Source organism: Zingiber officinale, chromosome 6B (genome assembly GCF_018446385.1).
Source record: "Zingiber officinale cultivar Zhangliang chromosome 6B, Zo_v1.1, whole genome shotgun sequence".
Classification (NCBI taxonomy): Eukaryota; Viridiplantae; Streptophyta; class Magnoliopsida; order Zingiberales; family Zingiberaceae; genus Zingiber; species Zingiber officinale.
Window position 1 is genome coordinate 87,477,668 of NC_055996.1, and position 72,089 is coordinate 87,549,756.

Here is a 72,089-nt window from a genome sequence, read left to right on the forward strand (position 1 = left end):
AGATTTAGAAGCTAACATGATAATAGAATCAAGATAAGTGGAATTTTTTGAGAATTTACTAACTTCAGAAGAAAATTTTAAATTAATCTCATATAATGAGTCTCAAGAGGAAATTTTGAAAGGATCAAAAAATGATGTATCTTCTAAGGTTGATGAACAAACATGTGAGCCTAGAAGAAGCAAAAGAATAAGGAAAATAAAACATTTAGATCCTAATAAGATTAATTCTTAACTAATATCTCTTTGTTTGGTAGAAGGAGATAGAAGTAAGATAGTAAGAACAATTCCAATTATCTTACAAACTGAAAGTGATCCTATAACTTTAGAAGCTAACATGATAATAGAATCAAGAGAAGTGGAAATTTTTGAGAATTTACTTACTTAATTTAGAAGAAAATTCTAAATTAAGCCCATATAATGAGTCTCAAGAGGAAATTTTGGAAGGATCAAAAAATGATGTATCTTCTAAGGTTGGTGAACAAACATGTAAGCCTAGAAGAAGCAAAAGAATAAGGAAAATAAAACATTTAGATCCTAATAAGATTAATTCTTATATAAAATCTTTGTTTGGTAGAAGGAGATAGAAATAAATAGTAAGAATAATTCCAATTGTCTTACAAACTGAAAGTGATCCTATAACTTATAAAGAAACCATGGCTTCGATTCTATTTTTGGAAAGATGCCATAAATGATGAAATGGATTCTATTATATCAAATTGCACTTGGGATCTTGTTGATTTACCTTATGGCTCTAAACCTATTGGTTGCAAGTGGATGTTTAGAAGAAAGTATCATAGTGATGGACCACTTTTAATATTCAAGACTATGTTATTAGCCAAAGGGTATAAACAACAAGAGAGAATTGATTATTTTGACACATATGCTCCTGTTGCTAGAATTACAACCATAAGGATTTTATTTGCATTAGCTTCTATTCATGATTTAATTGTCCATCAAATGAATGTAAAAACAATATTCTTAAATAATGATATCGAAGATGAGGTCTACATGGAACAACCTGAAGGTTTTGTTCTACAAGGAAATGAGGAAAAAGTATGCAAATTACTAAAATCCTTGTATGGTTTGAAACAAACCCCAAAGCAATGACATGCAAAATTTGATTCTACTATTTTTTCAAATGGTTTTGTTCACAATACCGTTGATAAATGTCTCTATCATAAATCAATTTGATGATTGCATTATATTTATTTGTCTTTATGTTGATGATTTGTTGATAGTAAGTAATAAAATGGAAGGCATAGTAGAAACAAAGAGGTTTCTATCTTCTATATTCAAAATGAAGGATCTTAGATGTGTGGATACCATACTTGGTATTAAGGTCACAAGAAATAGTGGAGGTTATGAACTAAATCAAGCACATTATATTGAAAAGATACTTGATAAGTTCAAATATTTGAATTTTAAAGAAGCTAGTACCCCAATTGATCCAAGTGTCAGGCTAATCAAGAATGATGGAAGAGCAGTGACACAACTTGAGTATGCAAGTGTAATTGGTAGCCTAATGTATGCATTGCAATATGTACAGGACCGGACATTGCTTTTGCAGTTAGTAAACTAAGTAGGTTTACCAATAATTCAAACAATGATCATTGGAAAGCCATTGGAAGAGTTTTTGCTTATTTAAAGAAAACTAAAAACTTAGCTTGCATTATTCTAAATTTCCTGCTATATTATAAGGATATAAAGATGCTAGTTGAATATCGAGTGCGGGAGATAATAAATCTACTTCAGGCCGGGTGTTTACTTTTAGAGGAAGTGCAATATCTTAGAGATCCAAGAAACAAACATGCATAACACATTTCACCATGGAGTCAAAATTTATTGCATTAGCCAAAGCAAGAAAAGAGGCTGAATGGTTAAGGGATCTTTTGTGTGAAATATCATTGACCTCAAAAAGGATTGGTTCAATATCAATCTTATGTGATAGTCAAGCCACTCTAGCAAGGGCATATAATGATATTTACAATGGAAAGTCTAGGCATATAAGCCTAAGACATACTTATGTGAGAAAAATAATTAAAAGTGGAATTATTTCTCTTACATATGTGAAATCTAGTGAAAATCTAGCAGATCCTTTTACTAATCCAATTATAAGAGAATTAGTAAAATCTACATCGAGAAAGATGGGATTAAAACTCCTTATTGAAATAAACCACCAATAATGGCAACCCTATCGAATGTTATTATTTGAATGTTACAAGGTTCAAATGGTAAGAACAAGTTATTTATTTTGAAATTTTATAGTACTTTATTATAAGTGACCCATCTTTGATGAAATAAGTATTGGATGTTACAGATAGAGGGTTGAACACTGGATGTTCTTAACAAGATTCGGTTCAAGAAACAAGTATCTCAAATGTAACATAGATACTGGAAGAATCTGACCTATATGAACTTAAATGTGGTGCCGCCTTTAAAGAAAGTTGGGAGTTTCTTTTTGAAAGGTTCATAAAATAGATGAGTACAAGGCTAATAAAAACACTAAGCCAGAAGAATGGAACTTGTGAAAATGAGCATTTATGTGTGACTAAGTCACCGGTAATTATTGTTCAAAGTTATTATGCTACCATTAATTTATACAATTACTTTGTGAGTTATGAAGAAAAATGATAACGCTAACACAAGTCGGTTTTACTTAGTTCGGAGCCTTTGACGACTCTTACTCCAAAGTCCGCACTTATCGAGTGTTTTCATTGGACAATCCACTAATAGTTCGCAAGAATATGTTACAAGATAAGTACAAGAACTAAAAAAGATTACCGACAATAAGGAAAATATAAAAATCTTAGTCGCCGGTTGTTGGAGGAGCTTTACAGCGTCTTGGGAGCTTTTTAGGAGCACCGAGCAAGAAGGAAAGTTGTCGTAGTTGTTGTTTTGAAGCTCCGGGTCGAAGGCCTTTAAATAGGTCTATTTCGGGCACCTGGAACCTCTTCGGGCTCTTGCACCACGTGGCTCGGCTAATTGACACACTCCATGTCAACTTGTAGATGAGATTTCAAGTCCGGGTGCTTGGACCGAGTCCGGGCGCCTGTCGCCCTGCCTAGGCAAGCCAGCTCCGGGCGCCTAGATCCCTTTCGGACGTCCAGAGTCCTTTTCTTCAGTTATTTTCTCCTTGCAAGAAAAGATTAGTCCGAGCAATCAAAATATATCTACCCTGCAAAACAGAGTTAGCACAACATAGGAAAATGTAAGTATTAATTAGATCCTGTCTCCATAAGACTAAGACCTAGTCAAGATTTCAACTTAGGTTTCTCAAATGGACCTAAGTTGGATCGACACATATAGTTCCCTTAATGGGGAATGCATCCTTACTGGATCTCTCCTCCGGTTGCTTACCTTCACTTACCACTTGCAGTTATTTGATTTGCCTCTGACCCACCAAGTCTTCTCATTAGTTGTCAGGTCCGTAGACCCAACTGAATTTCGACCGGTTATCAGGTCTTGTTGACTCAACTGGACTTCTTGCCAGATATCGGACCCCATAGACCTATCTAGACTTCCCACTAGCTATCGGGTCCAGCAGACCTAGCTGGATTTCAGCCTGATTTTAGGTCTTTCAGACCAGTCAACTCCTGCACACTTGGTAAAGTAGTTAGACAAATAACACATCTAACGTTAAACTATTTGTCATACATCAAAACTAGATTATTAGTACAACCTGCACCAACAATCTCTTCCTTTTTGATGTAATAATAACCCGGGTTAAAAGTTAGAAAAAAATACAATAAAGCAATAAAGCATGAAAAAATGGGTTGATGATTGGATTTTTTTTCTAACCTAACCCACTATCCTCCCCCTTTGGCATACAAACAGGATAAATGTATAGGGCAAAAATAATTAAATAAAGATTTAGCAAAGAGGATTTTTACAACCCTAGCTCTTCAAGTAAATTTCAAACAATGCTTTGAAAATTAACTATATAAGAAAAATTGCAAGTAAATATTCCAGATTCATTTAAGGGAGGAGAAATTTTTTTTCCAAAATAATTTAAAGCTCTTTTTCAAAAAAAAAATCCAAATATTTACTAATAAAATTTCAAATCAAAAATTTTTCTAAGTAAAAAGTTCTAAAAAATATATAAAAAAAATTTCCAAGTAAAATTTTCTAAAGAAATTTTAAAGAAAAATTTCTAATATTTGAAAGGATTTTTTTTTTTGAAAAATCTTCCAAGGAAACATTTTTGAAATAAAGTTTTTACGAAAATTATTTTCTAAGTAATTTTCAAAGAGAAGATTTTCAAAATAATTTTTAAATAAAAATTTCCAAAATAATTTTGAAATTTTCCAATATTTTAATACCTTTCTAGGAAATTATTTGCAAACTAATTGTAAAGAAAGATTTTTTAAGAAAAATTCAAAGTACTTTTAAAGAAATAACTTTTTAAAGTACTAAAAAATACAAGAAATTTTTTTAAAAATATATATTTTTTAAATTGTCTAAATAAATCCCCTCCTTAATCTGATAACATTGTAAGATTAAACATTATGTAATAAGTAATAGCAAGTTAATTAACTAAAGTAAAAATAGTTAAAGGTAAACTGAGTACTAGTAACTGAAGTAAACATAAAGTCATATTAAGTCAATATAAAACAGCCAACAAACACAAAGTAACATAATAACAATCAAAACTGTACTACTGCGAAGATGAGGAAGATGGGTCGAAACCCCAGGAGCGTAATAAGTTCATTAACTCTGTATGATGAGTCTAGCTCTCCTGTCGAAAATTGGAGATCTCCTAGCGATGACTTGTCACGGATGCCTCAAGTTTAGTAAATCTATCCTCTAACGTATGAGGGACTAGAGGCGTGGGCGACCCAAAAAGCTCAGTGACAAACTCATCTATCCTAGCCTCCTCTCCTGGAGCTGGATTAGGTTGATCTTGAGCTACGAGATCAAGCTGGGGTTGGGCTGCTGGGTCAAGCCGGTGCTGATCCTCTCTCCTCCAGGATAGGACACCCTCATCATCTATATGGACACCACCTAAGGATAAGTTCCTAGCACCTACTATGTCAAACTCAGTTAGGGCTCTGACATCAATTGCGATGACATCAATGTCTAATGAGGCTATGCAGGCGGTCAAAATGTGATAATAGGGCATATGGGCCCACCTACTGGTGGTAATACCAGTTGAATAGAGGATGGTATGGAATATGTGCAAACTAATATCTATATCTAACTTATGATATAATGCATAAAATAGAAATGAATGAAAGGGATGCATTATCGCTACGTTGCGAGTGGTCAAAGGAAAAATACATGTAATTAGGACTCTATACAAAATATAGTCCTGAACTCTAAGGGTGACTGAATGAAACAGGGTCACAGTCGGTATACGCTGACCTCTTAAAAAATACGAATAGATTGAATAGAGTGTAATATGCGAGTAGGGATCACCAAATGGTAGATCCCAAGGAGGATAACACTAAAAGGGTCATGTGGATGGCTGTAGTACTAAAAAGGTATGGATGATAGTGGGGGATAACGTAATATCCGTATCGGTGACCCTAGTGGTGTAGGTAAGATCATCGACTCTAACTATGTTGTTATACAGTTCAGTGCACAGACTTATGTTAACTGAACTAGAACAATAAACTAAACGTTACAAACTGTAATAATCAATTGCCTCTACAAATGGAATGCATGATCACATAAAAAACTACCTATCTAAATATCTAGACAAGATAGACATATATATAATAGAGGTAAACCTAATCCTAAGTTCATCAGTGGGAAACCTAAGGTCTGTACTAGCGGTCGAGGGGCCAACACCAGGATGTGATCATTTCCTAATTAATAAATAACATCCTAAAGATAAGATCCTAAAGCAACTAAAACAAACAAAATAAAGTTTAAAAATAATTACCGAGGCATCGTGAATAATTATAACAGAACCGACGACCTCTGTTGATCCATAGCACCACGGCTTCAGAATCGAAAGAGAAAGTTTCAAAAATTTATGGACTGAATTTTAAAATTTTATTTTTCACATGCAATTCTTGAGCTCGATGAGGAGCAGAAACGCAAAGGGAAGTGAAGAGAATGGGGTGCCTGGGGCGTTGTTTTATAAGGTCATTCGGGTGCTCGGAAATAGTGGCTGGGCGGGGCGTCGGATCCGTGTCTAGGCGTCTAGAGGCTTATAACAGGGGTGCCTGCCCCTAGTTTTGGGTTCTTTTTTTTTGTTTTTTTTTATTTTGGGTTAAAAATTAATTTGATGTTAGAATTAAGTTTAAGTTTTTTAGTTAAGAAAAAAATGATTAAGTTAAGAAATTAAGTTTTAAAAAAAAATAGTTAAGGGATTGAGTTAAGTTTAATGCTTAATTAAAATTTAAAATTAATTTAATCAGAATTAATTAAGTTAAGTTGAAAATTGATTAATAAATTGATTAATTTTAATAATAAGATTAATTAAGTTAAGTTAAATATTAAAGTGTTTAGAATTTAAGCTAAATTGGACAATTTATTTAAGCTAAAGATTAATTAGTTTGAGAATTGAGTAAATTAAGAAGTTAAAAATTGATTAGGTTAACAAATTGATTTATGTTAAACATTAATTAATTTAGTAATTTTAAAAAAAATTAAGTTGAGTAGTTTGCTTAAGTTAAATTAAGTTAATTAATTTGAAGATTGGTTAACTTAAGAAGTTAAGTTAGAAAATTTATCAAAAAAATGATTAAGTTAATTAATTCAAGTTTGAAAGATATTTTGAGTTAATTTTATTAATTAATTTAAGTTGAAAATTCATTTAAAGTTAAATTGATTAATTTAACAATTTATTAATTTATGAATTAATTAAAAATTAGTTTAATTTAGGAATTGATTAAGTCAAAGATTAAGTTGAAAAAAATTTACTTTAGTTGACTTAGGTTAGGAAATTAATAAGAAATAATAGCAATAAAAGCTTAATTAAAAATATTCATCTACCATTGGTTCTTAACTGTCTAACCTTTGGTTACTAACTAACTACCAAAAGATAGCAGTGTTTACCTCGTTAGTCAAGTTACGTATTGATCTGGTACCTTACCTTACCACCGGATCACGTATTAATGCCTAGTTAGAATTTACTGAAGATGACTATTTAACTTGATCAATGTACTATTATATTTTTCGTCGAGACTTATATTGATGCGCTGATATAAGCATCTGAAGTGCAGGTAAAATGCCTACACATCTCACGTCATTCTATGTTTATGAATACACAATCAAATTGGACTTAGTGTGTTTGTGAGATGCTCGTTACCTAGATCTATAGGATCATACTTTCTATGAGTTTAATCTAGGCTAAGGTCAATATAAATTTTAGAACACTAAAAAAATAGGAAATTTTTAGAAAACATAAGTAAATAATTTTTCTAGAATTTAAAAATCAACTGAATAAATATCCTCCACCTTAATCTAAAGTTTTCCAAGCATAATTAATATCTTTAAGATTATTTACAAGTAATTTTAAGGAATTAATTATTTAATTATTTAGATTTAACTTAGTTTAATTTAACCTTATTTATCTCATCAGTTTAAATTTTCAGAAAAAGGGGTCCTATGATTCCGTGAGATAAGTTTAAGTTGAATTTCATGATTTAATTTAAACATGTGTTAGATTCAAGTTTACCTTTGGATTCAACAAACAAGCATTATTTGGATAAACTTCTAAATTGTGGTGAGTCACCTGGACATCATTAGAGTAACCACGCCTTTAAGGTTTTCCAAATAGTCCTATCCACTGAACTTAATAACAAAACTTTGGTCTAACCAGCTAGGATTGGTAAGGGATAGCTTCAGTTAGTTTTACTAAGTCAAATACATCAGACTGAAGCTATATCTTCCTAGATATGTATTGATATAGTTTCCCTAACCTACTATCTTCTAAAACTTCTCCAGTACTATTTTTTAAGTTAAATTTTTATCCCTTTTTAGCCTAATCCTAATTACCCAGTCAGCTAAACTATTATTTTGGATGTGCCAACTAATTTGGATCTCCCCTTGAATTATTAAATCTTTTGGTTTAGGTTTTAGTTTTATGTCGGTTACTTTTGTAGTTAAAGTAAACTTGATGGTAATTTAAATTAGCCTTGCAATTATTTGATTTAAATTTATTTGAGTTCGAATTTGTTGACTTCATTTTGTGATTTGATTTATTTGATTTTATTTCATTCTTTAGTATAGAATTTAGCTTTGAAGTTTATTTTGGTTTGATTTTAGATAATGAATTTCATTTTTAGATATATAGAATTGATTGAGTTCTACTTACATGGTTAGGCATGCTTTCGGAATCCAAGCTTTAGTTAGGTTTTTATTTTGACTTATTACTGATATGAACATTTTATTTATTGAGTTGGTCTTGTATCCGAGTCTGGAGTTATTGTATACAGCTTTTTGTGTTTTAAGAATTAAATCTAAATTTTTTGATCTAGTGATGAAAGTTTCTAATAATCCTTTAAGTTTATTAACTTCACTTTTTAAATTTGTGTTTTCCTCCTCAAGTGTTATATCTTAATTTGGATCTTTATTTTCAATTTGTTTTTTAAGACATTGATTTTCCTCAAGAAGTGATTCATTTTATTTGTCATATTTAATTAATTTTTTGTTTAAATATGTAATTATTCTAAAAAAAATGGAGGTTAAGATGGAGGATATCTTGTTTGAACCTTCAAAAACGAGTGCTTGATTCATCCTCGGACTCGTTGTCTTACTTCGACTCACTTTCTAATTCCGGTTCCATTGCCAACAATGCGAGGTAATTGTGATGCTTCTGATCTCCAACATCCAATTCTTCTGAGGATGACTCGCCCCACGTCGCCTTGAGTGCCTTTTTCTTTCTGGTTGTTTTGGGTTTGTCGTCTTTCATCTTTGGACACTTGTGTTTGTAGTGTCCTTTCTTGTTGCACTCGTAACATATGATCTTTGCTTTCGAATCACTTGATTTGATTACCTTTTGTAAGTCCTTCTTCAGGAAATTATTCTTTCTTTTTGTGAATATTTTTCTGAGCATGTTCACAAGTTGTTCTTCTTTGTCTTCTGAGTCAGATTTAGATTCTAGCTCTAGTTTGTTCTTGTGTTTAGCTTTTTTTGAGGGACCTATAAAAAAGCAATACCTTTTTCGACCTGCTTTGAGTTAGTCTGTTTATGGAGTTCAAGTTCACAAAACAACTCATCTAGTTTTAATTTAGACAAATTCCTCGAGATTTTGTAGGCATCCACGATGGATGCCCACAGTGCATTTCGAGGAAATGCATTTAGTGCGTACCTTATAAGATCTCAGTTCTCTATCTAGTGGTTGATTGTATGAAGTCCATTGAGGATGTCCTTTATCCTTGCATGTAGTTGACTCGAAGATTCCCCTTCCTACATTTTTATGTTAAATAGTTTATTTAAAAACAAATCACTTTTCTTTTATCTTTGTGTCATTAGTTCCCTCGTGTAGTTCTATGAGTTTGTCTCATAGCTCTTCGCGCTTTCATGTGGGCCGATGTGATTTTACTCCTCCTTTGTTAATCCCTACTGGATTGTGTTGAGAATTTTGAAGTTGATCTGAGCCTTCTTCTTTATTTCTAGGTTTTAATCTTCTGGGTCTATTGGAATTTCGGCGTTATCGACGGACGCCTTGTATTCTTTGGTGATGTTGGACCATTGATCGAAGTCGGTCTTTAGGTACACCTCCATCTGTTTCTTCCAATATGGGAAGTCATCATCGTTAAAGAGGGGAGGGCGTACGGTAGAGTATCCCTCATTTTAGGCCATGAACCTTGCACACAAAAGAGGAAAAGGCAAAAAAAAATCCCAAGACTAGGTCTTGGATTAGTAGTGTGGGAGAAGAAGGAAAAAATATTAAGACTTGATTGTGTTGGATCGTGAAACGTCGATAGAGGGGGGGTGAATATCGATTCGAAAAACAACGAGTATAAAAGAGTTAAGCGCAGCGGAAATGAAACAGCTTAGACAGATGAACACAATGTTTTTTTACTTCATTCGGAGCCTGTGACGACTTCTACTCGAAGGCCCGTACTCCGTGAGCACTTTCGTTGGGCAATTCACTAGCAATTCGAAATAATGATTACAAAAGGCAGTACAAGGAATGCTAATGAAAATTAAAACAAAGCTATACCGACAGAAAGAAAACCACAAGGACAAGAGAACGTTGTCAGAGCTTCGTTGGCGTCGTTGGAGCGCAGAGCAGCAGAGCAAGCAGTCTAAGAGTTCTGAGTTGATTGTTGTATCTTCAGCTCTGCCTCCGCCCCATCTTTTATATGAAGCTCAGGGCGCCCTGGATCCCTTCCAGGCGCCTTGGTGAGACGTGGCAAGTCCAACCAGTGAGCTCCAAGTGGCGACGCGCGGTCAGGATAATTTTTGCCTCCAGGGCGCCCGGGTGCCTCCCAGGCGCCCGGACCACCTTTTTCCAGCGAACAACTTTCCTGCAAAACAAGGTTAGTCCGAGACAAAATAGATCCTGCAAAACAAAGTGTTAGCATAATTAAAGTTCAACAAAGTAATAACAAAGAGTATGACTTAGATTCCGTATTTCCGAGACCGGAATCTAGTCACGATCTCGACTTAGATATCCGAAATGGATCTAAGCCGGATCGACGCCTAATGTTCCCTTCCCGGGAACGCGTCCTCGCAGCCACTCCCCTCCAGTGACTTACTTCACTTACCTGCCAGACGTCCGGTCAGCCCTTCGACCCATCTGGACTTCTCGCCAGCTATCCGGTCAGCCCGTCGACCTAGCTGGGCTTCGTGCCAGACATCTGGTCAGCCCGTCGACCTGTCTGGACTTTTCCTGCACACTCGATCAGAGTGTTTAGACAACAACAAGCTAACTTAACCTGATTTGTCATTCATCAAAACTTGGGTTAAATCGTTAGTGCAAACCGCACCAATAGATTGGTGTTGCATCAATTCATAGTCGTTTGCAACAAAAAAAATTACCTAAAAAGGTAATTGTACTAGTTTGGATTATATTGAAAAGGCAAAAAAAAACCGAAAGAGAGAGGAAAGAAATAAAAAGATCACCCCATTGCTTGATTGGTAGTTGTACCAATTCAGAGTGGTATCCACTCTGATACCACTTGTAGGATCGAAAAGAACGCTAGGGGGGTTGAATAGCGATCGTCGAAAAACTCGATTTAAACCAAGTTACGCAGTGGAAAACGGAAGCAAAAAGACAATGCTAACACAAGTTGATTTTACTTGGTTCGGAGCCTTCGACTACTCTTACTCTAAGGCCCGCATTCGTCGAGTGCTTTCGTTGGGCAATCCACTAATAGTTCGCAAGAATGTCTTATAAGATAAGTACAATAACTAAAAAAGATTACCAACAACAAGAAAAATATGAAAATCTTAGTCGCTAGTTGTCGGAGGAGCTTCACAGCGTTGTAGGAGTTTTTCAAAGCACCAAGTAAGAAGAAAAGTTCTCGTAGTTGCTATTCTAAAGTTCCAAGTTGAAGGACTTTAAATAGTTGTTGTTCTGGAACCTCTCCAGATGCTTGGATCACGTGGCTCGACCAATCAACGCGCTCCATGTTAGATTGTGGATGAAATTTCGGGTCCAAGTGCTTGGACCGAGTCTGGGTGCCCGAACTACCTGGGTGCCTACAGCCCCGCCGGGGTAAGCCTTCTCCGGGCGCCCAGATCCCTTTCGGGTGCTCGAAGTACTTTTCTTCGGTAGCTTTCTCCCTGTAAGAAAAGGTTAGTCTGGGCAATCAAAATATATCTATCCTGCAACACAATGTTAGCACAACATAACAAAATGTGAGTATTAATTAGATTCTATCTCCATGAGACCAGAACCTAATCAAGATCTCAACTTAGGTTTCCTAAATAGACCTAAGTTGGATCGACGTCTACAGTTTCCTCAATGGGGAACACGTCCTCAATGGATCTCTCCTCTAGTTTCTTACCTTCACTTACCACTTGTGGTCACTTGACTTGTCTTTGACCCACCAGGTCTTCCCGTTAGTTGACAGGTTCACAGACCCAACTAGATTTCGACAGGTTGTTAGGTCCCGTGGACCTAATCAGACTTCCTGCCAGATATCGAGCCCTGCGGACCTATCTGGACTTTCCACCAACTATCAGACCCCGTGGACCTAGCTGGATTTAAGCTTGGTGTCAGGTTTCTCGGACCAGTTAACTCTTGCATACTTAGTAAAGTAGTTAGACAAACAACACATCTAACTTTAACCTATTTATCATATGTTAAAATTAGATTATTAGTGCAATGTATATTAACATTATTCACTAAGGTGTGATTCAAATTGAAAGATATCATGTTGTATAAAACACTGAGTATGAGTTGGATGATTAATTATTTTGAATAAGTGAGGGATTATTAGAATTAATTTGTTCAAATTTATTAATGAAATAATAAATCTAAATGAATAGATATTTGAAGTAAAATGGGTCAAAGTAAATTTGAAATTCAAAGGCATGGGGGTTGAAATGGAATGAGTGTGAATATAATGAATAGTTGCAATATATTAAAAAAATTATGGTTGTTCATTTCAGTTTGAAGCTGGGTTGTTCATTTCAGTTTGAAGCTTGATAGTTTTTTCAGTTTTAATATTCAAAATTGAAAACTAAGTTGTGTCTTTTGATAAGAGACGTATTCATTTATTGTAACTTTTGAAAGTGACTATTCAAATCAATAAACGAAGAGGGGATTGTGTGGACAAAGAACAACAAGTTTTTTTTCTCTCATCTCTATAATATTTAATTTTTATATATTCTTCAAATTTTAAAATATTTTTTATTATTATTTATAGAAAATATTGCAAAGACTTTTCATACCTAAAAATTATTTATCATTCCTCCCATAAATAATATTGAGAAAGGACGAATATAATTTTTCCAACATAATGTCTCAGGACAAAGCCGAATATGTTATCACGTGACAAGTTTACATAATTGAATAAGTATCGATTTCTTACAAAATAGTAAAAATATTCTCTTAGAGCATCTGCAACGACTCATTAAAATCGTATTATAACAGTATTGTAATTTTAACACGACGTTGCATATGGTCGTGATAAAATTCACCGTTTGAACGTGTTCAATGTTCTGAACGTATTCAAGCTGTATGGGAATGGGATGGGTCAGGATTGGCCCATCCCATGTTATATATATAATTTTTTAATTTTATTTATTATAAATAATAAAATTATATTTTTAAAAGTAATATTATTATTAAAAATAATAATAATAATTTAAATATATTTTAAATATATTTATTTAATATGATATAATTTTAAGATGATTAAGTGGATTATGAGACCCATAAATAATGAGCATGTTAAAAGAATGTGAGTAAAAGAAAGATATTATTATAATGAGTATGTGATAGTGGATCTATGTATTTTGATGAGATGATGGATATTATAATATTATGAATGCTCTTATCTAATAATTTATTTTAATTTCTGATTTATTTTCTCCTAATACGATGGGATAGTCACGGAAGATGAATTTCACTTTTGTTTTTTATGGTACAAAATCTCTATAATGTCTAATGTAATTAATTTAATTATTATTTGGATCGAGCTGACTGATTCGAATTATTACAGTGCCATGTCACGGTAAAATTCGTAATTCCCTCCCACTGTGCCTGGCTTGTCATGCGTTGAATCAAGCTTTCTGACGTGACAGAGGCGCGAGGGAGAGGTGGCAGCGGCGTTAGGCTATCCAGTTTTACCTTGTACCATCCCGTTCCTGTTTTGTCCCGCGCCAACCAGGCGCCATGACGTCGGGAAAGAGAAGGAAGGGAGGGGACCACGAGATGCAGCCAGTGCATGCGGAGCCTCCCCGTGGACGATGCAGAGCTGGACACGGCGCGTCCGGGTCACGGGACGCGTAGCCGTGGTTCCCAATTGGGCCACGCGCGGGCCGAGCCTGGGACACCGTGACAGCCGAGGCGGCCGTGCCGTTCTTTCCTTGGCTCCTTCTTTGCGCACTGACAAATTAACATGCATTTTGCCTCGTAACGTTGTGGACCCGCCGCCAGCCCACGCGCCCTCGCCTCGCCTCCGCATCGTTTTCATCGAGGAATTTTAAATGGCTTCGGACTTCGGTGCAGTCGTGTCCGTCGCCGGATGGTGCTTTCTCCATAGTAAGACAAAAACATCAACGAAAAAAAAATGCTTTTATTTACCCTAAGTTTGATTGTGGATGGCATTTGTCAGCTTCAACCAAAGCCATGCCATATTTAATGTGAGATTAGGGAGGGGGTCCATGAATCCGGCATTGGATTCTCGTTTTAGAGATTAGAATCGCTTCCTTTGTTTCCTAGTACTCTACTGTATCCTTTCGTCCTCTACTTGGTCTTCCAAGGACGACTGAAGAAGGCCTTTCTTCTTGGCTCCAATAACAAAACAACAGTGTTTATTATATATGTGTATGGTCATTTCTATACTGGCTTGCGGTAACAATTTGACGTAATCGAGAAAATGAGAACTTTCAAATAAAAAACCAGGACAAGGATTAGTAATGGGCCGACTGATGCAAATGAATGCCCACCACATGCACATCCGCTTGATGGCTCCAGTGGCTCCAGGCCCAACCATGACGAGTTGAATATTATTAATATTATCTATCCATCTCTTATTATAGATTGTCAGAAAAAAGGACTTTATGCAACTTAAGATGCAAAACAAAATAATTTAATCGATTAATATTCAATTAATTAAAATTTAGGTCTGAAAAAAATATATAAAAAGCTAAGAGTTTGTTTTGTTGAGTACATAAAGTTTTGGTTAAGTTCGTCACACGTAATGGCATAAAAATCTGTATCATCTTTTAATAAGGCTAACCCTAATTGAAGGTATTGACTAAAAAGTAAACTTCATGCATGGGTTCATAGTCAATTGCCCCTTGTTTCTGTGCCATGATATTCTAAAGTTGCGGGATAGTTTTCTAAGCCAGATCTCCTTCATTCAGTGCCAGAACACAGCAGTCAATCAAACATATGTAGTATTATAAACAAATCATTAACATTTTAACACTCTTAGGGTGCGTTTGGTTCAAGTCATCATGTATAACCTTGATTATGTTAATCACATAACCAAGGTTATAGGGAATAAAACATAACCAAATGTTGTTTGGTTCAACTTAGGTAATGCAACAAAAACTTGTTTGTTTGAAGGTTTTAATGAATACCCTACTTTAATATTTTACCGTATTACCCTCAGTTACAAAACTAACTATACATAATGATCCTGTCCGAACCGGGAATCAGTGGACGCTGGGCACGTGGCGCTTCCTGCTAGATCCTCGAATGCTCCGGTGAACCTGCAACGAAACCGAGCCGGGAGGGGTATCCCGGCGACGGCCCTCCGACGCTCAAGTCAGGCGAGGAATAACAAAAAGGTGGCTTCAAAATGAAGATTTTTCATACCTCCAGTGGAGAAATGGAAGCCTTATATAGATCTCTCAAAGAAGCCTGGGCGTGCCAATCAAAGCAATCACCTGCCTTTGACCATGCCCAGGTATGGGTCTGTCAGAAGGGCCATGTCTAAATATGGATCTGTCAGGGAGACGTCCATGAGACCATACTGCTACGGTATCAGCCTCTCCATGATGTGACGGCAAGATCGTGCGATCTTGTGTACGGCCTAATCATTAGACATGCTTCGGTCTTCCTGCCTTGGCGTCGGAAACATGAGCCCATGGATGGGCTTATCTATAGCTCCGTTCGGACCTACCCATCCGCTCGGCTCGGCCATCCACCGCACAGCCTTTCATCGGTCATCAGGCTGAGACCCTTCAGGAAGTGGGTCCCCCCTTCTTACGGCCGGATCACATAATATTATTATTATTATTTATTTATTTTTTTTTTAATGTTTTTTTACTTTTATTTTTCTTGTATATTTTTTTTACTTTTTTATGTGTTTTTTTTTTTTAATGTTTTTATATTTTTATATTATTTATATTTATAGTTTTTATTTTTTTACATTTTTTAAATTTTAATATTTATTTATTTATTTTATTTTTAAAATTTTTAAATTTTTATAAATATTTTTTTTATTTTTTAAAATGTTTTAAATTTTTTTAAAAAAATTTAAATTTTTAATTTTTTTAAAAAATTTAAATTTTTAATTTTTTTAAAAAAAATTTTTTAACATTTTTTAATTTTTTTTTAAAATTTTTATTTTTAAAAAAATTATTTATTTTTTTAAAAAATAAATTTTAAAATTTTTTAAAATATTTTTTTTATATTTTTTTACATTTTTTATATTTTTTTTCTTTTTTTCCATGTTTTTTCTTATCGGAGGGTATTTTTGATAAAAAAAAATTGTTAACCCCGGAATCAAGAAAAACCTTAGTTTTCTGAGGTTTTCAGATTCCGAGCTACATGACCCTTTTGCTGACGTGTCGGGCATGGAACATTACTTGGGAATCATCGAATACCTAAACCAAACAAGGTTTTTGTTGATAATCTTGGATGGATAACTAAGGTTATCAAGAATAATCCCGAACCAAACGCACCCTTAGTATGAGTTTTCTCGCTAATTAGCTAATTAGTGAATTCGTTCCCGGAGCCGACGAAATAAACTTTGATACAAGTACAAGAAAGCCAACAACTTAGAAATGCCCCCTCCATAATCAATATCCGAACTGTGCGAGTATAAATCTAGATCGTCTGCATTTGATCTCCTTCATTCTGTCTTCTGCTTGCCTTAGCCTTCTCCATGGGCTTCATTACCAGTTTATATGTCAGGGATACTACTATCACTAATGTTCTCCAAACTGCTCACGTAGCCCCTCAGAATCTGTCTTCGTCTTTGCCAGTACCAGTACAAACTTCTGTCATGCCGGGGAGGACGGCCACACCCATGCACGAGATGAACGACGAAGAGCTGCTTTGGAGGGCGTCCATGGTGCCGAGGATCCAAAGGAATTCAACGAAGCCATCGCCTAAGGTTGCTTTCTTGTTCTTGACGAGGGAAGAGCTCCCGCTCGCCCCACTGTACATGGGAGATGTTCTTCAAGGGGAACCGGGGGCTGTTCTCCATCTACGTGCATTCCCATCCGGATTCCAATTGGTCTCTGCCGAGTGATTCCGTTTTCTACGGAAGAAGAATTCCCAGCAAGGTCAGTTCCATGCTCCGATTTGTCAGCAGAGATTGCACTGACAGAGATAGAAAACAGGGGTGGCAGAGTTAAGGCTCCCCTGTTTGGATAGTCCAAAAATATTCGGAAGAATCTTCTGATCAATCTTTGCGCCGTTGCAGGAGGTGACATGGGGCTCGATCAATGTGATGGAAGCGGAGCGGCGGCTGTTGGCTAACGCGCTGCTCGACTTCTCCAACCAACGCTTCGTCCTCCTCTCCGAAACATGCGTTCCCCTTTTCGACATCGCCACTGTCTACTCCTATCTCATTAACTCCTCCCTCATCTTCATCGATGCCTACGACGACGCCGGCGTCAGCGTCTGAGGACGGTGTTGGAAATAGAAATTATGGGAGAAAAAAAAATGAATTATAGAAGGAAAAAATGTGAAAGAGGAGAAATAACTTTACGTGTAAAAGGAGTAGAATAAAATAGAAAACTCAATTTGTTCATTCATGAAAAAGAAGTATATATTTATAGGCTTATTGGATAAACACTAATATGAGATAATCATGATATATTTTTTTTTTAAAAAAAAATTCTATCTCCACGAACTCTTATCAAAATTATCAAGTTCTATCTCTATCCTATCTCTAGTCAAGACTTGCCACCTCACCATTCTATCTCCATAAAATTTTATCAACAACTTTTATCTAAAAATCAAGTTTAATTTCCAACACCCCCTCTTAAACTTGATTTTGTGACTCCAAGCAAATATCGCATTTTGATGAAGTCTTCAAATTTGAGTGGCTTGGTAAAAATATCAGCAACTTGATCTTGAGACTTTATGTATTCCACTTGCACCTCTTTTCTTGTAATACATTCTCTGATATAGTGAAAGCGCGTATCGATGTGCTTGCTTCTATCATGGAAGACTAGATTTTTTGCTAGTGCTATTGTAGACTTGTTATCAACTCGTATCTTGGTTGCCTCTTCTTGTGGTAAACTTAACTCATTCAATAAATTTATGAGTCAAACAGCATGACAAACACATGAAGTCGCAGCCACATACTCTGCTTCACAAGTAGAAAGTGTGACAATAGGCTGTTTTTTCGACATCCAAGTGAAAGCTGTATCTCCCATAAAGAACACAAATCCTGTAGTGCTCTTTCTATCATCTATATCTCCACCCCAATCACTGTCACTATATCCTTCAAGTTTGAAGTGGTTAGATGTTGAATAAAGTAATCCAAAATCTATCGTACCTTTGATATAGCACAAAATTTTCTTAGCGATCTTAAGGTGGGTAGTAGTTGGATCTTCCATGTAGCAACTAACAAGTCCAACAGCATAAAGAATATCAGGCCTTGTGCACGTCAAGTATCGTAAACTTCCAACCAAACTCTTAAAAAATGTTGGATCAACTTTTTCTTCTTCATCATGCTTTGATAGCTTGACTCCACATTCTACTGGGGTATTTATAGACTTACTGTTATCCATCCTGAACTTCTTTAATATCTCTTTTGCATAACCTGCTTGTGAGATGAAGCTTCCATCTTCCCTTTGGTTCACTTCAATGCCCAGATAGTATGCCATGAGCCCAATATCAGTCATTTCAAACTCTTTAGTCATCACTTCTTTAAATTCTCCAAACATACTTGGATTGCTTCCTGTGAAGATCAAGTCATCGACATATAGGCATACAATCAAAACATCTTTATCCTTACTCTGAATGTATAATGCATGTTCATAAGGACATTTGATGAAGCCTTTCTCTTGCAGGTGCTTGTCTATTCGGCTATTCCATGCCCTTGGTGCTTGCTTTAGCCCGTAGAGAGCCTTCTTCAATTTTAGAACTCTGTCTACTTGCCCTTTAACTTCATAACATGATGGTTGCTGAATATAGACTTCTTCTTCAAGAACTCCATTTAAGAAAGCAGATTTTACATCCATTTGATGTATTTTCCACTTATTTTGAGCTGCTAAAGCAATGATTAGTCTAACAGTTTCTAATCGAGCAACGGGAGCGAATACCTCATCATAATCAATGCCAGATCTTTGACTGTAGCCTTTTGCCACCAATCTTGCTTTATATCTTTCAACTTCTCCTTTGGCATCACTACAACAAAAACCTTCATAGACATCGGTTTTCCACCGGTGTCTATTTCATTTTCGACCGATGTCTATGAAGCCGATGTTAAAAGTCTGTCATTTTAGACATCGGGTTAAAACCGGTGTAGTATCACTTAACGACACCGGTTTTACAGCGGTGGAAAACCGATGTAATATTAGTTAATAACACCGGTTTTACAGTGGTGGAAAACCGATGTAATATGTATATTTTTTCACAAATTTGATTTCCGAAATCATGAAAAATCGACAATAACAAAAAAAAATACACAAATATTCACAAATTATACAAATATTCTTCATTCAATAATATCCATAAAATACACAAATATTAACAAATTATATAAATAATCTTCTTAGAACAATATCCATAAAATACCTAAACATTCTTTTTACATCAAAACTAGCTAATAGATATACTATCCCTAACCATTAATGGGTACCACACGGAGCAGTAGGCCTCACTTCCTGTCCAGATCCAACAGTCAATCCTTTCCCTAGGTCCCATAGCATAGTTCAGTGGTCGGCTCTGAAGTCCTCAGTGGTAGAAGAGCAAGACCCAACACCTCCGGCATGTCATGCTGCTCTGAGCTCGGGATCTTGGGATCTAGAACTTGAAGAGCTCCGTTCGTCATGTTTACCTTTCTTCTCACTAGCTTGACGATGTCGACGGACTCCCGGGACTCCGGTTGCTCTGCTGGCCTTCCGGTGATGAGCTCCAGCAAGACGACTCCGAAGCTGTACACATCCATTTGTTCTGTTGGTTTCTTGATGTATCCATATTCTGCAAACAAGCAGCCAAAAACCAAGCATAAAATGTTAGTTTTCCAGCCACCTTCCATAAAACTGTGTGCTGAAGGAGTAAATTAGCTATACCATCTGAATAACTAAAGCATGATGAAGCAAAATGGAGTTCAGCAAAGCTATATTCTTTTAGCATTATTACCAAGATAGTCAAATTTTGGCATCACAGAGTAAGCATTCATATACATCTGACTTGAAGATGAACCAAGAGGCTAGCATGAATACCAAAGGATGTCAAAAGACTATCAATGACAACAAAGGCTTGTAGAGTAACCCAACAGATTTGTCTTGTAAAGAGCATCTCTACCTGCATGGATGTTGTATGGCATGAATAGCATGGCCATTTGCAAAATTCAAACTTTTGTCCAGATATGGAACTTCTTCAAGCTTGACAAATACAACCCGGTATTCAGGAATGGCAGCTATATAAGGAGTAGATGCACCTGTCTCATTTTCATCTTGAAGTAACTTATCCAACTCCAGCCAAAGAAGCTCCCTCCTGAAAGTACAGTTGATATTTCATATTCCACACAAGAGTAATGAGATAATGATGGGCAAAAGAGAAAAAAAATAGAAAACTAAAAAATAGCAGTAGCTGACATTGAAATTTGGATGGCATGCATAAAAGTTTGCTGATACTACATACCATGCAGAGAAGTCATCCTCAATACCTTGATCATCATCTCCCAACCCCACTTGGACAATGTGCTTGGCGCCTATGCAGAGGAAAAAAAATATAGAAGAATATCCAAGTACGAATGATGCTTAAATTCATTAAACACATCTACAAACTTGCACATGACTACTACATTACAGTTGTATGTATGAAACTCACAGATAACATGTCTACCTGATGCAGACGTTGCATAAGAGTCATTCTTAGATAAAGCAATACAAGCAGTTGCTTCTTCTGGATTGTTATCACTCCTTTCATTGGTCATAAGAATACCATTTGGTGGCTGACGGAGCTGAGGAGCAATAGATGCAGTTGACTGAACAAGCAAAGCAAACAATTAGCACTAGGATTATAGCAAATAGATAATTTCTTACAACTGTTTCTTTCTGACCTTGCCCGATGGATTTCGTTCATCTCACGACCACTGCCAGAGTTTATGCACTGCATTGGAACTAAGTGCTAGTAAACTGCATCCAGAAGAAAAACACAATGTTTTCGCAACGAGGTTAACATGTGAAAATCAAAACCATCAGCGACATATCAAATTGAAATCAGCAACTTTAATGTGCTAAATAATGATGATGGTTCTTGTTCCATATAAATTATGATAGACACATGACTTAAATGAGAAAACTAACTACATATCAAGATAGAACCTATAAACAGAAGGATACAAGCACCTAAATCAAAACTAAAGGAAAATAAACACAAACATTTTTTCCCATATGAATTGGTAGTAAACTCGTCATACCCTCTGTTAAGTTTGGATGCCGACATCAATTGTAGTGATCTATTAATGTCCTCAATCATCCCATCAGCAATTGGAGTGCCACACTCTGCCATTGACCTCACTGAACAAATAGAATCTTCCATGTTTTCAGTGTGTAAGCTTACTTCATGAATTTTCTTCCTAACCTTGTCCTGAAATATGGAAGATCATGAATTTACCATAAGGCAAATGGTTGAGATATCTCAAACCCAAAAGAAGTATACAATAAATTGATCAAATTTATGAACAGAATGAGTATTCCATCACTACAATTCAACATGAAAAAGTAACGCAGTAGTTACATCTTAATAGGTCATCGATTCCATGGCAGTCCAACAAAAGATAGTTTAGGGATTGTAAAGCAATGAACTTCTCTTCCGGTCGTGATTCAAAAAAGTGAAATTTGAAGTAAAGTGATGAATCAATCTCTACAGTAAATTGATCAAATTTTCAAACAGTGCGGAAGCGCATTGTTGTCGCAGAGATCCAAACAGACCGAGTCTCGGACGACGATGGTGGGAAGCGCATCCGCCCAATCAATTAATCTCTTCCGTTCTGAGGAAGAAAAGTTGCACTGACCGAGTCTCGGACGACGATGGTGGGAAGCGCATTGTTGTCGCAGAGATCCAAACAGACTTCCATGCCGGAGTTTCCGCAGCCGACGACGAGCACTCGTTGTCCCCTGTACGAGTCGCCGCTCTTGTACGAGCTGGTGTGAGCCACTGTACCGCGGAAGCCCGCGGCGCCCTCTAAGTCGGGCACCACGGCCTCGGCGTTCTCCCCGGTGGCCACCACCAGCCACCGCGAGAAGTACTCTCTGCCCCCCTCCGACGTGCGCACCCGCCACAGCCCCACCGCGGTGTCGTACCGGGCCTCGACGACCGTCTGGTGGAAGCGCGGGCGCACGTCGAAGGCGCCGGCGTAGGCCTCGAGGTAGCTGACGAACTGCCTCCTGTCGGGGTACTTGGGGAAGCCGGCCGGGAAGGGCATCTGCGGCAGCTCGCAGAACTGCTTCGGCAGGTGGAGGCGCAGGCGGTCGTAGGTCTTGAGCTGCCACAGCGAGGCGATGCAGCCGGCGCGCTCGAGGACGACGCTGGGGATGCCTCTCTCCTTCAGGCAGGCAGCGACCCTGGAGCGAGATGACCGCTGGGTGGCGGAGGACGCGGCCAAAGCTGCTGCTACTTCCGCAAGGTGGAGGGAAAATGTCAAGTGGCTCGAACTGCAGCCGGCAGTCTATTAATTTTAGGTTTAGGTTATCGCGAGAGAGGTGGTCGCGCGGAGGAAGGGGCGGGATAAAGATTTAGGTTTGGAGGGAATTCACAGTGTGCAGATTTTGACTTGTGGGGAAAATTAAAATATTTTATTTGGGTTCATTAACATCGGATTTTAAAAACCGATGTTAAATCGGTGTCTATTAACGAAAAAAAGGAAGCTCATAGACATCGCCTAAAAAATCAATGTCTATGAGCTAAAATCTGCGCTCATAGACATCGATTTTTAGAAAAACCGGTGTAAAATACTCAAAGACATCGGTTTTAGCCTAAAACCGTTGTTGTTCCACTGATGTCTATGAGCGATTTTGTTGTAGTGCATTCTTCTTTATTTTGTACACCCACTTCACACCAATCGCCTTATGTCCTTTAGGAAGTGTCGTTAACTCCCATGTGTCATTCTTCTCTATCGCCTTGATTTCTTCATCCATTGCATCTTTCCACCTTTTGCTTTTTATAGCTTCTTGGAAATATATAGGCTCGCAATCCGCAAAGAGACAAAATAGAGTAAGATTATCTTGATTTTCAGTTACCTCATAAATTTCCCGTAAGCTTCTAAAGCGTGGTACTCTTTCACTTGAAGTTGATGCAGATAAATTCTCTTAAGTACTTGATGTTGGTGTTACTAGTGGAGTAGTAGGCTCCTCTCTTATTTGCTCTACCCTTGGTTGCTCCACATTTTCTTCTTCAAAGTATGAGAAGAAGTTGTAATCTTTATTTTGAGATTCCCAATTCCATTCTTCTTCTTCATTAAATATGACATCTCGGCTGATGATTGTCTTCCCAGTATCTGGATTGTATAACTTATACCCTTTTGAGTTAGTATCATAGCTAATAAAAATAAATTTCTTACTTTTATCATCCAGTTTGCTTCTTGCTTCATCAGGCACATGAACATGTGTTATACTCCCAAAAACTCTTAGATGAGAAATTCCAGGTTTCCTTCCGCTCCACGCTTCTTGTGGTGTTTTGCCCCACACACTCCTAGTTGGTGATCGGTTGGATAAGTATACTGCACATGCAACCGCTTCTGCCCAAAGTTCCTTTGGTAACCTCTTGCTTTTGAGAATGCTCCTTGTCATGTCAAGAATAGTTCGATTATTTCTTTCTGCCACTCCATTTTGTTGAGGAGATCTTGGAACTGTCAAGGGTCGTCGTATTCCGTTGGCTTCACAAAATTCTTGAAACTCCTTTGAGGTAAATTCTCCTCCTCGATCAAAACGCATAGCTTTGACCTCGAGACCGCTCTCCTTTTCTATGGTAGCTTTAAATTTCTTGAATATACCGAAGGCCTCCGATTTTTGCTTCAAGAAGTATACCCAAGTTTTCCGAGAAAAATCATCTATGAAAAGAATGAAATAATTACTCTTACCAAGTGAACTTGGCTTTATCGGACCGCAAACATCTGTATGTATATGTTCAAGAGGCTTTTGAGCTCTTGAACTTGACTCCTTTGGAAAACCTCTTCTAAATTGCTTTCCACGTAGACATGCTTCACAAACTTGATCAGGATGTTTGATGCAAGGTAATCCTCTCACCATCTCTTTCTTTGAAAGCAGTTCTAGTCCTCCGAAATTGAGATGTCCAAATCGAAGATGTCATAGCCAAGTGATGTCTTTGTAACAAGCTTTGAGACAGTTGACAACATCATTTTGAATATTAAGTAAGAACATTCTATTTTTTGACATAGGCACCTTAGCAATTAAGCAACCAATATGATCTTTCAAGATGAGCATACTATCTTTTAGATGAATATCATATCCTTTTGCCAAAAGTTGTCCTAAGCTTAGGATGTTGCTCTTCATATTTGGCACAAAGAAAATATTTGAAATAAATTCATGTTTTCCATTCTTTAAACGGATGAGAATGTTACCTTTGCCTTTTACCTCAATCTTTGATTCATCTCCGAAGGATACATTACCACCAACTGATTCATCAAGCTCTACGAACATGTTTCTTTTGCCGCACATTTGATTGCTTGCACCAGTGTCGAGATACCAAATTGTATCTTCTTCTCTTTCATTATCTTTATACGCTAGCAGTAGGGTGTCATCTTCTTCTTTTCTTTCTTCCATATAATTTTCTCTTTCATATACTTTATTCTTGGGCAATCTACATTCTTTTGCATAATGCCCAAATTTGTCACAATTGTAGCACTTAATTTGAGATTTATCGTACCTCGAGTTTGTGTACCCTCTTCCACGTCCTCTTGTTGAATGTTCTCCTCTTTCATTGTTGTTGTTGGAAACTCATCCTTGCTCATTAGAACGGTCTCGTCCATATCCACGACCTCTTCCATGTTGACTTCTATTGTTACTGGAGCTTTCATCTTTCTTTGTCGGTTGAAGAGTCGTCTTTAGGAGTTGTTGAGTAATTTCTTCATTTATCTTCTTTTTTTCTTCATGGGCTTTTAATGAACCCAGGAGTTGCTCAATCGTCATGACTTGTAGATCCTTGGTTTCTTCGATGATGGTTGTAATGCTATCAAATTTTGAATCCAATGATCGAAGAATTTTCTCAATAATAGTTACATCTTCTAGTTTCTCACCATTTCTCTTTAGTTGATTGGAAATGGTAGAGACTCTAGAAAAATAATCTGATACTAACTCACCTTCTTTCATACGAAGAGCATCAAATTGACTTCTTAATGTCTGAAGTCGTACCTTTTTTACCTTTTCTTCTCCTTGATATGAGACTTGGAGCTTTTCCCATGCTTGCTTGGCTGAAATAACACTTGAAATCTTCTCAAAACCATCCTCATCTAAAGCTTGATAAATGAGAAAGAGAGCTTTCTTGTCTCTCTTTCTTAAATCTTTGAGACTGTCTTTTTCAGTTGGAGATAACGTCGAGTCATCACGAGGCTCAACGTAGCCTTTTTCTATAACTTCCTAAACATCATGAGATCCAAGAAGCGCCTTCATCTTGATACTCCAATTGTCATAATTACTCGCTTTGAGTACTGGAACTTGGAAGGGAACCATACCTCCATTAGCAATGGCTCTGATACCACTTTGTTGAAAACAGAAATTATGGGAGAAGAAAAAAGAATTATAGAAGGAAAAAATGTGGAAGAGGAGAAATAACTCTATGTGGAAAAGGAGTAGAAGAAAATAGAAAACTCAACTTGTTCATTCATGAAAATAAAGTACATATTTATAGGCTTATTGGATAAGCACTAATATAAGATAATCATGATATTTTTTTTAAAAAAAAAAATTCTATCTCCACGAACTCTTATCAAAATTATCAAGTTCTATCTCTATCCTATCTCTAGTCAAGACTTATCACCTCACCATTCTATCTCCATAAAATTTTATCAACCATTTTTATCTAAAAATCAAGTTTAATTTCCAACCGACGGTACCGGCTCCCCATGCCGCGCATCCAACTCCAGCAATGGCGCAAAGGGTCGCAGTGGTTCGTGATGGATCGCAGTTTGGCCCTCGATGTTGTCTCCGACGAAGACTACTTTCCCCTGTTTCAGAGGTATTGTAGGCCGTTGTGCACTGCCGACGAGCACTACGTTCAAACGCTGGTGAGCGTGAGGAACTACGAGCAGGAACGCGAACAGGAGCTTAACTTGGACGGACTGGTCCCTGGGCGGGGTGCACCCGGCAAAATTTGGCCGGGACCAGATCAACGTGGAGCTGCTTCAGAGGATGAGAAACGGGAGCAGTTGCAGCTACAACGGCATGAACACGAGTGTTTGCTTCCTGTTCGCCAGGAAATTCTTACCGAATACCGTAAGCAGTCTGGCGAGATTAGCTCCAAAGCTGATGGGGTTTGGTTAAACTTCAGGGACCATAATTCATAAATTATCATTTCAGGATCAATGTTATACATTATTACCTAACAAATATGTTTAATATATATATATATATATTTTAAAAAATGAATTGAACTTGAAAATATAACCCGAAGACATTACTTCTTTTATAATTTATAAACTTATAGTTAAAATAGAAAAACCTGCTCAGATATAGGCTAATTAAGTAACGTATTTATGTCCTACCAAATTAAAAATATAACTGGTACGGATGGGACGGAATTATTCCCGAGCATACTCCTCTCTTCCCAACCTCCTGAGCACTCGGTCTTCGTCTAATGGGTGCTCAAGAAGCTACATAAATTGTGAATATACACTGTTCAAGAAAGTAGGCTATTCTCCTAAGAATTCGTAGTTCTCGGATGCTAAAGCACTAGCATAAGAATTGCTACAATAAACTACATTAATTGCAAAGCTATAGTACTCGGGAAATCAATCTATTCTCCCGAGCTCTCACAACTCTTAGATGCTGCATTACCAGCGCTACTACCGTAAATACTATAGTGAAACTATAGTAACTGTGAAGCTATGGTGCTCGGATATCAGTCTATTCTCACGAGCACTCATGAGAAAAGCTTCAATAACTGCGAAGCTGTAGTACTCAAGAATGAGCACTCATAATTCTCAGATGCTACAATATCACGCTGCTACACTAAATACTACAATACCTCTACTACAATAACTATGCAGCTTGGGGAAGTAACCTATTCTCTTGAGCACTCGCAGTTCTATACTACAGTAGATGTTACATACTCGAGTTGCAACCATAATACTACAATACCCAAAGATGTTATAGTGTTGCACGGTGCTATAGCCCAGTGATTTACCATCCGGATTAGGGAACCCAGAAATTCAACCTCAACCTCCGACAATTTCCAACGGCCCAACAATGTCAATGTACGATTTAACAGTTGTCACCCTTGGCCCCTAATAACGGTCCCATAATGTTAGTGTACAGTCTAACGATTGTCACTCTTGGCCCCCCAACAACCCGACGATGTGAGGTGCTATATGGAGATTCCCTTATGGAGGGCTATATAAAGAGAGACCGAAGTAAGCTAAGTGAACGAAGGCACCTCTTTCCAGGAGCTTTTGTTTCTTCTCCGGCTTCTTCTTCTTCTTCATTCGTATGTCATATCTTTTCTTGGAGAGTTTTTCCTCTTCCACTAAGTATTAACTTGAGCATCAGAGTGGATATGTTAGTAAAGTCAGCTAGCCCTAACAACCTTTGAGGAGGCAATCGAACCTTTGGGAAGAGGAGGAGCCCGAGTGAGCGAAAAGGACATCATCAGGTACAAAGATGAAAATTATATTAAGTAATTAGTATAATAACATATTTCGTAGCACCTATAGCTGAGTTACTATACAGTTGTAGCAGCTATGATTTTATAACTTAATGTGAATGTTAAACCCTAAATTTTGAGAGATTGTAAAAATTGACTCACAGGATGCATAATATATTAAATTGAAGTTCATTCATAAATCTACAATGGGTTATGGGATGGAACTTGTAACGATTAGGTTTTATGCTAAAAATATCATTTAAATCCTTTTCGGAGACTCTAAATAATTTTATTTTTTTTAAAAAAATCCATATTATACAGCTACGAAATCATAGTTGTTATAACTGTGTAGCAACTACGGAACTGTAGTTGCTATAACTATGTGATAGCTCAATTGTAGTAGCTACAACATGCCCGACTAGTTCAAGATTTAGATGAAAGATGAAAAACACTAGAGAACAGTTGTGTCATTTTATATGGGAATGATATACCTATTTGATAAAAATAAAATGGAACACCCTTTTGATGATTTAAAAAAAGATGTTCTTTTGACTTTTACCCATGATTATTAGTGATTCGATCCAAGATCAAATAAGGTTGCGATGCAGAAATCTTACTATGAAGTTGAGGCAGTAGAAATCCACTTTGCAACCAAGAATGAAGACGTTGAAGTCTTCTCCTTGCTTTCTTCTCATGGTGTGACAAAGCGTAGTTGAACCTACAAAGAATAACAAAGATCAAAGGGCTCATTGGGAGTTGCCTCAATGAAACTATTGGTGCGGTTAGCACTAACGGTCTAACTTAGGTTTTGATGAATGACAAATCAGGTTAAGTTAGGTTTGTCGTTGTCTAACACTCTGATCGAGTGTACAGGCTAAGTCCAGACAGGTCGATGGGCTGACCAAACATTTGGCACGAAGTCCAAGCGGGTCGACGGGCTGACCGGACGCTTGACACGAAGTCCAGCTAGGTCGACGGGCTGACCAGATAGCTGGCGAGAAGTCCAGACGGGTCGAAGGGCTAACCGGATGTCTGGCAGGTGAGTAAAGGTAAGTCACTGGAAGGGAGTGACTATGAGGACGCGTTCCCGGGAAGGGAACATTAGACGTCGATCCGGCTTAGATCTATTTCAGATATCTAATTCGAGATCGTGACTAGATTCTGATCTCAGAAAGACGGAATCTAAATCATACTCTTAATTTATAAAACTGTGCTAACACTTTGTTTTGCAGGAAACATATTATATATTTGCTTCGGACTAACCTTGTCTTGCAGGAGAAGGAATCTCTGGAGAAAGGTGGTCCGGGCGCCCGGGAGGCAATTTTATCCTGAACGCGTCGTCGCCACGTGGAGCTCGTTGGTTGGACCTGCCACGTCGCACCAGGGCTCCCGGAAGGGATCCGGGGCTCCCCGAGCCTCATATAAAAGAAGGGTCAGGGGTGGAGCTCAGAACAACAACTGACAAGAAGATCTTCTACTGCTTGCTCTGCTACTCTGCGCTCCTGCGACGCTAACGAAGCTCCGACAACGCACTTTTTCCTTTTCGATTTATTCCTTTGTCGGTATTGCTTTTATTTTCATTAGCATTTTCTGTACTTAGTTTGTAATAATTTTCGAACTGCTAGTGATTGCCCACCGAAAGCACTCAACGAGTGTGGGCCTTGGAGTAGAAGTCGACACAGGCTCCGAACCAAGTAAAATTGGTCTGTGTTAGCATTGCTTACTGTTTCCGCTGCGCTTAACTCTTATCGAAGAATTTTTCGTAATTGATATTCACCCCCCCTCTATCGAACGTCTACGATCCAACAAGTGGTATCAAAGCAGGTACCGCTCTGATTTGATGCAACCACCAATCAGACAAGGGGTGATTTACTTTTTATTTTTTTTTATTATTTTTTTTCGGATTTCAGTTTTTCGTAAAGTTCCAAACTGATATTATTACCTTTTTGAAAGTTTCTTTCCGTCGTAATTAAATCTAAATTGATGCAACACCAATTTAGTTATTTTTATTTAATTCTTCCCGCACTACTAATCCAAGACCAAGTCTTAGAACCTTTCTATTTGTTTTTTTTTTTGTGCAGATTAAAAATGTGGCAGATCGAGGGCTTCAGCACAGTGCGACCTCCCCTTTTCAACGGGGATGATTTCCCGTACTGGAAGAAACGGATGGAAGTATATCTAAAGACAGACTTTGATCAATGGCTTTGCGTCACAAAAGCCTACAAAATACCAGTAAACAGCTTCGGGAATCTACTGGATCCTGAAGAATGGACAACAGACTTAAAGAAGAAGGCATCAACGAAGAACAAGGCAATCAACACATTATAGTGCGGATTACGAAGGAACGAGTGACGCTAAGGTAACAAAACGAGACCTGCTTCTAAATAGAATATTTAACATAAAAATGTAGAAAAGAGAAAGGCCAGCCAACTCCACGCAAGAATCAAAGATATTCTCAACGGACTCCACGCAATAGGACACCAAATGGAGAACCGGGACTTAATAAGGTATGCCTTAAACGCTTTTCCATGCACCAGCTTGTGGGCATCTATCATAGATGCCTACAAGATCTCTAAAAATTTATCAAAATTAAAACTAGATGAGTTTTTCTATGAATTAGAACTGCATGAGCAAACTAACGCCGGGGTCGAGAAAGGTGTAGCTTTATTTGCAAGTTCCTCAAAAGAAAAGAAGAACAAGTCTGAACTTGAAGAAGATTCTGACCAGAACTCTGAAGAAGAAGAACACTTGGTGAACTTGGTAAGGAAGATGTTCACCAGGAGGAAAAGAAGCTTCAGCGAGAAGGGGACCTTCAAAAGATCAATTCTCCAACCGAATCGAGGAGTGTGACATGCTTCGGATGCAACAAGAAGGGTCACTACAAGAACGAGTGCCCGAGATTAAAGATCGACAAACTGAAGCCGACCAAAAAGAAGGCCCTCAAAGTGACGTGGGACGACTCCTCCTCGGAAGAATCAGAAGCAAAAGATCAGAAGCACCAGAGCCACCTCGCGCTGATGGCCCTCGAAGCAGAGTCGGAAGACGAATCGGAAGACGGGTCCGAACCCGAATCGAGCCACAAGTCCATACTCGTTTTCGAAGGTTCCGAAGAGGTATTCCTAACCTTAAACCAAAAGTTTTTTAAAATTATTTCGTGCTTAAATAATAAGTTAGTTAAATTAGAAAATGAAAACAAATTGCTCCTCGAGGAAAATCAAATCCTTAAGGAACAAGTTGTAAATAATAAACCAACTCAAGATCTAACACTTGAGGAGGAGAATTCATCATTAAAATTAGAAATTAATAATTTAAAAAATATGTTAGAAAAATTTACTACCAGATCAAAAAATTTAGACTTAATTCTAAATAATCAAAAAGCATGTTATAATAAAACCGGACTCGGATATAAGTCGAACTCAAATGAAACTTTTAAATCATTAATAACTCAATACAAACCAACAAATAAAGCCTGAGTTCCGAAAGCGTGTTTAACCACGCAAATAGGACCTAACCAATATTATATCCCTAAAGATAAAATATATTACGTAAAGTCAAATAAACCAAATCAAAAATCAGAACACAAACCTAAACAAAAAAACTTTAAAATCTAAACATATTAGAACTCAACAAAATTTAAACTATCACCAAGTAAAATATAATTATAAAAGAAATAGATATAAACCTAGAACTAAAAATTAAATTAATGGTCATTAATTCAGGGGAAGGCTCCAGAATAGCTGGCACTTCCAAAACTAACCTACCCGGCAAGATAACCCTAACCAACCTACCCGACAGGGTAATTAGGACAAGTTAAAAAGGGTTCAAGTTTAACTTGAAAAATGGTACCGGTGAAATTTTGGATGATAGTACGTTAGGGAAGCTTAGTCTATGCATGTCTAGGAAGATATGGCTTCGACCTGGTGCATTTGGCTAAGTGGAACTGACCGAAGCTACCCTTTATGAATCCTAACCAGTTAGACCAAGGTTTTGTACTAAGTCCAGTGGATAGGACTATTTGGAAAACCTCGAAGGCATGATTACTCTAATGATGTCCAAGTGACTCACCATAGCCCAGAAGTTTATCCAGAGAATGCCTATTTGTTGAACCCAAAGCTAAACCTGAATCTAACACAAGTTAAAAACAAACCCTAAAATTGAACCTAATTCATCTCACAAAATTATAGAATTCCCTAATTGAAAATATAGATCGGGTGAGATGACTAAGGACTTTAACTTTTAAATTAAATTAAATTAAATTAAAATTAAAATTAAACTAAAATTAAATGAAATTAATGAAATTAATGAAATTAAATTAAAATTAAACTAAAATTAAAATTTAAATTAAATTAAAATTAAATTTTTTTAACTTAAAAATTTATCTTAAAAATTAAAATTAAATTTTTTTCAAAAAAATTATTTTAAAAAATTAAACTTAAATTTTTTTTAACTTAAAAATTATTTTAAAAATTTAAACTTAAATTTTTTTTAACATAAAAATTATTTTGAAAAATTAAACTTAAATTTTTTTTAACTTAAAAATTATTTTAAAAACTAAACTTAAATTTTCTTTAACTTAAAAATTATTTTAAAAATTTAAACTTAATTTTTTTTAACTTATCAAATATTTTTAAAAAATTAAAATTAAATTTTTTTAACTTAAAAAATTATTTTAAAAACTAAACTTAAATTTTTTTAATTTAAAAATTATTTTAAAAACTAACTTAAATTTTTTTTTAACTTAAAAATTATTTTAAAAAACTAAACTTAAATTTTTTTAACTTAAAAATTATTTTAAAAATTAACTTAAATTTTGTTAACTTAAAAATTATTTAAAATTTTTTTTTAACTTAAAAATTATTTTTTTAAAAAAATTAAACTTAAATTTTTTTAACTTAAAAATTATTTTAAAAACTAAACTTAAATTTTTTTAACTTAAAAATTATTTTAAAAACTAACTTAAATTTTTTTTAACTTAAAAATTATTTTAAATATTTTTAACTTAAAAATTATTTCAAAAACTAAACTTAAATTTTTTTTAACTTAAAAATTATATTACAAATTAAACTTAAATTTTTTTTTAACTTAAAAATTATTTTAAAAATTAACTTAAATTTTTTTTAACATAAAAATTATTTTAAAAATTAAACTTAAATTTTTTTTAACTTAAAAAGTTTTTTAACATAAAAATTATTTTAAAAATTAAACTTAATTTTTTTTTACTTAAAAATTATTTTAAAAAGTATAAGTCCAATAGTTAGACTAACCCCAATTCCTACCTATTGTAGGAAACTAAGTGGATTTTGGATAGTAGTTGCTCCAAACATATGACTGGAGATCACACAAAATTCACTCAACTTACCTACAAAAGCCTAGGAACAGTTGCCTTTAGGAACAACGACAAACTCAAGGTAATTAGTATAGGTAATATCGAACTGAAAATTGACTTTATTATTACAATTATTTTACTTGTTGAAAATTTCAAATATAATCTTTTAAGTATCAGTCAACTATATGATACTAGGTATAAGGTTAGGTTTTTATCTACAGAATGTTTAATCAAACACCTAGATAACCCCAACATAAGCCTAAAAGGGTTTAGGAAAGACAACATCTATGCGATTAACTTAACCACTTCTTCAATTAAGTGTTATTTAACACAAAAAGAAGAAACCTGGTTATGGCATAGAAGAATGTCACACACGAATTTCAGAAATATAAGCAGACTAAATGGACTAGTTAGAGGACTACCAAAATTACCTAACCTTAATTCAACCATATGTAATGCTTGTCAACAAGGTAAGCAAACAAAATCTACCCACAAACCAACTAATGAATCACAAACCAACTCAATATTAGAACTTCTACACCTAGACTTATTTGACTCCCATGGAGTAAAATCAATAAATGGAAGCTTATATTGTCTAGTAATAATAGATGACTACTCTAGGTTCACCTGGGTAAAATTCTTAAAAAATAAGGATGAAACTTTTGGAATTTTTACAAACTTTTGTAAACAAGTTGAAAATGAAAAGGACCTTAAAATTAAAAGAATTAGAAGTGATAATGGGGGAGAATTTAAAAATCATAACTTTAACAAATTCAATCTTGAAAATGGCTACCATCACGAATTTTCGTGCCCTAAAACCCCCCAACAAAATGGGATTGTAGAAAGAAAAAATAGAACCTTACTTGAAGCCTCTAGAACGATGTTAAATGAATACAACTTACCTAAATATTTTTGGGCAGAAGCTGTTAGTACAACTTGCTATGTACAAAACAGAACAACACTAAATAAAACTCATAACAAAACATTTTTTGAAGTTTATTATAACAAACAACCCAATATAAAATACTTTAAAGTATTTGGGCGCCTAGCCTTCATCTTAAACACAAGAGAACACTTAGGAAAATTCACCTCTAAAGTTGAAAATGGAATTTTTTTAGGCTACTCCCTAAATAGTAGAGGCTACAGGGTTTATAATAAGGTTACCTTAAGAATTGAAGAAACTACTAATGTGAAATTTGAAGAATCCAAACAAAACCTAGAACAAACACAACTTAAACCAATTGAATTTGTTCAAGAAAATAATAATTCTGAAGGAACCAACCAAATTCTAAGTCATGAAGAAGAAGAACAACCTCAGGAGAGTCAACCTCGTAGAACTATAAGAGTCAACCCAAATCACCCAACTGATCAAATAATTGGTGACCCAGATCTTAGGGTTCAAACTAGATCATCCTTTAGAAATCTAAGTCAAATATCCTTAATCTCAAAAATTGAACCCAAAATCATAGCTGAATCACTACTTGACCCAGACTGGGTCATAGCTATGCACGAAGAATTAGCTCAATTTGAGCGTAATGAAGTTTGAGACTTGGTACCACCACCCAAGAATAAGAAAATAATAGAAACAAAATGGGTATTTAGAAATAAATTAAGTGAGACTGGAGAAATTACTAAAAATAAGGTCAGGCTATTTGCTAAGGGGTTTAGTCAAGTAGAAGGACTTGACTATGATGAAACATATGCCCCAGTGGCTAAACTAGAGTCCATTAGGATGTTACTAAGTTATGCAGCACACAAAGGGTTTAGACTATATCAAATGGATGTTAAGTCAGCATTCCTAAATGGACTAATAAAAGAAGAAGTCTACGTAGGACAACCACCTGGGTTTGAGAGTCTAGAACACCCTGATTATGTCTATAAATTGAAGAAAGCCTTATATAGACTTAAACAAACACCTAGGGCATGGTATGAAAGACTAACTTCTTACCTAATCTCTAAAGGGTTTAACCAAGGTCAAATTGACCCAACCTTATTTGTCAAATTAATAAAAGAAGATATCTTTATAGCACAAATTTACGTAGATGATATAATCTTTGGTTCAACAAATTCAGAATTTTTAGATGAATTTACAAGTTTAATGGAACACGAGTTTGAAATGAGTCTGGTAGGCAAATTAACCTATTTTTTAGGATTACAAATCAAACAGGCAAATGAAGGTAACTACATTTATCAACAAAAATATACTAAGGAATTACTTAAAAAATTTGGTATGGAAAACACCAAAGAGATAAAAACACCTATGGCAGTAAACACAATCCTAGATGATGATCCCAATGGAAAACCAATTGATTTGAAATACTATAGGAGTGTCATAGGTAGCCTACTATACTTAACTACAAGTCGACCAAATATCTTATTTGCAGTTAGTATGTGTGCTAGATAGCAAACCTGTGCTAAAGAATCTCATTTGACTCAAGTCAAAAGAATCTTTAGATACCTTAAAGGAACAACAAATGTAGGTATTTGGTATCCTAGGACTAATAATTTTGAATTAATAGGGTACTCTGACTCAGATTATGCTGAATGCAAATTAGACCACAAAAGCACAAGTGGCGGATGTCAATTATTGGGTCCATCACTTGTCAGCTGGTTTAGTAGAAAGCAACACTGTGTTGCCCTATCCACAACTGAGTCAGAATATATAGCTATAGGAGAGTGCGTTGCACAATTATTATGGATGATGCACACCCTAAAAGATTTTAACTTGAACCTTACAAATGTAAAAGTCTTAATTGATAACATTAGCTCAATTAACCTAACAAAAAATCCACTGCATCATTCCAAAACTAAACACATTGAAATTAGGCATCACTTTATTAGGGATCATGTTACTAAAGGTGACATTGAACTCAAATACATTGAGTCCAAGTCCAATTTAGCTGACATATTTACAAAACCACTCCCTGAAAGTGAATTTAACAATCTGCGTAGAAAATTAGGGATGTGCTTAATAGACTAGGGTCTTCAAAATTCAAAACTGTTTTAAAATTGACTGTTTTAAATTCTAGGTTCAAAGTGTTTTATTTTTTCAAAACTTTCCTACTTTTAGAATTTCAAAATAATTTTAGCCTTAGACTAGAAAAATCCCCTTAGAAATCATATTCCCCTAGACTAGTATTTGAGCATCTCACCAACACCCTAGGTTTACCTTGCTTGTGATTGACAAATATAGAAAGGGGTGAGATGTATAAGCCAATTGCTTGGACTTAAGATGCTTATGTTAGTACATCGATATAAGTCTGGGCGTTAAATACAAAACATACATTTATCAAGCCAAGTTATTCAGTTTAGTCAAACACTGACTGATTACAATGAACTTAACTTGACTAACCAAGTGAAAGCTACTATCTTCTGATAGTTAGTAAGTACCTAATTGGTTAGACAGCTACTCTGAATGTCAGGTTTAGGGGGAGGATTAATTATTTTCATATTTATTTTTCCTTTACTAAAAATATTTTGAAATTTGTTTTTGAAAAATGTTTAAAAATGAATATGATCCTTGGAAATCTAATTTGATAAATCTATTTTTGACAATTAACTTATATAAAACTAAATTCTTCAATTAGATTTTATAAACCAAGATTTTGAAGATTGAATCTTTTGCAAACTTAGTTTTAATCAATTTTGAAAAGCAAATACTCAGCTTTGAAATTTTTTTCATGTTTGAAAAATGTTTCAAAATTAAAACCTATGTTTGAAATATTTTTTGATAAATCTAGTTTTGAAAACTTAGCCTTGAAATTTTGATTTTGAAAACTTATGTTCAAAAAATGTTTCAAAGTTGAAACTTACTTGATCTTAAAATTGAAACTTATACACTTATACTTGAAAATTAGCTTTTCAAAATTCTGGTTGAAAAAATTCTTTCTAAGTTTGCAAATTCATTTTGAAAATTAATTTTGCAAAAATTATCTCAAAATGTCCTAACTCATTACTAAGTTAGTTTGCTACAATTAGCCACTTTTTTTTTAAAAAAAAAACTTAGTTAAGTTACTATATAGTGAAATTTAAAAACTCCCCTGAATTAGCTTGACATTTTTCGTACAACTTTTATTATGCTTGAATCCTGTATTGGTTACTTGCTTATGTCCTTATTTGATGAATGCTAAAGGGGAGGGATAGGTGGTTAAGTTAGAGTAAACTAAATGCAAATTTGAAAAACTAACTTAAAACCTTAAAACCTCAAAAATCATGCTTGATTTTTGCATATATTTTTCACTAACTTAACCAGGTTGTCATTCCATAAAAAATGGGGAGATTGTTGGTGCGGTTAGCACTAACGATCTAACTCAGGTTTTGATGAATGACAAATCAGGTTAAGTTAGATTTGTCGTTGTCTAACACTCTGATCAAGTGTACAGGCTAAGTTCAGACAGGTCGACGGGCTGACCGGACATTTGGCACGAAGTCCAAGCGGGTCGACGGGCAGACCGGACGCTTGGCACGAAGTCCAGCTAGGTCGACGGACTGACCAGATAGCTGGCGAGAAGTCCAGACGGGTCGAAGGGCTGACCGGACGTCTGGCAGGTGAGTAAAGGTAAGTCACTGGAAGGGAGTGACTATGAGGACACGGTCCCGTGAAGGGAACATTAGGCCTTGATCCGGCTTAGATCCATTTCGGAGTTCTAAGTCGAGATCGTGACTAGATTCCGGTCTCGGAAAGACAGAATCTAAGTCATACTCTTAATTTATAAAATTGTGCTAACACTTTGTTTTGTAGGAAACATATTATATATTTGCCTCGGACTAATCTTGTCTTGCAGGAGAAGGAATCTCTGGAGAAAGGTGGTTCGGGCGCCCGGAGGGGATCCGGGCGCCCGAGAGGCAATTTTATCCTTAACGCGTCGTCGCCACGTGGAGCTCGCTGGTTGGACCTGCCACGTCGCACCAGGGCACCCGGAAGGGATCCGGGGCGCCCCGAGCCTCATATAAAAGAAGGATCAAGGGTGGAGCTCAGAACAACAACTGACAAGAAGATCTTCTACTGCTTGCTCTGCTACTCTGCGCTCCTGCAACGCTAACGAAGCTCCGACAACACACTTTTTTCCTTTTCGATTTATTCCTTTGTCGGTATTGCTTTTATTTTCATTAGCATTTTCTGTACTTATTTTGTAATAATTTTTGAACTACTACTGATTGCCCACCGAAAGCACTCAACGAGTACGGTCCTTGGAGTAGGAGTCGACACAGGCTCCGAACCAAGTAAAATTGGTCTGTGTTAGCATTGCTTACTGTTTCCGCTGCGCTTAACTCTTATCAAAGAATTTTTCGTAATCGATATTCACCCCCCCTCTATCGAACGTCTACGATCCAACAGAAACCACTCTGATGCCTAAGTTATCATGATGTTTCAATAAAAAGGGACAAAGTAATAAAAGAGGTTGAGTGAGAGAGAGATAGTCCCGTTCTGCAAAACTTATACCTGGCCTTTTATAAGGGCGTGTTAGGTATAAGTGAATGGAAAAGAGATGACAAGGAAAGAGACTCCAGTGTGAATGAGACTTTAATCCCACATTAAAAATTTCATGGCTTTATTGTTGGTCTATATAGTATCACATCCATTGATATTGTAAACATATGCATAAAAAGAAGAAGATCTCTCTCATACGTGGCCCCATAGGGAGTGCAAATCTAGAACTCGGATTATACTGAACCAAGTTGACTCGGATTATAGATAATGAAAAATCCATAACTGACAAACATTTCCAATCGAATAGGTTAATTGCAGTAAATAACTTTTATTCGGTCATTTAAATGCTGCAAAGGGTTAAGCTCCTATATAAGAAGGATGTAACCAAGAGAAAAAGAGTAAATGCAGAAGTAAAGAAACTCCTCCACCTTTGCTCCCCATTCTTTCTCTTTGTCGTGCACCTGTACAGTAGCTCAAACCATGATAGTGTTCGAGTACTCAGTTAGTTTGCCACGAACAACTAATACTTGGTTATCAACACAGTTTCTCCATTGTATCATGGGAAACAAATGTTCATCATAACCTCAAAGCACTACCGAAGGGGGATGAATTTATTTTAAGGAAACTGTGTCAAACGCAAGTCTTGACATCTTCCTTTCTTGTCTCAATCTCGACCTTGAACATCTAAGTCTCGACTTCAAACATCTCGGTCTCAACCTTTGACATCTCAATCTCAGTCTTGACCTTGGACATCTCAGTCTTGACTTCGAACATCTCTGTCTCGGCCTCGAACATCTCTGTCTCCATCCAGGACAACTCGGCCTTGGTCTCGGATGTCTCGACATCGGGTCTTAGACATCTTGGCCTTAGGTCTTGGACATCTCGGCCTTGAGTCTCGAACATCTCTTTCAAGTCTTCCAAGCAACCCAACTTTTTAAGCAACTCTTCTTTCTTACTTGACAGCCTGAGATTATTAGCTCAGGTTATCTCAACAAGTCAAAAGTTGAATTTTGACTATATTTCAATTCAGTAACTCTCCCTGCAATCTCTGTAAGCAATCTTCATTGTGGAAGATTGTCCAACAGGGTGAAGTACACATAGGGATCATGGAGAGATGAGGAAGAGATCATAGGTGAGCGGGGATCATGAGCTTGTCTGCTTCAGAGAGGTGGGAAATAGATCATGGTGAGTGGAGATTATGACCCTTGTCTGCTTTGGCATACGATGGGTCAGAATATTCGGAGGTTGGGAATCACTTGACAACTCAGACCAACTCGGGAAGTCGAGAGTCGGAGTGCTCAACTCGGTCGGTTGAAGGTGGCACATCACACGGACTATATGAAAAACAAGTCCTAATCATGCCACCTAGACTCTCTATTGATCAGGTCAAGGGCTCGACATGTGCACCATTATTTACCTGGAGTTATTCCCAAGCATTAGCCTTGCTTCCCAACCTTGTCAGTCCCTTTTCCTAAGCACTCGTCCCTCGTCCTATGAGTACTTGGGAAGCTACAATAATTGCAAATCTATCGCTCTCCATGGAGCTTAGAGGCATCTCGGGTGCAAGGCTTGAAGACTCCACACAGCAGAGCAAGAGGCGCCCTCCATGAAGTTGGAGGCACCCTGGATGCTGGGTGGAGGGCACCTTCCATGGGATTGGAGGTGCCCTCGGGCGGATAGGCTGCATGTGAAGCGGAGCTTATCCACGCTGCGGATCCGATAGTGTTGGAGGTGGCCTCCATGCTGTTGAGGGCACCCTCAACGGGCTATATAAGCCTGTCTCGAGCAGCAGCAAAGAACAACACCTGAAAACACAATCTTTCTTCCGTGTGCTGCTCAAAGGACGATCCGAGAAAGCTGCAACTCGACTCCGATGACGAGAAGCTTCAAGTTTACTAATTCCTTATTTGTCGGTATAAGTTTTTTATTTATATTGTACTTTAAATTGTAACTTCCGAATTGATAGTGATTGTCTGAAATAAACGCTCAACGAACGTGTGCCTTGGAGTAGGAGTCGTCACAGGCTCCGAACCAAGTAAAACCCTTGACATTTGTGTTTGTATTTTTTTTTTGTTTTAAAATTCTAGGAAAAATATTTTCAAAATTCTAATCTTGTTAGTATTTCAAAATTTGAACTTAGCCTAGGTATCTACCCCCTAGAAAGCATGTACCCCTATGTTTCAGCTAGAACATCTCACAAGCACACTAGGATTACCTTGCTTGTATATGAAAGACACTTAGAATAGTGTGAGATGAATAGGGCATTGCCTGGACTTCAAAATGCTTATGTCTGTGCATCAACATAAGTCTGGATATTAAATACCAAATTCATATTAATCAAATTAAGTTGTCCATGCTTAGTCAAACTAACTGGAACACTTACTTAATTTGATTAATCAAGTGAAAACTGCTACCTCATAGTAAACAGCTAGTAACTAAAGGTTAGACATTTGTTTGAAAGTAGATATTTTAGTACTCACGCTTGGACTCTAGGACTGTAAAAAAAATTTTTGTTACAAAAATTGACTGGCATTAATCAAGGGGGAGTAAAATAAATATTTTCAAATTAAACCAAGTTCATGTTTTTTTCCCAAACAAAAGTTTTTTGTTAGACTTTACTTAAAATTATTTTTAAAGCTTGGTCATTTTAAAACTTGGTGTTAAAATGAAATTATTTTTTCATGTTTAAACAAATTATTTTTAAGCTTAGTACAAATTTAAGCTGAGTCTTTTGTTAAAACTTAGTGTTTATTCAAAATTTAAATTATTTTTAAGCTTAATGTTGAATTAATATCAATTTTTTTATTAAGCTTAATGTTGAATTAAAATTAATTTTTAAGCTTAGTGTTTATCAAAAGTATTTTTTAATACTTGACTAAGCTACCGCTTTTATTGGAACTTTTTATTTAAGTTGAGTACTTTTAAAGCTAAGTGTTTAATCAACTTCTTTTAAAGCTTGTACTTACCTATGTTTAAAACCCTTTAAAGCTAAGTTATTTTCACTATTTAGTTAAAGTCTCTTTCAAATTTTTGCTTCTTTTTGCAAAACTATATTTAAGTAAGAGCTACCTTTCAGGGGGAGTTAAATAGTTCCTATTTTTTAAAGTAATATTTTTTTGATATATGGCAAAGGGGGAGACGAAAGTGAAAGTTAAGTAAATAAGTGATTAAGGGGGAGATACAAACAAATTGCAATTAATTTTTTTCACTTGATTGCACTTGAATCTATGCTTGTACGCATTTACACTTGATTGCACTTGAATCTATGCTTGTACGCATTTATACTACTTTCATATTTTTATTTTACTTAACTTTGAATTTTGTTGTCATAATCAAAAAGGGGGAGATTGTTGGTATGGGAAGCATCCGACGATTGAACCTAAGTTTTGATAATGGTTAAGGATTCAAAGTTAAGGTTATTTGTGGTCTAACATGTTTGAATGAGTTTGCACGGAAGTCCTAAGTGTGCTTAGGTAAAAGTCCTAACTGCGGTTAGGCGAGTGGAAAACACTAGGGGGTGGTAACTCTAGGTCGTAGGGGGTGGTAACCCTAGGCGGAAAGTCTTGGTAGGTCGAGTGCTTCGGGCAAAAATCCTAGAGTCGAGGACTCTACGTTGAAATCCTGGTGTCACGAACCGGGTGGAAGTCTGGGTGGGTCATGGAGTGGGCGTCCAAAATGAAGACCGGAAGCCTCGGGTGTTGAGCAAAAGTCCAGTCAGTCCGGAAGACCGGACTAGCAATAGGTAAACTCTCTTGAGTGGAGTAGGTGAGGGCGCGTTCCCTGGTGAGGGAATAGTAGGCGTCGGTTCGAACTAGGATTTTCGGATGGAAATCCGAAGTCAGAACAGGATAATCCGGTGACTGTCATAATTACTTTTATTTGTCTTATTTTATTGTGCTAACTCTGTTTTGTAGGGTATACTTTGTTTGTGGACTAACATACCTTGCAGGACGTAAAGTGAATAAGAAAGCCTTGGATGAACAGTACCCGAGGTGTCCTCTATGGAGCTTGGAGACGCCTCGAGTGCAAGGCTTGAAGACTCCACGCAGCAGAGCAGGAGGCACCCTCCATGGAGTTGGAGGCGCCCTGGACGCTTGGTTGAGGGCACCCTCCATGGGCTTGGAGGCGCCCTCAGGCAGATAGGCTGCGGGCGTAGCCGAGCTTATCCACGCTGTGGATCCAGCGGTGTTGGAGGTGCCCTCCATGCTGTTGAGGGCGCCCTCAACGGGCTATATATGCCTGTCTTGAGCAGCAACAAAGAACAACACCTGAAAATGTAATCTTTCTTCTGTGTACTGCTCAAAGGATGATCCGATAAAGCTGCAACTCGACTCCGACGACCAGAAGCTTCAAGTTTAGTAATTCTTTGTTTGTCGGTATAAGTTTTTTATTTATATTGTACTTCAAATTGTAACTTCTGAATTGATAGTGATTACCCGAAGTAAATACTCAACGAGGGTGGGTGTTGGAGTAGGAGTCGTCACAGGCTCCGAACCAAGTGAAACTCTTAGTGTTTGTGTTTTATTATTTTGTTGCGTATTTAATTGAAGTTTTCTGAAACGAACGTGGAAGCCACGAGCGCTATTCACCCCCCTCCCCCCCACCCCTCCTCTAGTGCTTTCGATCCTACACTTGTGTCTCGAGCGGGTGCCTCATCTGAGGAAGATCCCCAGTCTCTATCCGCTTGAGCCCTCTCTTCTGCAGGAGTTCATAACGGTGCTTGGTGGAATAAGATCGACGCATGAGGGGCTTCCCCATAGGTGCCGCTCGACCTTTTGTTTGACTCCCGAATGTCTCGGTCCCCTTGCTCAGCCTAGCGGCTTGCCGCGGAGGCTGCAGGCTCCTGCGCTTGACGTTCGGATAATACCCGTTGGCGCTCGACTAGCGCCTATTGTTGCTGTTGTTCCACTATCTTCGCTACTCGGGTCTGTATCAGCGTGTCGAGTTCCTCTTGCATCAGCATCATCGTTGTGATTAGTCCAGTGTCTTCCATCTGCTCGTTCGGATGCAGGTTACGTTCCCACAGACGATGCCAAAATGATTATGTTCGAAAGCATGAAGCTAGAAAGTTAGGGATGTGGCGATTCCGCTGACTGGATGAAGACCTCGCTCCTATTTTCAAAACAAACCAAACCGAGGAAGGGGTCCCTAGCGTTGGCCCTTTGACGCTTAAGTTAGAAACAGAAGAGGAATCGAAAATAATAGGGACGGAAATCAATCTTGCCTTTCTTCATACCTATCATATTCTTTTATACTTGTCTTAATGTCCCTTCATATTCCCCTATTTAATTATATTAATTTGCATACAGAAGACATCTTTATCTTGGCTTCTCCGCATTTAATGATAGATGGAGTGTTCTATTTTATTTTCTCTTCCCCTTATTAAGTATTCATTTTTTCCTCTTTTATTATACCGGCTCATTATTCACTGTCAATGGCATACCCCGAGCCGGATGGATGGCCCACTCGGCCCGCTCTCCTGCCGATCGGCCTATGTATCCCCCTCTCGCTCGGGCCACGTTGACCGTCTTAATTTTGACCTCCACCGTAGCCGTTGACCCATGCCAGGTGGGCTCCTCCTTACCGCCGCATCATCGAGTATTGATAGTCCCTCCATACACCCCTCCATTGGGATCAGATATCGGATCCTTCATCGGGTTCAGGTGAAATTATCATCCCTAGATTCTTAGGAGTCTTGAGCACTTGGAAGAAACCACTCGGAGACCCCCGAGTTGGTTCTCTTGAGAGACTCCGAGCAGACGTTTCCCATGCATCGTTCCGAGTGAATTGACTCCATTGGTCGACTCAATGGTTCGATATACTGGGCATCCTTCTTTAGGATCCGCTAGGAAGATGGATTGAAGCAACAAAGATTATGTCAACCGCTCAAATACTTAGCAACCTTTATGTATATCCGATCGGATATGCTCGGGACTAAGATCCAGTCAGATATCGTTAAGATCGTCGCGGAGACATCACTAGGGCCCATCAAAGCCTGTAAATCCCAAAAGGCCCATCATTATGAAATAATAATCAACAATCCATCAGCCCAATAACTCTTTTAACGCTATGTGTAACCGTCTTCAGGGAATCATTGAGAAAGACTCTATGCAACCTGCACAGTAGAGGTTTTCATTCTCCAAGTGCAGAATTGTTTGACACAATTAGGGAAAGACGGCAGACCGTCAGTATGGTTGGCCTTATTTTAATAATATTTCTCGTTATATGTGCTAAGGGAACATAATAGCATATATAGTTGGAGTCTCTTCTTTCCACACAGGAAAGCTCTCCTATCTCTCCTCACTGTTTCCATCACTATTTGAGTATCATCATTGAGTCTCTCCATCTGACTTGAGCGTCGGAGTGACTGTGCTAGGACCCCTCCCTGGTTTGTCGGCTGATATTTTCTCCTTTTCTTATCCTTTCTTCCCAAGCAAGCATGTTTGTGCCTTTGAACTCGCTCCCGAGATCTCCTTGCAGTTAACAAACAATCTATTTCATCAGCGGTCCATCTTCATCGACTACCGACAGAAATACTACACCTTCAAACAAAGCCATGTTTCTACAAATATTTGATACAATGAAGGTTATGCCCTTGTACTGCGGCCTTCCAACAATTTCGGAGTGCACGGTTGACAGTGGATGGACAGGATGTTATTCTAGCATCGGAAAAATTGACTGGCTTGCACATGCTGTTTACCTCATGATAGACTTAGGCCTGGTTGAATTTGGTATATACCGGATGCATAGAGACATGGCATAAAACCATTATACATGCTTCATGCAATACACCACATTTACAACCAGCAAAAAAACACTCTCCCCTTTTGCAGGTATGCTCTTCACTCTCTTCAGTTTTTTGTTAATTTGTTAGTTTTGGAAAATTCCAGGCACATCATTGCACATGCTACAAAACTAACTCAGTTTTGAGTATATAGATCCTTATGGATTAAAGTCTTTAGTGAATCTTGGAATTTATCTCTTTTGCTTATCCTCATTCATGTTCTTGTATCATTTTTTCATGCACTTCAATGCTCTGCTCTTTAGTTTACCATTCATCCAAATAATGGAATAAAAAGCTGTATGATCTTTTAATAAGGTTAATCATAATTGAAGGCGTTGACCAAAAGGTTTCATAGTCAATTGGCCCTGCAAGTCCATCAAGGAATAAGTCATCGGTCCGTCATGTGCCTGGTTTTCTGTGCCATGATATTCTGAAAAGCTGCGTGGCAGTTTTCTCATTCAGATCCCTTTCATTCAGTTCCAGAACAAAGCAATCAACTAAACAAATCATCAACAGTTAACAGTCTTACACTTTACTCCGAATGATTCAAAAGACGAGGGAAAAAAAATTGGGGAAAAATATCCATAAGCAAAGGCAAAAGAATGGAAAGAGAAAAGAAAAGAACGGTAGGGAAGGAGAAGGGGAAGGGGAAGGAAAAATACCGATCAATCTCACAGCGGCCCCGCTGAGGAAGAGGACCGCCGTGCGTGGGATTGTCGGACCGGGGTTGTGCAGGTCCGTCGTTTGTGGTCACATGAGGTACTGCAAGAAATAGCTTTGCCCGTTGAAACATCTTCAATGGAATTGCTTTCCTTGGATGGAAGCATAAAGAATAAAAAAATGATTCGTCCATTAGGTAAATGAAAAAAGGGAAAATAATTCCCACTTGTTCGATGTCCATTCTTCTAAGTAAACAATGCCTTAGTGAGAATTTTCTTTTCTAAGAGCTATTATCTTATGCCCTTCTTTAATTAAGCTAGTCATTAGTTAATTCGTGAATTCGTTCCCATAGCCGACAAAATAAACTTTGAGACAAGTACAAGAAAGCCAACAACTTAGAACTACCCACTTCCTAATTAGTATCCGAACTGCGCGAGTATAAATCTCGATCGACTGCTTTTGATCTACCACTGCACAATCGCCAGCAATGAAGGAGCAGCTCCGCGACCAAAGGTCACGCCCAGCACCCTCCATCCTCCCTTCCCAACTCCTCAACCTCATCACATTCTGCCTTCTGCTCGCCTTAGCCTTCTCCATGGGCTTCATCACCAGTTTCTATGTCAGGAATACTACCATTATTCATCCTCTCCAAACCGCTCACGTAGCCCCTCGAAATCTGTCGTCGTCTCTGCCATTACCAGTGAAAGCTCATGTCATGCTGAGGAGGACGGCCACACTCATGCACGAGATGAACGACGAAGAGCTGCTTTGGAGGGCTTCCATTGTGCCAAGGATCCAAAGGAATTCAACGAAGCAAGCGCCTAAGGTTGCTTTCTTGTTCTTGACGAGGGAAGAGCTCCCACTCGCCCCGCTGTGGGAGATGTTCTTCAAGGGGAACCAAGAGCTGTTCTCCATCTACGTGCATTCCCATCCGGATTCCAATTGGTCTCTGCCGAGGGATTCCGTTTTCTACGGAAGAAGAATACCCAGCCAGGTCAGTTCCATGCTCCGATTAGTCTGCGACGAGTCTCGCCGAGATTGCACTGACAGCGATAGAAAACAGGGGACAGCTAAAGCTCCCCTGTTTGGATGGTATAAAAATCTTCGGAAGAATCTTTTCATCGATCTTTGCGCCGTTGCAGGCGGTGACATGGGGCACGATCAGGATGATGGAAGCGGAGCGGCGGCTGTTGGCTAACGCGCTGCTCGACTTCTCCAACCAACGCTTCGTCCTCCTCTCCGAAACATGCGTTCCCCTCTTCGACTTCGCCACTGTCTACTCCTACCTCATCAACTCCTCCCGCATCTTCATCGAATCGTACGACGACGCCGGCCCCAGCGGCCGAGGCCGGTACCGGCGCCCCATGAAGCCGCGCATCAAGCTCCAGCAATGGCGCAAAGGGTCGCAGTGGTTCGCGATGGATCGCAGTTTGGCCGTCGATGTAATATCCGACGAAGACTACTTCCCCCTGTTTCAGAGGTATTGCAGGCCGCTGTGCTTCGCCGACGAGCACTACGTGCAGACGCTGGTGAGCATGAGGAACTACTGGAGCAGGAACGCGAACAGAAGCTTAACTTGGGTGGACTGGTCCAAGCGCGGGATACACCCGGCAAAATTTGGCCGGAGCCAGATCAACGTGGAACTTCTTCAGAGGATGAGAAACGGGAGCAGTTGCAGCTACAACGGCGAGAGCACGAGGGTTTGCTTCCTGTTCGCAAGGAAATTCTTACCGAATACCGTAAACAGGCTGGTGAGATTAGCTCCAAAGCTGATGGGGTTTGGTTAGACTTAAAGGATCATAAATTCTCATTTCAGGATCAATGTTATTTTATTCGTCAGTATACACCACCGCTGATTTCTATTGAACTCTCGATGTGCATCTGAAGAGAAATAAGACGTGTTCACTGATTGTGAATCTATATCATGGCATATTTATCCTATATTATAATTCATATTATCACAAGAACTCTGGCTTCACCACATATTTATTATTTCGGATTTAATATAACATCGAAGTCACACCGTCTCTGAATAAGAAATTCATTGAAAAGGATGCGATTGACAAAGCCATGCCTAGTTCAGATCCTCTGTCCCTGTTTCTCTTTGTTCCGATGTCTCATTGTCGATCGGACGACTCAGATGACATCTCAAGGATGCTTTGCACATCACAAAAATACTGCACACATCTTAAAGATGTCATGATGCCTTGAGATGTCATCTGAGCCGTCCGATCGATAATGGGACATGGGGACAGAGAGAAACGGGGACAGAGGATCTGAACTGAGCCACCTCGCGGGATCGCGACCCTTTGTCCCGGCCATTGTAGCACGTGTGTCGCCCAGGGCATAAGGGGCATGATGACTTGACGTCATCCTCACCTTCCTCCGGCTTATCACCGGCAGTCTGTTCAGAGTTCCAAATTGTGGCAACTAAACACGAGGGTTGCGCTCGTTGCGGGACTTAACCCAACACCTTACGGCACGAGCTGACGACAGTCATGCACCACTTGTGTCCGCGTTCCCGAAGGCACCCCTCTCTTTCCAGAGGATTCACGGCATGTCAAGCCCTGATAAGGTTATTCGCTTTGCATCGAATTAAACCACATGATGCCGTGCTTGTATTTGTCTTGAAATGTCCTCTAATTTGTTGAATTATTAAATAGAAGTCATCTGCTAAAATAATTAAACATACTGTTCAAATAATTTATTTATTTTTGATAAATTCATCTAAGTAAAATAAGTTTCGGATAACAAACTATAAAAAAAATCCCAGGTAAAAATTTATACTTGTATATTTATAGGGTAAGTAATGGAGGTGACAAGAATAAAGAAAATAGAAAATAACTATTTATGGATCATAGGTAAAGCTAAAGAGTTTATTTATATAAATTATTTAATTAATAATGTAAATATTAAATATGGCATATAATAATAATAATAATAATAATAATAATAATAGTGAATAAAAAAATTAAAAAAATTATTTTTTTGCTTTTGATCTTTGATTACGATGTCAAATATGAAAAATTTTGATTGATTCAAATTGAGATTATTTTTCGTAATTGCTTTATTTGTTGTCATTACTTCAGACAAACTAACGAAAGTACCTGAACGTTGAATTTGATTGCTAACTTAGTAAAACATTATCTAGACAATGACTTATAAATATATCAGTAATTTAATCTTATGTAGAGATGTAAGAAATAAAAAATTATCAAGTCATCACATGTTTGGTATGAGCATGAAAGACTGGATTTGCCGCAAGATAAGTTGCTCCTAAATTATCAAGTCACACTAAATTTTGGGTGTAGCAGTTGGGGAAAAATATAATTCCGAAAGAAGATATTATAGTCAAATAATTTCGAATGTCGCATTAGCGATAATTTTATATTCAAGTTCAGTGTTTAAGTGAGAGACTGTATGTTGCTTTTTTGAGAGTCAAGAAATAAGATTTCATGTAAGAAATATTACATACTCACTAGTCAAATGTCTATCTTAAGGAGATCCAGCCCAATCTACATTACTATAGACATTCAACTCTAGTGACGACTAACGATATAAACAAAGATCATGTAAAATTGTGCCTTTAAGATAACAAAGAATTCTCTTAATACCTTTCCAATGGTACTCAGTGGGAGAATGCATAAATTGACAGACACGATTAACTGCGAAAGTAATGTCAGATTGTGTAATGGTGACATATTGTAGAACACCAATAATATTTTGGTAGATATGGGGGTCAACCATTAAAGGAGAAGAAGAAGGAGCTTTAAAATTTCCTTCAATGATTAATGTGGAGATGGGATGCAGGTCATCCATTTTAGCTCGTTGAAGAAGTTCAGTAATATATTTGCTCTAAGAGAGAAAACAACCTTCAGCATGTGGAAGAAACTCGATGCCAAGGAAAAAATGTATAAAGTACGACAATAAATATTGATTAAATAATAAGTGTATTGGAGAAATAACCTTATTGGATTTTCTAAAAATATTTAGAAACTTTCTGGAATTTAATCTGAGTTCATACGACATATTTTAAGGAGATAGAGCTATTATGCTTTGAGGAGACCTGTTTAGATATCTCAATTAAGTGAGAGTTGATTAACATAAGGTTGGAATTAATTAACTTAGGTATAGAAGAGAAGACCTAAGTTTCTCTCCTCGACACTGCTGCTCTCTCTCGTTGCCTGCTTTGATCTGTAAGCATAGGGTCATCGTCGCCAGTCCATCTCTGGCCACAAGAAAGTATGATGTGCCTCCCTACCGCTCTCTGTTCTTGTCCAGTTGCCAGCCACTGTTGACCACTGAAGGGTGTATTGGGTTGCAGATCTTTGACTGTGGTGATCCCTGTGGTGTGGAGGATTGCTACACGAGTTCACAGCAGGATAGAGCAATCAATTCTAGCAGGGGTTAGCAGCTCTTGTCCCTCACAGTTGCATCCAGATCCTTCACTGAGTTGCTGCAGATCTAGATTGGGATAAGATGTGTATAGGATTGGATTAATACTAAATTAAATTCATTGTTTTGTTTTGCTACATGGGATAGATTCCATTTCTGAAATTGGAAATGTTAATGGTGAACAGAGGATTGATTCATTACTGGAATTGGAACTTGTTAATTAGTGGATGATGTTGTTAGTTGATTAGGGATGAGAATTCTGGTTTTAATTAGTTTAGGTTGAATTAACCCTTGAATAATAATAATGGGATGTTAGAGTTTGTGATCAGTTGTGGTTTGATTATTTGGTTGATAGATTCATTTGGATGATAACATGATCATTATCAGGATTATTAGAATGATTATCAGTTGTGGAATGGTTGGGTTAATTGAAGGATTAAACCTAATCTAATGAAAGTGATGGAGTAATTAGGATTAAACTGACTTAACTCTAGTTTAGGTGGTGAATTATATTAGTAATACATAAATATTAATTGGGGGTTAATTAATGATCGTATTTGATTGGAGTTACCCTAAATAAGTTTGGGGGATTGGATTTAATTCATATGTAATTAGCTAAATCTGTATAACATATAATTGTAGGACTTTGGTTCGAGACAAGCGTCTCGATGTGGGATTGATTTATCACGATCGACAGATAAAAATAGGTATTTCTTCCTTGGCCTCTTTAGTTCATTGGACTTAGTACATGACTGTTTTGATTGATGGATTAGGTTATTTTACTTTAAATCTGTTTGTTTGTTATCCTGCTTGATACTTATCTGCTTGACCTTAGAGATGATCTAGTTATTTCATATACAATCTTAGCTTTTGGATATCTATAATCTGTTATGTATATACATGTAGAGTATGTACTGTAGGGGATATCTTATTGACTGAGTTAACATGCTGATTATGCATTTGATATTGAATGTATACATGATTGGTATGTGCTGTAGGAGTCACCATATTGACTGTCCATTTACATGTTGTGTGTGTATATATGTCAGTGTTTACTATTAGAGGAATCATGTTGATTGTACCTATACTGTATATGTACATATGTCTGGTGTATACTATTGGAGAAATTATGTAGATAATACATATGTTGGTGATCATATGTGCCTAGTGTGATTCTTATAGGATCATATAGATTGTACTTATGTTGTGTGTACATGTGTTTGGAGTGTATTATTAGAGGTTTCATGTCAATTATAACTATGTTGGGTGAGCACACGTGTTTGGTGTGATTGATAGAAATATCATGATGATTATTCCTTTGTCAATTGGATTGTTGCATTGATGATGACGGTGCCTGTATCATAATTATTTATATCATGTTCATCATTATACTACATGCTAATGACCATTGCTCCCTTGTGGTATGAGTTAGTTGTCAGTTATTCCTAGCTGACTATTCCACCACTCAAGGGAGGAGTGGTGGTATGGAGTGGAGCTTGTCTTGTCATGCTTGCTCGACCACTTTGTGTAGTGGTGGCATGCAGTCGTGCAGTCAGTGACCCTCGTTGTTATGTAGCTAGACAGCTACTCTACATCCTGCTAGTCTCGACCATATTGATGTAGTGGTAGCTTGGAAATACGAGAAGTTGTCATAATCCTACCCGTTCGGTCACTCAGATGTAGTGGTAGTTATGAAGTTTAGAGCTAACTATGGAAGGAGAATGTGAAAGTAATTGCAGACAACATAGAAGAAGGGATGTGAGGGAAAATGGAGACCAACCAGGAATTGGTCTTTGAAAAGAGTGATATACCCAGGAGGAGGAAGGTTAGGGCGGTCGTGGCCTGAAGGTATTGTTGGGGCAATTTTCCTAGGTCAAGTTTGACCAAGCTTGAGTTGAGTCAAACTTGAGTCGAGATTTGAGTTTTGATGTTTGACAATATATGGAGATTGCTAGGGCAATCATCCAGTTGTGGAGATGGTCAAAGGGTTGACTAGGTAAGTCCTAACTGGAGGTTAGGTGTCTGGAAGTTCTAACTGGAGGTCAGGCAGTCGAGAAGTCCTAACTGGAGATTAAGCAATAGTGAAGTCCTAACTAGAGGTTAGACAGTGGTGAAGTTTTAACTGGAGGTTAGGCAGTGGAGAAGTCCTAACTGGAGTTTAGGCAATGAGAAAGTCCTAACTGGAGTTTAGGCATCAAGGTAAGTCCAATAGGAAGGTTGACAAGAGTGAAAATCCAAGTAGGTCAGTGTTGACTAGACTTGGTGGTGAAAGTCCTGATAAGTGAGATCAGGCAATTGAAAAGTCCAAGTATGATCTTGGCAAAGGGAGAAAGTCCTGGTGAGAAGCCAGGCAATTGGGAAAGTCCAAGTGTGATCTTGGCAAAGGTTGAAAGTCCAAGCATGTGACCTTGACAAGGTAAGTCCTAGTGTGACTTGACAAGGAGAACTCGATAACTAGGATGAGGCCGAAGGAAGCTCCTGAAGGCAAGGTGTGAAGGATGGGAGATATCCGAGGGACGCAAGGTTGATGGAGGAGGTTAGAATGCTAGTTCGAGGTTGATCGAGTGTGGTGTATAATCTAACAACTAGGATGAGGCCGAAGGAAGCTCCTGAAGGTAAGGCGTGAAGGATGGGAGATATCCGAGGGACGTAAGGCTGATGGAGGAGGCTAGAAGGCTAGTTCGAGGTCGGTCGGGTGTTGGCCAAATGCTAGGCATGGATACGCAACAGGTTATGGTTGACCGGGAGTTGAGTTTGAGACCTTGAACTTGAGTTTGAGGCAAGTAAGGGTGTTTAATTGATCGGTCGATCAATTGAACCAGTGTCCAATCGATCGGTCGATCGATTGGAGTGTGCTGCGAGTGTGGGATGACTCCAATCGATCGACCGATCGATTGTGAGTATTACTCGCAAGCACAGAAGCTTTCTCAATCGATCGGGCAATCGATTGGGATCTACCAATCGATCGGTCGATCGATTAGGAAGGAGAAGCTCTCGCGCGGACGCGAGAACACAGAATGGGTTTGAACCAATCGGCCAATCGATTCAGATGGTCCCAATCGATCGGTCGATCGATTGGGAAGTGACCGTTGAGCAGGAAACGAGCAATGGACGACTGGGATTGTGCAGATGTGACGTGCAATCGATTGAGACTAGTTTGGATCGATTGGGAGCACTATATAAAGCCTGGGAGGAGCGTTTTCTTTGCCAGATCTTTGTGATTTTTCTGCGATTCTTCACGCGAGCTTTCAGATCTTCACTGCCAGTTCTTGAAGGCACTTGAAGGTGTTTCTCCAAGGTTCAAGAGGCAACAACGAGCAACAAGTAAACAAGAAGAAGTGTATTTCACTTGTATTTCTGTATTCTCTTCTTGTAGTGGTGTTGTGCTGTTGTGTGAGTTTGTACGAGGCTTCTCCGCCTCCGGCTGTGACCGAGAAGGAGGTGTTCATAGTGGAGATTGTGTCGTGTGTGTGGATCATTGGATTAATCACCTCTTTTTGAGGTGGATACCAAGTAAACCCTAGGTGTTAGCATTGTGAGTGTTTTGTTTTGTCTTTGTATTCTACTGTACATTATCAAGACGAAGCAAGAACGAGCAAGCGCGACGAAATACTATTCACCCCCCTCTAGCGGACATCAAGGTCCCAACAGGTATGACTATGTAGTGGTCGGTGGGAAGCTCGTAGGTAAGGTGAATCTGATTCACCTCCCCTCTGTTGAAGTTTGAGACGGTGGAAGTGTACCAGAGATCAGGAATAGGTATGAAGGAACTAAAGGTCATTGCAAATGTAAAGGGAGTAGAGGAGGTGGGAAAAAGAGACTTACAATGAACAGAAAGCCGAAACCCTAGGCAATCACATATCATAGTGAGAAGGCTCGAGGAAGAAGAAGAAATCGCGGAGGAGAATGAAAAATGGGTAACGGTTGAAAGGAATATTCGAAACATTAAAAAAAACCTAAGGAGGCTCTCCTAGAACTGTTCGATCCAGAGAGAGGGTGAGAGGAGAAGATCATAACCGTTGAATTTGAATCGTCGAAGATTACATCAAATCTCCATAGTAGCCTGTTATTTTCGATATTCTTTTCATAGGCGTGCGCCACATGGTAGAAAAGTACGATCCATATTTATTAGAGATGGGAGGCGGTAATCATGATTATGGTAAAAAAAAAAAAAGTGCTAGCCGCACTAAACATTAATGGTGAATGACATACCCTGTTCTCGGGGTGCAAGTATGGTGGTGGAAGAATGACATCAGCTCAAGCCGGGCGACTGGTCAAGGACTGAGCGTCTGATCGAGAAATGAGAAATGTGAAAAGACACAAGTGTCTAATCAGTCGAGCTTACAACCTCCTTCGACTAAACTTCAAGGGGAAGTTTGTGATATGATGAATAAAGTAGGGCCCCTGAAGTTAGGTCGGAGTCAAGAAAGCTGGTTGATGTGGTGATCAAAGTCAAGGAGAAGTCAACATTCGGGACCAACATGGTCACATGGCTCGGCCAAGTAGTCCAGCTGATTAGACCTTTGGTCTGATCGGAGTCCGAGTCCTCCTGGCTCGAGGAAGTCCTGAACCGAGCTGTTTTAGTTCAATTCAAAAGCACACAGTCACATGGCTTGATTGAAAGGTCAATCGGATCCCGAGTCTCCCTCAACTCGACCAGTCTTCAAGGAGGTCGAGCTAAGTCCTCAAAGAGGCTGAGCCAAATTCTCAAAGAGGTCAAGCCGAGTCCTTAAAGAGATCGAATTCTCATGATGGTTAACATTTCTTAGCCGAGTCGATCCTATCCAAGAGCGAGGTCCGAGCAAATGCTGGAGGAGATTCGGCAGGCCTATCATCATAGCACATTAATAAGTCATCAGCTCAATATTTCTTTTTATCGTTTTGTATAACTGTTGTCAAAGAATTAAAAAATTATTCCTCGTGTAAAATATATATTAAAGGGTGAATTACATTTTACCCCCTGAGGTTTGACTAAAGTACGAAATGACCCTCATAGTTTCAAAAGTAACAAAAAAGTCCCTTGACCGGTAACATTGTAACATTATAACTCTTTGACGCTGGGAATGCACACTAAAATACTGATGTCATCGTAAATTCCTTTTTTTTTTTACAATAATATCTTTATTGTGCTATGAATTTAAATCCAGGACAATACTACACTTTAACAAAAGAAAGGTAATTGCAAAACAACCTGATGATTTAAACAACAGCTCACACAAAGACATTAAAAATCCACATATGCTTTCATTCCACCAAAATGAGTACTTAAATTTTCAGCTGTACAAAAAGATAGTATATATGTCTCCATCGACATTAAGTAAAGATATTAAATTTTTTTGGTTTCATGGATGTAATATTTGTTAAACCAACTGTCATCAACAGAATCATGGTTATTTTCATCATTCCACGGACGCGCACTGGATGAATAATCCGGGTCGACTGTGTTAAATTCTGGAGACACTACGCTTTACCCAGGCCAGCATTCACCGCTGATTTACCTCCTCCTAGGATTCCTGTGGGGCCAGGCCTAGGGGGCCGCTGGGCAACGGGACCCGCCTTTTTGCACAATGGCTATTTTCATCATCACTTATCACAAATATATCATCCTCTTCACTTAATTCAACATCAACAGACTTATATTGCATTCAGTATATATGTCAAAAAAAAATTCAACTACTTCAGTTAATTTTTTATTTTTTTCCCTCGCTGAAACGCAGGGGTATGTATATCTTTTTCTTATCTTTACCGATTGACTACTATCACCGACCAGTCAAAGGACTTTTTTGTTACTTTTAAAACCACGAGAATCGTTTCGTATTTTAACCAAACTTCATGGGGTAAAATGTAATTCACCCTATATTAAAAGTTTCTATCCTATCCACTGTAGAAATTGTAGGCCTATTCGAAGAAGGATGTATAACACTGATCGGCCCTATTTTAGCCATATGTATATAAAGAAAAAATAATATCGTATTAAGGGTCCCTATCTACCGACGAGAGGTACGCAAAGCTCATGTCTCACTATCATAGCTCATGTCTCTACTATTCTTATCGTCATTAGGAAGAACCAGTGGCGTTGGTTTCTTATTGTCTTGCCGATCTTGGTCGCCGTCCTTGTAGGTTTAATTGTGATCCTGTTAGGAGAATCAAGAATGACGAACGCGAGCTCGCCGGAGTACCTGAGACAGTTCGTTGAGGAGACCGATTGGTACAACGAAATCGTGCTCGGCCCGATCATACCCGGGGACGCTTGGAAGCGCCTTCCCCGGCCGATCCAGTCCTGGCTGCGCAACTACATCGGTGGAACGGCCGTCTATTTCATAACCGGTTTACTCTGGTGCTTCTACATCTACTACTGGAAGCGCAATGTTTACCTCCCCAAAGGTCGCATCATGTTCGTTCTTTCATTAAAATTTGATTGTTGATTGGTTTGCATCGAATAGTCCGTAGTGTTTCTCGCTTAGTATCTTCACTTTATGGCTCCCTTTTGTTTTCTGTGGCTGTTTTTGTCCCATTGATGACTGTTTTAGTAGATAGAGGTTTGTTTATAGGCGTTAGGAGGTTTCCCGGAAACATGATGTTTATTTGATCCCCACCATGTGCTTCCTTCCCTTTCCCATCCTAAGTTGCTTTAAAGAAGAGTAAGTTTGGTGATTCTATAGATTTTTCCCCCTTAAACGATTTTATACTGTCCTTTGTTAGGTCTAGTAATGTCTCAAAAATTTGTTGAATGTTACAGTAGGCAACAAACCTTACTGAGATAAAATTTGATCTTCTTGAATCAGTAGTTACTGGAAAGAAGACTAAGCCTGACAATCCTTAGTGTCATTTAAAAAAAAATGATGAGATTTGGGACATTGGCAAAAAGTGAAAACTATAAACTGCCGTTAATGTCTTTCCTTGCTCATACTGGGAACACTGTCTTCAGTTTGTTATCTGCCTCCCACTGTCTATTTGTTGCCTTGGTCATTCAGTCAGTTACTATCTATCTATAAAGGAAGAAAAACCTTCCCATAGGATCAAGATTGCTTTGCCTGCTTTCAGGCTATCACCCAGCTTTGGTTGTGCTCTCTTTAGAATCTGCTTAGCGTAATCACGATGAGCTTTGCTTTTCTTTCGAGGAAAAGACTTGATCTAGCTAGAATAGAATGATTACTGAAAAAAAGTGTTCCTAAAACCAAATTCGAAAGTGCTTGCATTCACCCAAGTAAAGTTCAATCTAATATCTGTCTCGCAATAGATCGCCAAGGAAGTCAGTGAGAGCAGGGATAGGTGGATAAGGGGTTAAGAGTTAAAGCACTAAACTACTAATCGTGGGAAGTTAACAATTTTACGTCATGGGTTAAGAGCTTTAAGCGAGTTACATACTACTTTACTAGCCTTAAACTGAGTCTGTCTTGTTCCAATGTTTTGCTTTTTCTAGGACTCTGTTTTTTTCCTTTTCCCTCATTGATTGTAGACCACATTTTCTTGCATTAAAGATCTCTTTTCAGATCCTTATTTAGCTTGGGATTGTATTTTAGAATTTTGCCCATGATATAGTGATTTAGTGTGGATTACTACTATTTATCTTCATGACACTGCATCAGAATTAGCCAAATGACATGTTCTAGACAAATTTGATGTGTGTGTGAGCACTGCATTAGACTTTAGCCAAAAGACATGTTCTAGACCAACTTGATATTTTTTTTGTGTATGCGTGTGTACACATCTGTGTTCGCAAAGATATTTGGTGAAATTCTACAATTTAGGTGTGTATGCGGGGTTGAGGCGCTTCTGGCAAATGTGATTTTGTTTGCATGTGTTAAATGTCTATAGATCAATTGGATGTGTGTGTGTATGGTTGAAGTGTCTCTAGACAAATTTGATATGTTTCCTTGTGTGCTTTCTATTGATCTTCTTAGATTGCAATCTAGAAATTTTTATTTTGAAACTTCTAGCATGTGCTATTTGTTGACGTATAAAGATGAAATTGTTTAGGTGGTTATACATCAGATTTTCTTTATCTAAAATACAATTTGTTATACCTAATTAATTTAGGTGGTTCCTACTGTTAGAGTGTGATGAAATGTTGTAGGTGGTTGTAAATTCGGCTTTTTTAGGTGATTATACTTAATTTTTGCACAAACGTTTATGCTTCCTTTCTTTCAAATTTTACATAACATTTTTGTAAGGTTTGTTCAATAAAAAATAAACATCGATCCTTTCTCCTTTTCTCTGTTACATTAGAACTCTCAAACTGACCTTATTAAAATTCGCTATGGAAATTCTCTTCTCGTATATCAAATCTCTTGGATCAGATTTTCTTGTGTTTTCAAATCTTTGAATTTATCTTTTTGGTCTGTCAATATCCCCTTCAGTCCATTATTGATGTATATGCCATATTATATTGCTGATAGTGCATTTTATCTTAATAGTATAGTAAAAAGTTGATGTGTATACTTGTTTTGTAAACATGGAGTGCCTTTGCTATACAAAGAGTCACTGTTTTCGAAGTCTTTTACTCTCTTTTCTGCTGCAGATGCTATACCTTCGAACAAAGCCATGTTTCTGCAAATAATTGTTACAATGAAGGCTATGCCCTTGTACTCCGGCCTTCCAACAATTTCGGAATACATGGTTGAAAGTGGATGGACAAGATGTTATTCTAGCATTGGAGAAGTTGGCTGGCTTGCACATGCTGTTTACCTCATGATATACTTGGTCCTTGTTGAATTTGGTATATACTGGATGCATAGAGAGTTGCATGACATAAAACCATTATACAAGTGGCTTCACGCAAAACACCACATTTACAACAAGCAAAACACACTCTCCCCTTTTGCAGGTATGCTCTTCACTCTCTTCATTTTTTGTTAATTTGTTAGTTTTGGAAAATTCCAAGCACCATCATATGCACATGCTACAAAATTAACCCAGTTGCTCCCAGGGCATAGCGTGGACGGTGGGCACATGACATTTTTAGCATAATGGCCAGGGATCGAATCTCCTAGGAACTCACGACCTGACATTCACCCCATCATGCGCCTCCCACCTATGTTTCTCCATTAACCTCCCTCCATACTCGTAGTGTATGCTTAGGAGGATCGTTAAGGTAGTGGATCTACCTTTTTATAAAATTAACTCAATTTGACTATATAGATCCTTATGGATTAAAGTCTTTAGTGAGTCTTGGAATTTCTCTCTTTTGTTTTCCTCATTCATGTTCTTGTATCCTTTTTTCATGCAACACTTCAATGCTCTGCTCTTTAGTTTACCATTCATCCAAATAAATATTAAATACCCTTTCTCTTTCAGGATTGGCATTTCATCCGTTGGATGGCATACTGCAGGCTGTGTCACATGTGATTGCTCTCTTCCTTGTCCCAACCCACTTCTTGAGTCACATGGCTCTACTCTTTTGCGAGGCTGTATGGACTGCCAATGTTCACGATTGCATACATGGCAAGATTTGGCCAATCATGGGCGCAGGTTACCATACAATCCACCATACCACATACCGTCACAACTACGGCCACTACACAATATGGATGGATTGGATGTTTGGCACCCTTCAAGATCCTGAGGAGGAATTCATTAAGGCAAAGTGATGCAACCAGAATGACTGTTTGCTTTTGTGCTCTGGCTACCAAATGTTTGTGATGCCTTGTATCTTTATTTCAATTTAAGTTGTAATCCATCTTCAAGTAGCTTTGGTATTCTGTATGACTGGTTACCCAGCCTAAAATTTCATAGAACATTTTGGTTTTATTTGCATAAAGATTGTTTAGATTGCTGTGTAGTCTTCAGAGAGACGACGAAGTGTCAATCTGCGTTTGCCCGACTACATTGATGTATTCGCTGGCTTAATAATATTTTTCCTGTTGCTTATGTCCATATGCCTTGCATTTTGATTATTGGCTCCGACATCTAACTGTGCTTGGAGAATAGTTTGTTTTCTCCCTTTTCATTTCTGTTAGCAATTCTTAATATTTGTTTGCAAGTTGCAACTAGAAACAAATAAATACATATAGAGTCCATTCTTGCTCTCTCTTTTTTTTTTTTTTTTTTTTTTTTTCTTTTTCGTTTTAGTAAAACAAATAAATAGAGTCCATTCTTACAAATAGTGTTATTGCACTTTCCAGTAATTGTTTAAAAATCCTATAATAACATTTAATCACTCTAAAATATGCCATTCAATTATAAACAGAATGTATCCCGTGATATATATCGCGTGCGATCTGATCGACGCAATAGAGGTTTACCAGATCCAAGACTAATTAATACGCAAACCAACGCCAAATTAGTTCTTTAGATACAATTATAAATGCTAACCTATGACGTCAGATCGTTAGTCCCAGTCGCCTATTTCCCCATCAAACAGGATCTCTCGCCCACCGACGAAAGCAGAGGACTTCATCTCCTTCCGACGCCGCCCTTAGCCATCATCCTCTTGAACTCCTCAAAGTTGACGTTCCCATCGCCATCCTCGTCGACGGATCCGATCATCCGCGTGCAATCCTTGACGGAGCACTTCTCCCCGAGCTGCTTCAGCACCCGATGGAGTTCCTCCGCGGATATCAGCCTGTTGCCGTCGGGGTCGTACACGTCGAACGCCTCCCTTAGCTCCTTGTCGACGCCTGCGCAGCCGACGCCGCGGCGGTGGAAATCAACCAACTCTTGGAGGTCGACGAAGCCGTCTCCGTCGGTGTCCATCTCGGCGATCATGTCGCGTATCTCCGCAGGGGAGGCGGTGGAACCGAGGGCGCGGAGGATGTCGTCGAGCTCGGAGGCGGAGATCCGGTCGTCGCCGTTGGCGTTGTAGCGGTCGAACACCTTCTCGATCTTGTCCATGCGGTGGAGGCCGAATGAGGGGGAGGAGCGCAGTGATCGCTGGGCGTCAGCCGCCATGGCTCATCCTTCCTTCGAGATTCGAACCCAACTCAACCCTTCCCTAATTTGAGTTTTTATATTTAACTTTTAATGAAAAGAGGATTAAATATTATTTTTTAAATACACAGGTAAAAAATTGACTGTACAGAAAACATAGAGGATTAAAAGATACTTTATTCTTTATTTTGGCCTGCTGTTCCTTCTACTTTTCAAATAGGACAGGAACTCCTGATTAACCTCTCTTTTTTATATTTATTTTAATATTAATATTGATTATTTATAAATATCAGTATCCATTTACTGATCTTTAATTTTCAAATAAGTTGATTTTTAAAAATTGATGAGCATATGTTTAATGTTTATATATGTATTATGTATATTTATGGGACTGACACGGTAGATTCATTAAGCTAGCGATAGCACTAAAGGGGGGATTATAGCATCGGCCACCCCTCCTCAATTTTCAAATATTTATGGGACTGCGAGCGGAAATTTTTTCTCTAGTACGGTTACTCATGATAAGAAACAATGAATGTCATTCGATGAAGCATGCATGGGTTAGAAAGGAGAAAAACAAATAAAAAAATTATTTGAGACGGTCGGTGATGCTTCCGTCGGTTACTTGCGAGCAGGTCAAAGTCAAAGTCAATTTGGACGGCGGCGCTTAGGGGTGTTCATTTAGTTCGGTTTGGATTATTTGGGTTATTCGGTTCGGATTATTCGGATTTTATAATTTTCTAAATCCAACCAAGAACCAAACCGAATTACCCAAAACTAATTCTGATTATTCGGTTCGGGTACCAATTAACCCAATTTTCTTTTCATTTCAAATTTTCAATCTTCTTCAAATAAATAAACTCTTAATAATTTACATTTATAAATAAATAAGCTCCAAATTTGATAAAATAGTTTCATTCAATATAAGAAAAAAAACTTACACATTCCAAAGATTCCAAATGTTATACTAAAAAAATTAAAAAAATATATATTAATTCCTTATTCGGGTTTCGGGCGGGTTATTCGGATGGGGAGTTAAATCCAAAAACAAACCATTAGCCCAATTAACATTTCGGGTCAGTTCATTCAACCGATCCGAATTTCATTTAACCAAACTAAATAACCCGAATGTTATTTGGATCGGACGGGTTAATGGATTGACCCGAATAATGAACACCCCTAGCGGCGCTGTGCGTAAATGGAAGAGAAACTTAGACATTAGTTTTAATATAAAATATATATTAATAAATCAAATTAATTCTCAACTTAATTAATAGATAATTTAATAAAGTCTAATGAAATTCAACCTAAAAATATTCTATAAAATTTATTAAATTTTAAAAATTCCTAAATAAATTTTATACATTTATATTTATTTATTTTAATAATATTATTACTAATCAAATTTATCAATTTAATATTTTATTAAAAGTTTGACCAAATTAAAGGGTTGACCAACATTTTGGATCAAAATTATAAATAAAAATATTTAAAATTATTATAATATTATTGGATTTAAAATTATATTATTAAAGTTTTTTTTAAGTGAGACATTATCTTCTCTTTGTTTTCAGCCAAAATAAGATTAAAGTATAAAAAGTTGAAAAAGTTTTTTATGGACAAATATGTTATTTATTATTTTATTAAAAAAATAAATTTAATTATATATTTTAGGTTTTCTTTGAAAATAAATATCCTGTGAGACCATGACCGCCTACGGTTTTCCAAGATTGAATACACCCCCTTAAATCCACAAGTTTCCATGAAATTTATAAATGTATGTAAAAGTCTTGCAAAAAAATCTATAGAACTCCATGAAATTCTTTTCACAACTATATGAAATTCTATAAAAGTCAATAAAAATCTATCAACTCCACAAAAGCTTATCATTAACAAAAATCAATTAAAGTCATTCAATCACTTGAATGAATTCCTATTGATTAATCAAATATTTTCTGGGAATTAATTTTGTATCTATTTTTGTAATTTGGCTCTTATAGTATCTAAAATACCAACTAAGCCTACCATAATTCTTAAATTTTAAATTTTGAAGAATATTCGAACATGCATAGTCATTTTTCAATTTGTCTATTTGTGCTTTCAATTTTTCATTTTCAATTTTTAAATTATCAAAATCTTCTAGTCTGTATGCATTTGCTAAGGTTAATTTTTGAGTTTTCTTTTTTCTAAATTAATCATATTTTTAGAAAGCATTTTAATAAACCCAAATAATTCTTCAAGAAATCAGAAACATACCTTACTTACTGTTATCCTTTCGTTGTCCAATTCTCCCCCTTCGTCGTTGTTTTCTTCTGAAGACTCTCCCCTTCATCCATGTTTATCTCAGACGAGCTTTCTTTATCTTTAGGTAGGTATTCGACTATAAGTGGTGTTCCAATAATTTCCTCGATCTCGGATTCTTCTGACGACGACTCAATGTTCATCGAGGAGTTGGATTCGGTTTCTTTTGGTTCTTCATAGACCTTCAAGAACTTTTCCCAAAGTTCTTTTGCACTCTTATAATTGGTGTTTCTGTAGTGTTCCTAAGCAAGCAGAATACTCAAAAGATGGAACTCGGTCTTACTATTCGCCTCAAATTTATTTCTTTTAAGTCCAACGATGTTTTTCGAGTTATTTTCCTTCTTCGCTTTTTGGCATTTCAAAATCATACTTAATTGTTAGTAAAATATCAAAATCGATTTTAAAGTATACATCCATTCAACATTTCCAAAATATGAACTCCCCCTCGAATGTTGGTAGGTAGATGCTAGCTCCGACCATCTGGTTACTTTAGTTGGCGGTTAGTCATTCTGAGATAGTTGGGCTCTAATAGCAATTGTTGGTCTCATACGATTGTCAAGATAGGACTGAATTGTCTGAAATAAAATAAAGCTCTTTCTTTTACTTTCTATTTAGTAAAGACAAACACACATTAGTTAATCAAAAGTAATGACATAAAAAGTAAGAGAAGGCTCTGAGTTTACTTAGTTTGCAATCGGAAAGGTTGATAATATGTGAGAGAAGCTCCAACTTCTCTCTAGGATTTTCTTGGTTTTCTTTGTGCTCCGGCGATGGAAGCTTGCTGCAGTTCGTCTCCTTGATGGCTGGGAGCAGTGTGCTGCTGTTGCCATGCTCTTTCTTTCTCTCCGGCAAGCTCCAGGGCCAGGTGTTTCTGTCCGGCAGGTTTTTTGTTTGAGTCCTTCACACACCGGTAAATCAATCCTTTTCCCTGCTCCTTCTTTGCAGTCTGTTTTGTTACGACCACGTTTTCCTGTGCTGTCCTCTTCTTCTCTTGTGCACTCCCTTTAACTGAATTTTGTGAGGAAGAAGAAGGGATCTCTTATGTGTCTTTTAGTTGGCCAAAGCACCAGAGTTTTTATCCATTACTGCCTTAAAATCGTAGCTGAGGAACTGCTCTGCACAGTCCCGTTTTTTCTGCCAACAGCACCGTGTTTTTGAAGTTGGCCGAGTTTTCCGGCCTCCGGTGAGGTCCTCCGGCCACCGGTGGCTGGCTGACACATCAAGGAGCAGTAACGAAATCGCTCTGGGTGGGGAAAGCTTCTGGTTGGTCAGTATTGGGCGGCATATCTGGGATCCCTGCAAATTGTTTTTTCCTCCAATGGGAAAAAAGAAGAAGAGATCCAAGCAATCTCCACGGGGCCTATCCAAAGGGATTACTTCTGAAAAAATCACTGAACCTGTATCTTTACAATCAGTAGAAGAAGATGTACAAGGCACCTCATTGGTTGAACAAGAGGTGGAAGTGTTGACTTTGAAGGCAACGGTAGAAGGAATTGCTGAACGTGATGCTGCTCAGTTGCTGCCTCATCATCAGCAACTTCCAGCCTGGCAACGTGTCATGGATGCTGACCAAACTGCACGTGGAGCTGAGGTGTCAAGTGACCCCCCATGTCAGCCAAACGTTGAAGGAACAGTAGCAAACGGTGAAGAAACAGAGCCTCCTACAGCTGCTGTTCGTGCCCGTGCTGCAGTCCCAAATTTTGTGCATCCTGCTTCAAATGGTGGTTCATCTGAAGCAAATCGACCACAAGCTCCACAGGTACAAGGGCAGGAGAGGCGTGGCACATGGGCAAATCTTTTTAGAGATAATCGAAGAACAAAAATGGACAATTTCTTGCAACAAACTCAGCCCACTGGAAAAAGACTGAGTTTTGATTACGAAGACATTGAAACGGTTGAGGATTCAGTTGGTTATTGTCTCGTTGGATGCTTCATGGGGAGACATCCGGGGCGAAATGGGGTACACGCAATCGCCTCTAGATGGCGTGTCCCTTATAAATTCTATATGCATAAGAGCGGATGGGTAGTTTATCGCTTCGACACGCCGGAAGATCGGGACAAAGTATTGCGTGGTGGTCCATATTTTGCGTTTGGGATCCCTTTGTTTTTGAAGTACATGCCGAGATGCTTCTTATTTGAAGAGGATGGACGTTATATCCCCGCTTGGATCCAAATTCACAAATTGCCACCGGATTGTTGGACTTCGAAGGTGCTTGGTCTTATCGGTTCAGAAATTGGAAAACCTTTGTATACCGACAAGTTGACTCAAACAAGGGAACGATTAACATATGCTCGCCTCTTGGTGGAAGTCTCGGTCATTGGAGAAAAGGTCAAAATGGTTCCAATAACATTGCCAACCGGAGTTCAACTTGATTTAGAAATAATATATGAATCAATGCCCGACTTTTGTGAAGAATGTCGAAGAATCGGACATCAAAAGGAAGCTTGTATGAACCATGGACGGGAGCCCACACAAGGGGATGCACATCGTAATCGATCACAATCCACAAGAGGAAGGCAACGAGCGAGATACAGAAGAGTGCATCCACAAAATGGTAACAATCCTACTCATCCCCCGCCAATGGCTCCTACAATGGCATTGACGGTTGTGGAGGAGGCTGTCCCAGTGGCCATAGCACCACGAACAACGCTGCAACATGGAGATGCTGATGTGGAAAACAGTGTTTCATCACCTAAGACACCTACTGAACCTCAGCAGGGGTCGTACATGGAAAACAGTGGCCAATTTGCAGCAGAAAGCAGTGGGACTGCACAAAATCAGCAAGCTGAGCAATCTGAAGGAAGCTCTTTGCGTTCAATCACTTTGGGCACGGAGGATACGGTCAGCATAAACACGGAGAGCAGCAGCTCCGTTGATACTGAACGAGGGCAGGAAGCATCAAGTTCAAAAGCACCACTAGCTATGCAAACCGGCAACCGAAATGGGCGACAATCACGGGTCCGAGCAGCCCGCTCTACACGTGGATGATGAAGATAGCCTCATGGAACATTAGGGGCTTTCATAAAGCCCTAAAACATGGGGGGGTCCAACATCTCCTCAAACAAAAAGAGATTCAAGTGATGGCGTTGATAGAGACCAAACTCGATGATGATGCGTTGGATATTATTATGCAAAGGAAATTCTCAGGTATGGGAATGGAAAATAATTTCAATTATTCTAATCGAGGTCGTATTTTGCTACTTTGGGATATGCACAGGGTTTCTTTGGATGTTCTTATGGCAACAAGTCAATACATGCATTGTCGGGTGCGTTGCTCCATTACGGATCGGATTTTCTTGGCTACTTTTGTTTATGGTTTTCATTCTATCATGGCAAGGCGACCTTTATGGAATTCACTCACACTTCTTGGTGAGAATATAGCGGAGCCTTGGATCATCATGGGGGATTATAATTCTTTATTGACGGTACAAGACAAAGAGGGCGGGCAACCGGTGTCCAACTATGAGTTGCATGATTTGGAGCGTTTTGTTCATACTTGTGGCTTGGTAGACCTTCGTTCCATCGGATGTCGACTAACGTGGACTAATGGATCAGTTTCTTCAAAGCTTGACCGTGCCATGGTGAACTCCCATTGGCTTATAGCGGATTATGAGAGTTATGTGGAATTTATACCGCCCGGATGTCTATCGGACCACTCTTGTGGTATTGTTTCAACACTTGCAAGGGAAAAGAGATGCAATAGGCCTTTCAAATTCTACAATATGTGGACATTGCATGAGGGGTTTCAAGATTTGGTGGCAAGTTCATGGGATGAGCCTACTTCCGGAAATGCTCAATTTGCACTTAAGGCAAAACTTACAAGACTAAAGGGCAAGCTGCGAGAACTTGACAAATTACATTTTCAGCACATCTCGGAGCAAGCTTTAAGGGCAAAATCAGTACTAGAGGATGCTCAACGAAGCCTTTTATCCGGGGCCGGTCCTCCAAATGATTATGAGGTGATAAGAAAGAGGGCAACATTGTTAGCGGAGGCGGAAAAACTATTCTATCAACAACGTGCAAAGAGTGTTTATCTCAAGAATAGTGATAGGTGTACAAAGTTCTTCCATGACTTGGTGAAGCGCAACAACAAAAGAAATGCAATCATCAAACTCACCAAGCAATCCGGGGATGAAACAACTAGTCTAGATGAAGTTGCCGAGGAGTTTGTGGGATATTTTCAAGACTTGTTGGGCAAAACCGGGCAATGCACTCCTTTGGACAGCAATATCATTTCCGGGAATCACTTATCTCAAGCTCAAAGGGAGGAACTAGTTGTCCCAATCACTAATGAAGAGATAAAAAATGCCCTTTTTGATATTGGGCCCGACAAGGCACCCGGCCCGGATGGTTTCAATGCAAAATTCTACACTGCAGCATGGGACAAGATAGGAGATGATTTTATAGCAGCGGTAAAGGAGTTCTTTCATCATGGAAAGCTCCTAAAGCAATGGAACCATACCTCTATTGCCTTAATCCCCAAATCTGATCACTCTCCGTGTGTCACTGATTATAGGCCTATTTCATGTTGCACGGTCTTCTACAAAGTCATTTCTAAAGTATTGTCGGCAAGGTTGGCAAATGTTATGAGTAGCTTGTTGGATCCGGCACAAGTAGCCTTTGTTAAGGATCGGTCCATTGGAGAGAATATACATCTAGCCCAAGAATTATTGAGGAAGTATGCTCGCAAGCGAATTTCCCCAAGGTGCATGATTAAAGTTGATCTCAAGAAGGCATTTGATACGGTTGATTGGGGCTTTCTCATGTCCGCACTTGTTGGTTATGGTTTTCCCCAACAATTTTGTGGATGGATACATGAATGCATAAGCACGGTCTCTTATTCGGTTAGTCTCAATGGAGGATTGTATGGCTTCTTTAGTGGGAGAAGGGGCTTGAGGCAAGGTGATCCCCTCTCACCATTATTATTTGGGTTATGTTTGGAGGTTTTCTCACGCTCTATGAAGGAGGCATCAAGGCTGGACGGATTTCACTATCATCCTAGGTGTGCGGAGGTGGAACTCACCCATCTAGCCTACGCCGATGATCTATTGCTGTTTGCTAGGGCGGATGTTTCCAGTTTGAACCTCATCATGGGATGTTTAACAGATTTTGGTGATAAGGCAGGGCTTAGAGCAAATCCATTGAAATCCAATTTATATGTTGCTGGAATTGAAGAGCAATTGCGTGGAGAATTACTTCACATCACCGGTTTCCAGCAAGGAGTTTTTCCTTTTCGATATCTTGGCATTCCCTTAGCCACGGAGAGGTTACGCATTGCAAACTATGGGTCGCTCCTTGAGGCAATCACAAAGAAGGTAATCTCTTGGCCGAAGCACACCTTATCACATGCCGGCCGGATAGAATTAATAAGATCGGTGCTCCAAGGTGTTGAATGTTTTTGGTTATCCATTCTTCCTATTCCTAGTGGAGTAATAGATAAGATCTATGGCATTTCTCGATCCTTTGTTTGGTCTACAAAGCACCCTCCTATCTCTTGGTCAACTATATGTTTACCAAAAGAAGAAGGGGGTTACGGGTTGCGGGACTTGCAAGCATGGAATATGACTCTCTTATGCCGGACCTTATGGAACATACAAAGCCGGAGGGACTCTCTTTGGGTGAAGTGGATTCATCAACACTACCTTCGTTCTGAGGACTTTTGGCATTGGAGGGGTAAGCCTTCAGATTCTCCCCTTATCAAATGTTTACTTCAAATCAGGGATGTTCTCCTACAGCGTACTACCTCAATTGGAGCAGCAAAAATGAAGCTCACTGAATGGTTCGCAGAAGGGGAAAACGGGACAGCTTTGGCCTATGACTTCTTCAGGCCGAAAAAGCCCAAAGTTCCTTGGTTTTCAGTGATTTGGAAGTCAATTTTAATGCCTAAACATCGATTCACAGTTTGGTTGCTTGCTCACGGAAAGTTAAGGACAGCAGACAGTTTATCATATGAGCCAAGCAAGATGTGTGCTTTATGTCAGCAACATGAAGAGTCCAATGGACATATTTTCTTTGAATGTGCAATTGCCAAGTCTCTTCTTGATAGGGTTGTGAGATGGATGGACATCAAATTTGACATCACAAGCATGGCAAAGTTACTTGATGTGTTTCAGCGCCATTATAAAGGCAAAGGGCGGCAAGTCAAGGCTAGATATCTTGCTGTATCTTCGATGATTTATCTTATATGGGAGGCACGTAACCGATCACGTTTTGAGGGCATTGTACCTTGTGTTGAGAGGATGTTTCACAAAGTTCAGATTCATGTCTGGCGCTTTGTAGACATCAAGTGATGTACTTTGTACTTTGTACTTTGTATGGTTCTTTAGTTCTAGTAGCATAATACATTTACCTTCCCCAAAAAAAGTGAAAGAGCTCTCAGTCTGTCAATCCTTGCTATGTCTGGACCTGGTAAGTTTACCTTTGTTGAAGGCGGAGAAGCCTCTTACAACATCGAGAGTACAGAAGTTCGAAACAATAAAGATTACAGAGTGTGTTCTCTAAAACTGACTGAACTAGGGTTCTATTTAGAGTACTCTAGTGAAATTTATCTGCTGTTGATGTAGCGCGATCCAAGTGCCTAGACCCTCTCCGAGCGCCCTAGGGTGGCAAATGTTATCTCCATGCAACGGCTTCGTGCAAAGGTTGGATGATAGACCTTTTCATCTCCAAGCACCTGGACCATATCTAGGTGCTCAGACAGGTGTTGTCATGGACCCAAACGTGATCCACAATGACTAGGTGCCCTTTTGGCACCTTAGAGGTCTAAGTGCCCGAATCGTTCAACCTCGTACTGACCGTCCGGTGCCTTCTTTGGTCATTGGCTTCGTCTTCGGTCACTTGGGTGATGCTCCAGCCTTCCAAAGTTGAGCTCACCCGAACCCCACTCCGACCTTCTCCTCGAGTAGGATTCCTCTCGGCTTCTAGTCCCTCGAACGTCGCGCATGTCCTTCTCATCTACCGGTGTACTCTTCCACAACACCTCGTCCCTCGAATGCACTGAGCTTGTCGGCTCCCTTCTCATGTCATCCTTCTTGCTAGCTACGTCTTCCAATCGACCTTTTGTATTTCTAAGCTCCTGTACACTTAGATGCAAGAATCAAATACACAAGACCTATCTTAATTTGGTTGACCACATCAAAACTAACCCAAGATACTTATACTCCTATTATAGTGAACGCATATCTTGTAGTAGACCTCTTGCCATCTAAATCTCCTGCATAGTTTTCATCTACGTACCCAACAATTGAAGGATCTTCCGGTTGTCTACTGAACATGATGTCATAATCAGTTGTATTTCTCAAGTATCTAAAAATCCACTTCACTACATCCTAATGTGGTCGACTAGGATTTGAGAGAAATTTGCTCACCATACTAACTGCTTGTGCCAAATCTGGTCTTGTGCAAACTATGACATACATCAGACAACCAACTGCACTGACAAAAGAAACCTTTGATATCTCTTAGATCTTATTATTCGTCTTTGGACACTGTGTACTGGATAACTTGAAGTGATGCGCTAGGGGTGTGCTCACTGACTTTGTATTCTTAATGTTGAACCTATCCAATACCTTCTCCATATAGTTACGTTGAGACAATCATAATCTCCCTACAACTCTATCCTTGTGAATCTCCATCCCAAGAATCTTTTTAGCCTCTCCCAAATCTTTCATGTCAAATTCCTTACTCACTAGTCTCTTCAATTTGTTGACCTCTTTCATCTTCTTTGCAATAATGAACATGTCATTGATTCGTGAGAACACGATATCAAAAGAATTTAAATTTCTGAACCCCCTCTAACTACACTAATGCAGTATAGAAATGACTCAGGTCATTTTCCAACGAATACAATGATAGGATGATAATATAGGATTGTATGTTATTCCTATTTTTGGAGTTTTTAATATGAAAATGGAGGTTTTGGATTTTAATTCTAACCTAACAAATTAAAAGCAAAGAGTAGAAAACTAATCTAATGCTGGAATGAAATCTAACTAAGTGTCAACAATAAATCCACAACGTATTGTCATTCTATGCTATGGATTTCACCATCAACACAACTAAGGATTAAATTGAAAAAGTATTAAATGAAAACTAATCTAGTAAATGTAAGACAATGCAAGTATTGAAACTAACCCTAATGAATAAAAGATATTGCAAGTAATAAAAGTTAAGTCTAACCTAATTACAATTACAGAAGATAAAAGACAATATAAAGTAAAGCATCAATAAAACTAAGCATTGAATGAAACCTAAAGCATGAAACAAAACTTAAACTAATCTATCCTAATTGCATTCAATCAAGACTAGAACTTAACGAAATTAAAAGAATAAGACAAAGTAAGAATTAAACAAACTAAAATGCATCAAATTAAACCTAATTATTGGTTGAAGCAATTCATCGAACACGTTGTATGCATAAATCAAATTAGATAATGTGTGTGCAATCTAAGCATGAGGAGTCCAAATCAATACAAACATTCAACAAAAAAACTTCAACACAAGCAAACA

The 72,089-nt window shown here is 38.1% G+C and overlaps 4 protein-coding genes and 1 pseudogene across 4 annotated transcripts; 3 read left to right on the forward strand and 2 right to left on the reverse strand.

Annotated features, from left to right (window-relative positions):
* The first annotated feature begins 16,694 nt into the window (after positions 1-16,694).
* LOC121991210 lies at positions 16,695-26,496 on the forward strand (annotated as a pseudogene).
* LOC121992967 (indole-3-pyruvate monooxygenase YUCCA2-like) lies at positions 19,470-22,691 on the reverse strand. Its single transcript, XM_042547626.1, has 7 exons — positions 22,014-22,691; positions 21,417-21,586; positions 21,057-21,132; positions 20,840-20,981; positions 20,636-20,705; positions 20,297-20,488; positions 19,470-19,969 (listed from the first exon to the last, which is right to left on the reverse strand). Exons 1-3 carry the CDS (start codon positions 22,422-22,424, stop codon positions 21,081-21,083), a joined length of 633 nt encoding a protein of 210 aa, XP_042403560.1. The 5' UTR covers positions 22,425-22,691; the 3' UTR covers positions 19,470-19,969; positions 20,297-20,488; positions 20,636-20,705; positions 20,840-20,981; positions 21,057-21,080.
* A 19,994-nt stretch (positions 26,497-46,490) lies between the features above and the next one.
* LOC121990394 (glycosyltransferase BC10-like) lies at positions 46,491-47,907 on the forward strand. The gene is made up of 2 exons (XM_042544531.1): positions 46,491-47,009; positions 47,158-47,907. Exons 1-2 carry the CDS (start codon positions 46,503-46,505, stop codon positions 47,800-47,802), a joined length of 1,152 nt encoding a protein of 383 aa, XP_042400465.1. The 5' UTR covers positions 46,491-46,502; the 3' UTR covers positions 47,803-47,907.
* An 8,506-nt stretch (positions 47,908-56,413) lies between these two features.
* Positions 56,414-60,179, forward strand: LOC121992968 (delta(7)-sterol-C5(6)-desaturase-like). Its single transcript, XM_042547627.1, has 3 exons — positions 56,414-56,794; positions 58,932-59,237; positions 59,708-60,179. Exons 1-3 carry the CDS (start codon positions 56,563-56,565, stop codon positions 59,998-60,000), a joined length of 831 nt encoding a protein of 276 aa, XP_042403561.1. The 5' UTR covers positions 56,414-56,562; the 3' UTR covers positions 60,001-60,179.
* Positions 60,180-60,556: 377 nt separating this feature from the next.
* On the reverse strand, positions 60,557-61,342 carry LOC121990395 (probable calcium-binding protein CML18). Its single transcript, XM_042544532.1, has one exon. It carries the CDS (start codon positions 61,298-61,300, stop codon positions 60,806-60,808), a length of 495 nt encoding a protein of 164 aa, XP_042400466.1. The 5' UTR covers positions 61,301-61,342; the 3' UTR covers positions 60,557-60,805.
* Between the last annotated feature and the right edge of the window lie 10,747 nt (positions 61,343-72,089).

Coding starts and splice junctions, on each gene's coding strand:
- LOC121992967 (XM_042547626.1), bottom strand. CDS start 22,424: ATGCCCTTCCCGGCCGGCTTCCCCAAGTACCCCGACAGGAGGCAGTTC. Junction 21,587..22,013: donor CCATCGTCGTCCGAGACTCG/GTCAGTGCAACT, acceptor TCCATATTTCAG/GACAAGGTTAGGAAGAAAAT. Junction 21,133..21,416: donor GCATCCAAACTTAACAGAGG/GTATGACGAGTT, acceptor TTCTGGATGCAG/TTTACTAGCACTTAGTTCCA.
- LOC121990394 (XM_042544531.1), top strand. CDS start 46,503: ATGAAGGAGCAGCTCCGCGACCAAAGGTCACGCCCAGCACCCTCCATC. Junction 47,010..47,157: donor GAAGAAGAATACCCAGCCAG/GTCAGTTCCATG, acceptor GCGCCGTTGCAG/GCGGTGACATGGGGCACGAT.
- LOC121992968 (XM_042547627.1), top strand. CDS start 56,563: ATGACGAACGCGAGCTCGCCGGAGTACCTGAGACAGTTCGTTGAGGAG. Junction 56,795..58,931: donor CAATGTTTACCTCCCCAAAG/GTCGCATCATGT, acceptor TTTCTGCTGCAG/ATGCTATACCTTCGAACAAA. Junction 59,238..59,707: donor CACACTCTCCCCTTTTGCAG/GTATGCTCTTCA, acceptor TTTCTCTTTCAG/GATTGGCATTTCATCCGTTG.
- LOC121990395 (XM_042544532.1), bottom strand. CDS start 61,300: ATGGCGGCTGACGCCCAGCGATCACTGCGCTCCTCCCCCTCATTCGGC.